We start from the raw sequence: 71,445 nt of genomic DNA on the forward strand, positions 1-71,445 counted from the left end.
TTTCTTTGCTGAGCATAAGATTTCTCTCACTAACTAGAGAGGTTAATTGGATAATCCTTAAATGATGAAATACATAACAGACAGAAAGGGCTCTATGAAGTCAAGTGTCATTATTTTATCATGTGATAAAATGGTGTGAGTATTGAAATTTCAGATTTTAGGGTGCAGGAAAAATTACAGGACTCTCCCAGGGAGCCTGTACTCCTTTATTTGCAGTATACGACTAATTTAATACAGCAGAACCAATCTATACCTTAACTTTTACCTATAGCCTAACTACTATGTCATATGATATCATAACTTCTATATAATACAATATAATGTCATGTCATATATCATATCATTATGATACCTACATCATAACTCCTATAATTACCATGTTCATGTTACTATTCTCCAGTCACTAAAAGTTAGTACATTACAGTTTAAGCTAGAAGTTGTTTTTCAGTTCCTTGCAGTGGAAAATTCTGAGACCTTTTTTCTACTTGACACACGTCTTATTTGCCTGTGCTATCTTCTTGCTTGGTAAAAACATCTTGTTTGAGATAGGTTTATCCTTTGCTCTAAGCCATAAAAACCCTTTCTAACTAACACACCCTTGCCTCCTTGGTTATCCAGTAAGACTGGCTAAGCAATTATTTTCTTCTGTATCAAAACTTGCTTCCATCTCTATTCCATTCTCAGGTTCTACATTCAGAGATCATTTTGCCAAGCACGCACGACTGTGAGACTTTCTTGTCAAACTTTCATCCTTCCCAACAGGGAGTCTGTGGTGTTGTGAGGTTCCCAGGACAAGGTGAGAGATGAGAATTTCACTCCCTGTTCTCAGAAGGCTGAATTATATTATATTATATTATATTATATTATATTATATTATATTACATTACATTACATTACATTACATTACATTACATTATATTATATCCCTTCCATGAGCTCCTCTGGCCTGCTGCTCATCACAGTCATCAGGAGACCCCAGCATGAGGCAGAGATTTTTTACAAAATATCTGGTGTGAGAGCGAGGAACAGGCTGCCCTGGGAGGTGTTGGGTGCCCATCCTTGGGAAGATCCAGAGCCACGTTGGAGGGGGCTTTGAGCAGCTCGCTCTGGTTGAGATGTCCCTGTCCATGAGATGCCTCAGATGATTTCTACCATCTCATGGGAAATGTTATTCTCCTGGATTCACCTGAGCTTCTCCCAGGATTCTCCTGGAGTCTTTTGATCTCTCATTTTGTGACCTGATTTGATAACCACAGGCCCACAGTCTTCCAGGAAAGGTTCTCAGTATGTTTGTTCTCCTTTGGAGTTTTCACTCCGAATCCCCTTGTGGCTGCTCCCAGGTATGTCCCAGCGTCTTCACACCTCCTCGAGGAAGCAGAGCTCCCAAGAGACAGCCCCAGGTTCCTCCAGCGAGGATTCCCAAGATGCTTTTGCTCATTTGGAAGCATTTCTCTATGCCAGGGTGCACTGGAGACTCCTCCTGGCATCTGCCAGAGTCTTCTCACTGGTTTAGGCACTTGATATCCCAGGCAGCAGCCCCAGACTGCTCCAAGGCAGGTACCTGAGGAGATTTTTGTCTTTTTGTGGTAGTTGTATCTTGTGTGATCTACCTGAGACTGTTCCAAGGAGTGTCCCACAGTCTTGACCTCCAGTTTCAGGATGGCAAAAATGTCTAGCAGCCCCAGATTGCTCTAGGGAAGCTGACCTTGATGAATTTTTACTTTTCCAGTGAACCTGCATCTTCCTGGATCTCCCAGCAGGCACCACCTGGAATCTTGGACACACAGAGATGGAGGGAGCTGAGATCCCGGGTGGCAGCCCCAGAGGGCTCCAGGGAAGCTGCCCGAGGGGATTTTGTGTCAGGGAAGAGGGAGCTGAGCAGGGCTGCAGGAGCACAGGGGCAGCCCAGGGTGGGGACACATGTCCGTGTGCCCTGCTGGGCACTGTGAGGAGCAGCTGGACGTGCCTGTGGCTGCAGGCTCTGGGTCTGGGCTGCTGCTGGCTGCCTTGGCCACATTGGCCTCCTGGTGTGGGGCGGGCAAAGGGCAGGGCAGGGCCCTGTTGGTGGCGAGTGCCGGGCAGGCCTGGCTGGGCAGTAGCAATGGATGGCAGGGCTGACTAGGGCTGTGGCGATGGCCAGGCTGTGGCAATGGCTGGGAATGTGGCACTGGCCGGGGCTGTGGCACTCTCTGGGGCTGTGGTAATGGCCGGGCTGTGGCTCTGTCCAGGGCTGTGGCACCGTCTGAGACTGTGGCAATGGCCAAGCTGTGGCACTGTCTGGGGCTGTGGTGCTGGCCAGGCTGTGGCGATGGCCAGGCAGGGCTGGCCGGGCTGTGGTAATGGCCGGGCTGTGGCACTGGCCGGGGCTATGACACTGGCCCAGGCTGTGGCAATGGCCGGGCTGTGGCGATGGCCAGGGCGTGGCACTGTCTGGGGCTGTGGCGCTGTCTGGGGCTGTGGCGATGGCCGGGCTGTGGCACGTCCAGGGCTGTGGTGCTGGCCGGCCTGTGGCACTCTCTGGGGCTGTGGTGCTGTCCGGGGCTGTGGTGCTGGCTGAGGCTGTGGTGCTGGCCGGCCTGTGGCACTCTCTGGGGCTGTGGGCAATGGCCGGGACTGTGGCGCTGGCAGGGCAGGGCTGCTGGGGCTGTGACACTGGTCGGGCTGTGACACTGTCCGGGGCTGTGGCGCTGTCCGGGGCTGTGGAGGTGGCCGAGGTTGGTTGTCGCACTGTCCGGGGCTGTGGAGGTGCCGGGCTGTGGCGATGGCCGGGCTGTTGCACTCTCTGGGGCTGTGGTAATGGCCGGGCTGTGGCGATGGCCGGGCTGTTGCACTCTCTGGGGCTGTGGTAATGGCCGGGCTGTGGCGATGGCCGGGCTGTTGCACTCTCTGGGGCTGTGGTAATGGCCGGGCTGTGGCGATGGCCGGCTGTTGCACTCTCTGGGGGCTGTGGTAATGGCCGGGCTGTGGCGATGTCTTGGCTGCCCTGAGGCTGCGAGCCCCAGCCAGCACAGCGGCTGCCCCACTGCGGCCATTGTGTTCCCGCCAGGGTCCCTGGGCCGGGCCGCGATGGCTCCGCTGCTGCTGCTGCTGCTGGAGCTCAGGGGCTGCGGGGCCAGGGCGGCCTGGCCCCGTCCCATGGAGGGACCAGGCCCGGCCTGGGCCTGCCCTGAGGGCGCCGCTGCTGCAGCTGAGGGCACGGGCAGGAGGACGAGGGGGAGGAGGAGGAGGAGAAGCAATCAGATAATTATTATTTACATTTTTCTCTGAGGCTTCTCAACTTCTTCCCAGGAGAAATCCTGACTAAAGGATTTTTCAGAAAATACCACAGTGACACTGTCCCAGCTGCAGGATCTGCTTCCCATCGGCCCTGAGCCCAGCTGGTGCTGAGCAAAGGGGCTGGGCTGGGGTCATCCCCTGATGGGGGCTGTGCCCCCTCCCCAAATTCCCTCTGGGGAGCAGGAGCTGGGGCAGGAGCCCTGTGGGGAGGGACAAGGGGGTGACACCGGCATGGGGGGGACACACACAGCCCCTGGGGGACCCCCCCTCACCTTCTGCTGCAGCACCAGGAGGATGAACCCCAACATGGAGCCACAGAGCCCTGGCAGCATCTTAGGGGTGGTGTGGTGGCTGCTTTGGGGGTCCCATCTGCCCTAAAACCCCTCCCAGACCCCTCCAACCACCCCACAGCTCCTGGCCAGGACTCCCCCAAAGCACTCCCTCTGTGGTGGTGTTTGAGGGTGCCCAGGACGAGGGAAGAGATGAGAATCTTGACTCCATGTTTCAAAAGGCTGATTTATTATTTTATGATATATATTATAAGAAAATGATAAATTAAAACTACACTAAAGAAAGAGAAATGAGACATCAGAAGGCTAGCAAAGAAAGGAATACAATCTTGTGCCTGCTCAGAGTCCTGACACAGCTGGACCTATGATTGGTCATTAATTAAAACAACCACATGAGAACAATCAAAGATGCACCTGTTGGTAAACCATCTCCAGACCACATTCCACAGCCATCACAGAGTTATTGTTTACATTTCTTTTCTGAGGCTTCTCAGCTCCTCAGGAGAAAAATCCTAGCAAAAGGATTTTTAGAAAATATGTGCATGACACTCCCTGCAATGTAAATGGCCCTAAGAGCCACCAAACCCCCTTCCATCTTCCCCAAAACCCACCCAAATTCTCTGCAAGCCACACAGCCCAGCCAGGACCCCAAACCCCCCTCACAGTCTGCCACAAAAGCCCCCCAAACCCCTCCCAGCACCACAAACACCCCAAGAGCCACACAAGCCTCTCTCCATTCCCCAGGACCCCCCAAACCCCCGCTCACCCCCTGGCACTGACCAGGAGAGGTTGGTGGGCAGGAACATCCCCAGCCAGGGGCAGCCCAGGCACTTCAGCAGCGATTTGGGCACTTTGGGGGGACACCCCAAATGGGGAGAGCCAGGCCAGGGACTGGGACAGAGCCAGAATTCCTGGAGAACAGACGGGCTCTGGGGGACAAACTCTGCCAGCACAGCTACGAGACTGTGGCCCCACAGCCCTACAACACCCACATCCTCCTGGATATTCCTCTGAACCCCAAGTTCACCTCCAAATCCCAGTGAAGTGGTGCAGCTTTAGATCTCTTTCTTTAATTTCTTTATTTTTACCTCAGTTCTGGATGTTTTGATGGGATAAAGATGGAAATTATTTAGGTTGGAAAAGACCTCCAAGGATCATCCAGCTATGTGGGATGCCACCTGAAGAAACGATTGGACAGAGCAGAATTTTTAGGGTGCAAAGGTATGTTGGGGAGTCCTTTTGTTCCTGTTAGAGAATTGCTAGGAAACACTAAGAACTGGATACTTAAGAAAACAAAAGATGTGACCAAAGCTCAGGGAGGAGGGCACCTGGCTGCACTTCTCTTATCTGGGAGTTTCTCCCCAGCCCAGCCCAGAGCTGCTTCTCCAGCTGTGGGTTAGAAATTTAACTCGGGGTAGAAACCAATTTTAGATTTAGCTGAAGTCTGCTGTTTAATCTCCTGTAGTCTGTTAACTTGTGTGCTCCCAAAAACGCCTGCAGAGAAAACAAAGGAGATACAAGGCTACCTAGAAAGGAATGCAAACATCCAAGCTGAAGAGAGATAAGGAGAGGGGGATCCCACCTACCCTGGGGCTGAAGCAGATGGAAAAACTGGATCTGGGTTACAACTATGTGACTAAACAACTGGCAGGCTCATAAAATTTATAAGACAGTTTAATAGATGTGTGCCAGGAAAATGAATCCACAAACATCAGAGGTTTGTGTCCAAAAAGGACACAGAGGAGGCCTTTGACTTTATTTGAATAAAGGGAGAGGCCATGGGGCATTCTCCTGGGGTCTCTCCAATTTTTGGAGGATGCAGCCTCCTTTTAATCCCAATTTCCCTTCTCTCTTTCCCCAGTGGCTGAGCTACTTGAGAGGTACAGACTTCCCAAAACCTCTGATATCAGAGATTCCCCTCTGATGTATAACCCTCCCTTTTAATTTTCAGTTCTTATGGAATTTAGGTTTTCCCCCATTGTTTCTTTCATCTTGCAACGTACAATTTCATTTATCAGCAATCCTAAAGTTTATTTGTAAAAACAAATATGTTTTTCCATTGATCAGTGGAATCCTTCCCATTGTTTCTTTTATCTCTCAGTGCTGGTTTTATCCAGCAGCAGACCCACAGCTGGTTTGTAAAGACAAATCCCACATTCCTCTCATATGCACATGTCTTTTATGCATATGCGACAGGTTAAGAGGTAAAATAGATTTGGGAATTTTCGGGGGTGCCCGTGTCCTTAGGGCAGCACTGAAATCAATCATACTGGCTTTACAGCTTCTACAAATTGCAGGGCTTTTTCTGCAAATCAGGGTGAGCCTCTGCTGTGAGACTGCACTGGGATCTTATTGCGAAAAATGCATGTATCTTATGATTGGCTTTTCACAAATATTAAAATGAATATTATATGTGTTGTGTTAGAAAGTAATGCTGTATTAATTCTCTTAAGTACTGTGTTAAATAGTTTTAGGTTATAAAAAATGTTTAAATACAAACGATGCTATGTAGGATACTCTTTTTAAAGAAAGGACTCACAGCGAGGTAGCAGCCACAGGACACCTGAATCTTTCAGAGAAAAAGAATTTATTGCCCTCTTATCAGAAGCAACTTCTTCCCACCTCCAAGGCGCCCTTAGGATTCAGGGAAAGAAGGCGACAATGACCAGACAGAATCCTGTGTTTGAATGGAATTTATGCATCATGTATGATGTGTATAAATATGCAACAGGCTATTCTTTTTAATGGTTAATCCTTTGTTAACGGGTGTCCTTTTTTGGGCTTGTGCTGCCCAGAAGAAGGTACCTGGACATCTGTAACTCTTTGTCTCTATTGTCTCATATTGTCCTAATTTAAATTGTCCAAATTGTTATTACTCTAATTATATTACTATTTTTATAACCATTTTATTACTATTAAACTTTTAAATTTTTAAAAACAAGTGATTGGTGTTTTTCAAACTTATTAACACCCACCTCACTGACAGAGGGACCATCCCCGTCTGCCTGGGACCCTGAGCTCGGCTCTCCCTGCCCTGCAGCCACTGTTATAGATACATATTATAATAGTGGCTTTTCACAAATGTAAAAATGGATTTTATATCTGTGGTGTTAAAATAACTTCGCTATATAGTTTCTATTTCTGTTGTTAATTAAGGTTAGACATAGTAGTGAAATAGCTGATATAATTATGCTTGTGCTAAAATGCCTGCTTTGGTTGGGATGACACCCAATTGAGAGGAACAGCAGATTTGTCTTTACAAACCAGCTGTGGGTCTGCTAGTAGATAAAACTAGCACTGGGAGATAAAAGAAACAATGGGAAAGATTCCACTAATTAATGGGAAAAGATATTTGCCTTTACATATAAACTTTAGGGTTGCTGATAAATGAAATTAGACATTGAAAGATGGAAGAAACAATGGGGGAAACCCCTAAATTCCATAACAATTAAAAATTAAAAGGGAGGGTTATACATTAGAGGGAAATCTTTGGTATCAGGTGTTTTGGGAAGTCTGTACCTCCCAAGTACCTCAGCCCATGGGGAAAGACAGAAGGAAAATACAGCTGGGAAACTGGAATAAAAAGGAGACTGTGTCCTCCAAAATTTTGAGAGACCCCAGGGGGATGCCCCATGGCCTCTCCCTTTATTTGAATAAGTAAAAGGACTCCTCTGTCTCCTTTCTGGACATAAATCTCTGATGTTTGTGGATTAATTTCCCTAACACAATGAACACAGGATGACGACACCTGTACAGATCTGCCAACCACTGTCTGAAGGCACTGTGGACTGGGGCCAAAATGAAGATGATGATAAAAAAAGGACTAAAACCACAAGCCAGGAATACTCATGCTCTGAAAAGGCAGATCCAAGGAGGAGATATGCTAAGGAGTTCTTAGAACATGTCAACTAGTTTGGGAAAATGTTTACTATGCATAAGGGTCTATGAATATTCAAAAGGTTGGTGTAAGGGAAACGGTATTTAAAGGGCATCCCCAGCTGAGTGCCAAGATGCACCTGGCTGTAATTGCCTTTGCTCCATGGTCCTTGTTTCCTATAGTCCTTTATGAAATTTTTAAATTTTTCACAGGAGACTGAAGGTGTTTTTCACACCCCACACCCCCTGCCTGCTGACACATCTTGCCAGCCCAGCCTGGTGCTCCCCAAGCTCTGCTGGGGCACCTGGATCATCCAACCCACCCCTGTGGGTTTGTGCAGCAGAGCTTCTGTCAATGCTGCAGTTGTTGTTCTTTGTTTGCTTTACTATACACACCACTAAAGAACTGTTATTCCTATTCCCATATCTTTGCCTGAGAGCCCTTAATTTCATGATTCTAATAATTCAGAGGGAGGGAGTTTACATTTTCCATTCCAAGGAGGGCTCCTGCCTTCCTTAGCAGACACCTGGCTTTCAAACCAAGACAAGGTGAAAAATCAGCTCTTCCCAAGGAGTTTCCAGTATGGAGCTGAGACCCAATGGATGTTCCTGCCCCAGCGTTGAGACAGGTGCCCACAGGGATCCAGGATGATGTGGAGATCACCAGCCAGGCGTCTTCCCAACTTGGATAATTGGGAATGTGGATCAGCAGGGCTTTTCCAACTTGGATTATTGGGAATGTGGGACACCAGGGCTCTCTGCAATGTGGGTTCTCTGATGGGGGATGGAGTTGGAGCAGTGCACGAAGCTCCTCCTGCAGCTGGGGCACTTGCAGGGCTTCCCTTAGCGGTGCCTCCACTGGTGTTGATTCAAGACTGAGCTGGTCCTGAACCTCTTCCCACACTCCGGGCACTCGTAGGGCCTCTCCCCGGTGTGGATGCGCCGGTGCCTGGTGAGGTGGGAGTTGTGCTTGAAGCCCTTCCTGCAGACGGGGCAGCGGAAGGGCCTCTCCTCGGTGTGAATCCGCTGGTGGGTGAGGAGAAGGGAGCTGGTCGGAAACGATTTCCCACACTCAGAACACTCGTAGGGCCTCTCCCCTGAGTGGATCTTCTGGTGGGAGGTCAGGTGGGAGCTCCGGAGGAAGTTCTGGCCACACTCCCAGCACTCGTAGGGCCGCTCCCCGGTGTGGATGCGATGGTGGATGGTGAGCTGGGGGCTGTCTCTGAAGCCCTTCCCACACTCAGGACACTCGTAGGGCTTCTCCCCAGTGTGGATCATCTGGTGGTGGAGCAGGCGGGACCTCCAGCTGAAGCTCTTCCCACACTCCAGGCACTTGTGGGGCTTCTCCCTATCATCGAGCTGCTCATGGAGCACCAGCTCTGAGCTCTGGCTGAAGCTCTGTCCACCTTCCTGGCACAGGCTGGCTCTTTCCTCCGCAGAGTACCCTGGGCTGGGTTTACAGCCCTCCCTCCTGGGGGATCTCTGGGGCTTTTCCTCCCCATCGGATTCCTGCACCGGGGAGTCACTCAAAACAGCCTCTTCCATGAGGTTCTGCTGCCCTAGAGATTTGTCCTCCCTGCTCTCCATGCTCAGCTCCTGCTCTGGGGGAGGAAGGACAAGGACAGGATGGGATTTGCCTCCATGCCACAGGCAAGGGCAAGGAGATCCCCCCAGGGCTGTGCTGCAGCCGGGGCTGTGCTGGGCTGGGAGATGGAGCAGCACAGAGGGGCAAAGGGGCACTGACTTCCTCCTCACCTGCCTCAGTGTCCCGGGGCATCTTCCTCTTTCTTGCAGCCTCCTCCTCCATCCAGCCAAGGGTTGGGAATGGGAAATCCTGGTTTGCAGGGAAAACAGGGGATGAGCACACAGAGTTTCAAGGTCCTTCTGCCCAAGTCCATCTCTAGAAGTCACCAGGCATAAAAACATCGCAAACACCAAGATTTAGCACTGAAATTGGCTCCCAGGTGTTCTGTCTCTGTGGTCTCTCCCCTTTGGCATTTGGGTGTTCCCCTTATTCCAGCTGCTTGGGGGCACAATTGCATTGGGGGGGTCTCCCATCTACTCAGTCCTGCCCTCCCCAATCTGCTGGGAGTCACAGGAATCCAAAAAACAACAATTCCTGCCTTTTCCATCTCTCCATCATCTGGGATGATTGGAGTTTTGGGCTCCTGGGGTCCCTACTCCCCTCATTCTCTGCTTTGGGCTGCAGGGGATCCAAGGAGTCCCCCCTGCCAGGGACTGGTTTTTACTGGGGGAACTGGGAACGACTGGGAATGCCTGTGAGCATGCTGAGGGACACTGGGATATACCAGGAGTGTCTGTTAACCATACTCAGGTGACTGGAACCCCACTGGGAACAGGTGGGACCATGCTGGTGAGAACTGGAACCTCATTCTGGGGGCAACTGGGAGCGAGTGGGAGTGACTGGGTGTACACTGGGGACAACTGGGCATGACTGGGACCATGCTGACAGGGACTGGGATCATCTACGGATTGGCTGGCACTATACTAGGGACAACTGGGATCACACTGAGAGGAACAGGGATTGACTGGAACCGTGCTGGGGGCTACTGGGATCCTATTGGGATCACAGGAGGAGAAGCTGGCCAATGCTGGGAGTCACTGGCATCATACTGGATCATACTCACAGCCACTGGGACTGCACTGAGGGTGACTGGGAGTGGCTGTGAGCAACTGGCATCAGGCTGCAAGCAACTCAGGGCAACTGGGAGGGACTGGGAACATGCTCAGAGTAACTGGGATACACTGGGAGAGACTGAAACCACCCTGGGGGTAAATGGGAGCAACTGGAACCACACTGCATGATCATGGGAGCAGCTGTGCCCATGCTGGGATCATACTGGGATCCTGTGGGAAATGGCTGAGATCATACTGGGAGTGACTGGGAAGGTGCTGGCTCCAACTGGAACCATACTGGAAGCGACTGGGAGCAACTGGGCCCCCACTGGGACTGCCAGGGAGTCACTCTGAGCATGACTGCATGTTATGGTTTAGGCCTGGCAAAGCCAGGGCCCCCATAAATATACCTTTTACCTGATATCTGCTGTGAGATGTGGCCAGGAAATAAGCAAAGCAGGCTCCAACTTAAACATAAAGAGAAGTTTATTAACTAAACTACACACACAATTACTAACCTACACACACACAGGGAAAAAAAAACAAGGAGAATGAAAACTACACAGAAACACTTCCTTATCCTCCTCCCACCAAATTCCCAAACACATTTACATTTCCCAAAAAATTATCCACACTCGGTCTGGCACCACCCTTTGGAAAAAAAAATCAAATCTTCAGCTCATAAGGGATAGACGGAGTCCTTCCTTGTGCCATGGACTTCTTGTCACAATCAGCAATCCGCCCGGTATCTTGCTATCTCGTGACATCTCCTTTCCATGCCGAGGTGCTCTCACCACCTGGCATGGGATGGGGCAGGGGCCTGCCTTCAGGGCCTTTTAAGAATGCCTCGTCTCGTTCCAAGTAGAGTACAGTCACATCCCTGGGACCTCTGTCCCCCCCCCATGTCTTCTATACCCCCTGGGGCCGAGGGGTCTCAAAACCAAACTCTCTTGACGCCGAGCCTCCGCTTCCCCCTGCAATACAGCCTCTGCCTCACCAGGAAACAGTCCATGGAAATACAACAAAAAAGAGTCCAGCAAAAACTGCCACTCCATCTTCCTCCATTCCTACATCATCTCTCTTCTCCCTTTGCCAGACCCTCCTTACTGGCCTGATTTTCTTCCTTCATCTTCCACTCCTGTCCCTTTCCCAGGAAAGGCAATGTTCTGCGAAGCCTTCATTCCCCGAAGGGTTAAAGCTCTGCCAGGCGGCCGGACTGCCCGCTGCCCCCCCCCCCTTTCTCCTCCCAGCCGTGCTGCCTGCCGGCACATGATATCAAGTTTCAAGATATAGAGTTCGAGCACGGGCTGCATTCTCTGGGGGGGGAATAAACAGGTCGCTCAAGGGTCTGCCACCCTTCCTCCGAACCCGGGCCTACCGTAAATGGGCCACGTGGCTTTCCCCTCCCCCAGCCCAGCCAGCAACTGGGCCGGGGGAGAGACTTCTTCACGCCGGAAGTCCCAAGAGGACTCCGAAGGCCAAGAGCCCTGCTTTTAACCCCTTGGGTTCGTAGTCTCAAGAGGCGGATCCAAATGTCCCACTGGTCAAACTAAGTGCCCATCTTAAATTCCAATTACCCATTGGTAATCACAGCAAAACAAAATATCCCAGATGTCCCATTTCCGGTCAAACCACGACACTGCAATAATACTGGGAGTATCTGGGACTGACTGGGGTCATACTGGGGGTGACTGGAACCATACTGGGAGTGACTACTGCTCCTGCTGGGGTCATCCTGGGAGCCACTGGGATCACACTTTGGGCAACTGCCAGAAGCTGGGATCATGCTGGAGGCAACTGGGAGGAACTGGGAAAGACTGGGATCATTCTGAGCTAACTAGAACTGTACTAGGCACACTGGGATATGCTGGGAGTGTCTGTGACCATACTGGGGGGGCTGGAAGCACACTGGGAACAGCTGGGACCATGCTGGGGGCAACTGGGAGTGAGTGGGACCATGCTGAGAGGGACTGGGACTATTCTAGGGAAAACTGGGATCATACTGGGAGGAACTGGGAACAATTTGAATTATGCTGGAGGCAACAGGGATCATACTGGGATGACAGTGGCAGTAGCTGGGTCCATGCTGGGTGAGACTGGGATCACACTGAGGGTGACTAGAATCATACTGGGATTGACTGGGAGTGGCTGTGAGCAACTGGAATCATGCTGAAAGCAAGTGGGGGGAACTGGGAGTGACTGGGATCATACTGGGTGTAACTGGGATCATATCAGGAGTGACTGGGATCATACTGGGATTGACTGGGATCATACTGGGACTGACTGGGATCATACTGGGAGTAGCTACAATCGGACTGGGATTGTAGGGGGTGTGACTGGTCCCTGTCTGGGGGGTGCTGGGAGCTGCCAGGCGCATGCTGGGAGCCGACTGCGCAGCCACTGGGAGGAACTGGGAGCAACTGGGAATGGCAGGATGCAGCTGCAGCAGCGGCAGCTCCCCGGTGGCCCCGTGCCGGTGCCGCTCGTGGTGCCGGCTCTGGCTGTGCCGAGATCCCGCTGGAAGGGAATCCCAGCCAGGGACCCCACGGACACCAAACGGGGGAACCCCGGGCCGGGCTCCAACAGCGCCACGGGCAGGGAACGCAGGGACAGGAGAACTGGGGGGACACCGAGATTTGGGGGCTGGTGGGCACAGGGGGAACCAAAGGGGGAACCAAAGGGCGAGCTGGGAGAGCAGGGAACGGGGTTTGGAGGTTCCAGGACTGAGAAAAGGGGAGGCTGCGGTGGGCAGAGGGGGGACGGGCTGGGCTAAGGGGGTTCCTGCAGGCAGGAAAGGGAGCTCCAAGGGTCCCCAGTGTTCCCATTCCCAGCAAAAGGTGGGAAAAGCCAGGATGGCTGGGAATAGGGGTCTCGGATGTCCTCGGTGTGAAGGAGATGAGGGGTTGGGGTCTGGGAAAGGCAGGAATTGGGGTCCAGGGGCTCTCTGAGTGAAGGAAAAGGGGGCTCTGGGGGCTGGGAGAGGCGGAATGGCCGGGAAGGGGGTGCGGGGGTCACTGGTGTCGGATAAGGGGGTGCAGGGTGGATCCCCTGCCCGGGAATGGGGTTTCAGGGCCCCCCGGTGCTCCGGGATGGGCGATCAGACAGTCCCGGTGCCGGGGGTGCCCCTCAGTTCTCGCCGCAACCCCGGAGCCCCAGGAGCGCCCCCAGCCCCAGCGCTGGAGCCATCGCGCTGCTCCTCCTCACTCCCAGTGTGATCCCAGTATGGTCCCAGTAGAACTCAGTCATCCGGGAGCTGCTCCCAGGATGATCCCAGTACAGCCCAGTCACTCCCACTGCTGCCATCCCTCCCACCCCTCGCTCCGTTCCGACCTGGCCCGGCTCCATCCCCGCTCCTCCCGCCGGCTGCGAGGGCTCCGGGACCGGGGCAGGAGGAGGAGGCAGGGAGGAAGAGGCGGAGCGGCAGCAGGAAGCGGCGGGAGCAGAGCGCGGCCGGAATCGGGCGGCTCCGGCGCTGCCTGAACTCCGGACCCCGGGAGCATCGCCCCCCATCCCGCAGGTGCCCGGGGAGGTTCCCCCCCGTCCCAGCTGCTGGGGTTATATTTGGATTGTGGGTCCCCCTTCTCCTCGGTCCCCGCCCTGCCCAGGCTGCTGGCAGTCCCAGCAATGCCAAAAGCTCCCCCTTCTACGCTCTCCCCATTTCGGGATGCCGGGGCTCTTTGGGCTCCCGGGCTCCCTTCTCCCCTCATTCTCTGCTCTGGGCTGCAGCGGCTCCATGGAGTCCCCCCTGCCCCTCTCCAGGCTCTTGAGGCTCCCGCCAATGGCGGCGCTCCCCCCTCTCTGGGCTCCCCACTTTGGGCTCCTGGGGGACACAGGGCTCTGCTCCTCCAGGCTGCCTCTGCCGGCAGCCGCCACCGGCACTCCCGATGTCCCCCCGAGGGGCCTTTTCCGCTCAGCCTTGGACTGCTTCATTCTCCAAATATCCCCTGAAAAACCCAACTGGGAGTGGCTGGGAACATGCTGGGGGGAACTGGGCTACACTGGGAGATACTGGGAGGGACTGGAACAAAAGTGAAGGTGAAAGAGAGCAACTGGAACCATGAGGAGCACAACTGGTTCATACTGGCAGGGACTGGGAGCACACTGGGCTCAGCTTTGGATCATACTGGGAGGGACTGGACTAATACTGGGAGGATCTGAGAGTGACTGGGAACACACCCTGCCCATCCTCCCCCATACTGGGCCTCACTGGGAGCAGCTGGGAGCAAATGGCATCATACTGGGACTGACTGGGTTGATCTAGAAAGCAACTGGAACCATGCTGGAGGCAGCTGCGACCATACTGGGAAAAATTGGAAGCAACTGGGACCGCAATGGAGGGCTGGCATGTGACTGGGATCAAACTGGAGCCTACTGGGATCATATTGAGGTTGAAAGGGAGTGACTGGGATCACAATTTAGGCTACTGGGAGCAGCTGGGAGTGTGCATGGGGCAAATGGCATCATACTAGGATTGACTGGGTTGATCTAGAACAGAACTGGAACCATGCTGGAGGCAGCTGGGACCTTACTGGGAGAGAGTGGAAGCAAGTGGGATTATTCTGGGATCACACTGGGAGGGCTGGCATGTGACTGGGATCAAACTGGAGTTTACTGGGATCATACTGGGGTCAAAGTGAGTGACTGAGATCACACTTTGGGCTACTGGGAGCAACTGAAAGAAACTGGGATGATGCTGCAAGCAAACTGGAGGAACTGGGAAGGACTGGATGCATGCTGGAAGTAACTGGGATATACTGGGCATGACTGGGGGATCATACTGGAAGAACTGACACCTTACTGGGGCCACTGGCAGTGTCTGGAAATGACTACAGACATGCTGGGGGCAACTGGGATATACTGGGATTGTCTGTAACCATACTGGGGGGACTGGAACCACACTGGGAACAGCTGGGACCAAGCTGGAGAGAATTGGGACCACATTGGGGGCGACTGGGAGTGAGTGGGACCATGCTGGGAGGGACTGGGACTACAGCAGAGGCAACTGGTTTCAATTGGGACCATACTGGGAGTGTCTGTAACCATAGGGGAGTGATGGAAACACACTGGGAACAGCTGGGCCCATGCCTGGGATCATTCTGGGGGCACTCCATCAGACTGGGAGTGACTGGGAGTAACTGGGATTAGACTGCAGATGACTGGAATCATATTGGAGTGGCTACACTCATACTGGGATTATACTGGGAGTGAATGGAACCTGACTGGGGGTTACTGGGAGCTACTGGGCCCATGTTGGGAGGAAAATGGGCATATATTGGGAGCCACTGTGATCGGCTGGAAGGTTCTGGAACCATGCTGAGAAGACTGAGACTATAACTGGAGCAACTGGGAGTTACTGGGAAAGACAGGGATCATTCTGAGGTAACTCGAACCATACTGGGGTAACTGGGATATACTGGGAATGCCTGTAACCATACTGGGGAGACTGGAACCACACTGGGAACAGCTGGGATCTTGCTGGGGGCAACTGGGACAATGCTTGGGGCAACTGGGCATGATTGGGACCCTGCTGGGAGGGACTGGGACTAATGTCAGGTTAACTGGCATCATAATGGGAGGAACTGGGAACAACTGGAACTCTGTTGGGGGCAAATGGGATCAAACTTGAATCACAGTGAGAGCAGCAGGGTCCATGCTGGGTTAGACTGGGATCACAGTGACAGAGACTGGAATCATGCTGGGATTGACTTGGAGTGGCTGTGAGCAACTGGAATTGTGCTGAAAGCAACTAGAAAGTGGGAGTGACTGGGAGCATGCGGGGAGTGACTGGGATATACTGGGAGAGACAGAGAGTCACTGGGATCACACTGGAGGCTCCTGGACTCATGCTGGCATTGACAGGGGGCAACTGGGATCACACTGGTATCAGACTGGCAGTGACTGGGATCATACTGGGAGTGGCTACAATCATACTGGGGTTAGAGTGGGTGTGATTGGACCCTGACTGGGGGTTACTGGGAGCTACCAGGCCCTGCTGGGAGCCAACTGGGTCTCCCAGCAGCCTGGGGAGGGCGGGCACCGAGTGGACAGGGCACCCCCAGTCCAAGCGTGACCCCCAGCAGCTGGGACAGGGGGGAACCTCCCCGGGCACCTGCGGGATGGGGGGCGATGCTCCCGGGGTCCGGAGTTCAGGCAGCGCCGGAGCCGCCCGATTCCGGCCGCGCTCTGCTCCCGCCGCTTCCTGCTGCCGCCCCGCCTCTTCCTCCCTGCCTCCTCCTCCTGCCCCGGTCCCGGAGCCCTCGCAGCCGGCGGGAGGAGCGGGGATGGAGCCGGGCCAGGTCGGAACGGAGCGAGGGGTGGGAGGGATGGCAGCAGTGGGAGTGACTGGGCTGTACTGGGATCATCCTGGGAACAGCTCCCGGGTGACTGAGTTCTACTGGGACCGTACTGGGATCACACTGGGAGTGAGGAGGAGCAGCGCGATGGCTCCAGCGCTGGGGCTGGGGGCGCTGCTGGGGCCCCGGGGTTGCGGCGAGAGCTGAGGGGGATCCCCGGCACCGGGACTGCCTGATCGCCCATCCCGGAGCACCGGGGGGGCCCTGAACCCCCATTCCTGGGCACCGGGATCCCCCCGCACTCCCATTCCCGGGCATGGGATCCACCCTGCACCCCCTTATCCGGCACCAACAACCCTCGAACCCCCATTCTCGTGCATGGGATCCACCCCGCACCCCCTTCCCGGCCATCTCGCCTCTCCCAGCCCCCAGAGGCCCCTTTTCCTTCCCCCAGAGACTCCCTTGACCCCAATTCCTGCCTTTCCCATTCCCCAGCCCCTCCTCCACACCGAGGACACCTGGGACACCTATTCCCAGCCATCCTGGCTTTTCCCACCTTTTGCTGGGAATGGGGAACACCGGGGACACCGTTGATGTCCGTGGCGTCCCTGGCTGGGATCCCCTTTCAACGGGATCTCGGCACAGCCAGAGCCGGCACCACGAGCGGCACCGGCACAGGGCCACCGGGGAGCTGCTGTTGCTGCAGCTGCATCCTGCCATTCCCAGGGTCTCCCAGTTGCTCCCAGTAGCTGCGCAGTCGGCTCCCAGCATGCGCCTGGCAGCTCCCAGCACCCCCAGACAGGGACCAATCACACCGCCTACAATCCCAGTCCGATTGTAGCTACTCCCACTATGATCCCAGTCAGTCCCAGTATGATCCCCGTCAGTCCCAGTATGATCCCAGTCACTTGCGGTGTAACTCCAGTCACTCCCAGTATGGTCCTGGTCACTTGCAGTGTAACTCAAATCACTCGCAGTCACTCCCACTCTGATGCCAGTGGCCCCCAGTGTGATCCGAGTTGCTCCCTGTCAATGCTAGCATGACCCCAGGAGCCTCCAATATAATCCCAGTGATTCCCAGTCTCTCCCACTCTATCCCAGCCACCCCCAGGTTGCTCCCAGTCACTCCCACTTCTTTCGAGTTGCTCACAGCCACTCCCAGTCAATCCCAGTATGATTCCAAGAATCCTCAGTGTGATCTCAGTCTCACCCAGTATGGATCCAGCTGCTGTCAGTGTCATCCCAGTATGGTCCCAGTTTTCCCTAGATTAGTCCCAGTCCCTCTCAGCATGGTCCCAATCCGTTCCAGTTGCCCCCAGCATGGTCCAACTCGCTCCCAGTTGCCCCCAGCATGGTCCCAGCTTTTCCCAGTGTGCTTCCAGCCCCCCCAGTGTGGTCACAGACACTCCCAGCATATTCCAGTGTGCCTAGTACAGTTCTAGTTAGCTCAGAATGATCCCAGTCTTTCCCAGTTCCTCCCAGTGGCCACCAGCATGATCCCAGCTTCTGGCAGTTGCCCAAAGTGTGATCCTAGTGGCTCCCAGGATGACCCCCGCAGGATCAGTAGTCACTCCCAGTATGGTTCCAGTCACCCCCAGTATGACCCCAGTCAGTCCCAGATACTCCCAGTGTTATTGCAGTCATGCTCAGAGTGACTCCCTGGCACTCCCAGTGGGGGCCCAGTTGCTCCCAGTCGCTTCCAGTATGGTTCCAGTTGGAGCCAGCACCTTCCCAGTCACTGCCAGTACGATCCCAGCCATTTCCCATAGGATCCCAGTATGATCCCAGCATGGGCACAGCTTCTCCCCTGATCATCCAGTAGTGTTCCAGTTGCTCCCATTTACCCCCAGGGTGGTTTCAGTCTCTCCCAGTGTATCCCAGTTACTCTGAGCATGTTCCCAGTCACTCCCAGTTGCCCTGAGTTTCTTCCAACCTGATGCCAGTTGCTCACAGCCACTCCCAGTCACCCTCAGTGCAGTCCCAGTGGCTGCCAGTGGGATCCAGTATGATGCCAGTGACTCCCAGCATTGGCCAGCTTCTCCTCCTGTGATCCCAATAGGATCCCAGTAGCCCCCAGCACGGTTCCAGTCAATCCCTGTTCCTCTCAGTGTGATCCCAGTTGTCCCTAGTATAGTGCCAACCAATCTATAGATGATCCCAGTCCCTGTCAGCGTGGTCCCAGTCATGCCCAGTTACTCCCAGTAGAAACCAGTCCCAGTGCTGTCACTGCTGGGATCCCCCTGCCCTGTGTGTGTTCCCCCTGGCGGATGCGCCGAGAGGAGCCCCAAGGGCTGGCAGTGGCCAGGCAGGGTCCCCAGCAAGGCCCAGTTTGGATGTGCAGCCCCCAGTTTGCCCAGTTTGCCTCTCCTTTGGCCCGGGCAGGGTTCCCCCCGCCTGCAGCGGCTGGGAGCAGCCGAGAGCCCCGCGCTGCCCATCCCAACCTGTCCCGGCTCCATCCCCGCTCCTGCCATGGGCTGCGAGGGCTGCGGGAACGGGGCACCGAGGGCGTGGCTGCTGCTGGGGGAGGAGGAGGAGGGAGGGAAGGGCAGGGATGAAGGGGGAGAAGGAGCAGGGGTTAGGGGGGAGGAGGAGGGAGGGAAGGGGAAGTTTGAAGGAGGAGAGCCAGCAGGGATAGAAGAGGAGAAGGAGGTGGGCTGAGGGAGGAGGAGAAGGAGGGATGGAAGAGGAGGAGTGGGAGGAAAACAAAGAGGAGGGACAAAGGCAGATCGAGGAAAGTAGACGGAAGTCGCAGCCCTGAAGCCCCCCCTCAGCCTGGACTGAGTTCCAGTGTGGGCAGCAGAGAAGGGGGGGGTTCTGCTCTTGTGCCCCACTCAGGTGAGTCCCCACCTGCAGAGCTACCCCAGCCCTTGGGCCCAGCACAGAAAGGATCTGGAGCTGCTGGATCTAGTCCAGATGAGGCACCGGAGATGCTCCAAGAGCTGGAGACCCTCTGATCTGGAGCTAGGCTGGGAGAGCTGGGGGTGCTCACCTGGAGAAGAGAAGGATCCAGGGAGAGCTGAGATGTCCTGCAGCTCCCTCTGTGCTCTCAGGCAGGCAGAAGCAGGCTCTGGATTCAGCCCTGGAGCAGGGCAGGTGTTGGGGGTGTGACATGGAGCTGCTCTCCTTTGGGATATACCCTCCAGGTTGCAAGCTCCTTGGTGGAGGAGTGAATCCAGGAATGTGGCTGTGGTAGTCCTTCCTTGTGGCTTGCCCCCAGCCCTGCTGTTCCCTTGGCCGCTCCTGTGGGAGACAGTGCAGGTTTAGGTGCCTCAGCACCACCAAACCCTCCCTGAATTCGCAGCCCCCACCCATGAGATGGTGACTGGGGATGGGGAGCTCGGCCCAGATATCCTGGGGTGGGGGTCCCTGCATTTTTATTTTTTGGGGGGATGTTTGGAGAATGAAGCAGTCCAAGGCTGAGCGGAAAAGGGCCCTCGGGGGGACATTGGGAGTGCCGGTGGCGGCTGCCGGCAGAGGCAGCCTGGAGGAGCAGAGCCCTGTGTCCTCCAGGAGCCCAAAGTGGGGAGCCCAGAGAGGGCCGAGCGCCGCCATTGGCGGGAGCCTCAAGAGCCTGGAGAGGGGCAGGGGGGACTCCTTGGAGCCGCTGCAGCTCAGAGCAGAGAATGAGGGGAGAAGGGAGCCCGGGAGCCCAAAGAGCCCCGGCATCCCGAAATGGGGAGAGCGAAGAGCGGGGAGCTTTTGGCATTGCTGGGACTGCCAGCAGCCTGGGCAGGGTGGGCACCGAGGAGAAGGGGGACCCCCAATCCAAGCGTGACCCCAAGCAGCTGGGACGGGGGGGAACCCCCGAACAGCAGAGGGGAGGCACCAGGGACGAGGACCTCCTGGGAAGCTTTTTCAGGGCTAAATCTTGGTGTTCGGGAGGTTTTTCTGAAGCCCAGGTGTCCAGTGACTTGTAGAGATGGACTTGGGCAGAGGGATCTTCAAACTCAACATGCTCATCCCTTGTTTTCCCCAAACCAGGATTTCCCATTCCCGACCTCTGGCAGGCTGTCAGGAAGAGGAAGATGCCCCGGGACACTGAGGGAGGTGAGGAGGAAGTCAGTGCCCCTTTCCCCTCTGTGCTGCTCCATCTCCCAGCCCAGCACGGGCCCGGCTGCAGCACAGCCCTGGGGGGATCTCCTCCCTGGGGGGATCTCTCCTTGCCTGTGGCACGGAGGCAAATCCCATCCTGCCCTTGTCCTTCCTCCCCCAGAGCAGGAGCTGAGCATGGAGAGCAGGGAGGACAAATGCCCGCGGCAGAACCTGGTGGCAGAGGCCGTTTTGAGCAGCTCCACGGCGCAGGAAGCCAACGGGGAGGAAAAGCCCCGGAGATGCCGCACAAGGAGGGGCTGCAAACGCAGCTGGCAGGGATCTGAGGGGGAAAGAGCCAGCCTGGGCCGGGAAGGCAGGCGGAAATCGAGCCAGAGCTCGGAGCTGTTGCTGCATGAGCAGCTCCATGATGGGGAGAAGCCCCACACGTGCGTGGAATGTGGGATGAGCTTCAGGTAGCGGTCCAGCCTGAATCGCCACAGGAGGACCCACAGTGGAGAGAGGCCCCACGTGTGTGGGGAATGTGGAAAGAGCTTTAAACTCAGGTCCTACCTGAGCAGCCACCAGATGATCCACACTGGGGAACAGCCCTACGAGTGTGGGGAGTGTGGAAAGAGGTTCAGATCCAGCTCTGACCAGATCCGCCACCAAATGATTCACACTGAGGAACGGCCCTACAAGTGTGGGCAATGTGGGAAGAGCTTCACGACGAGCTTCAGTCTGATCCAGCACCAGGCGATCCACACTGGGGAACAAGCCTATGTATGTGGGGAATGTGGGAAGAGATTCAGTTGGAGCTCTGGCCTGATCAGGCACCAGAGGACCCACACTGGGGAACGGCCTACGAGTGTGATCAATGCAGGAAGAGGTTTCCGACCAGCTCCAATCTCCTCCAGCACCAGCGCACGCACACAGAGGAGAGGCCCTTCCGCTGCCCCGACTGCGGGCAGGGCTTCAGGCAGAATATCAGTCTTGTCAGGCACCGACGCATCCACACTGGGGAGAGACCACACGTGTGTGAGGGTTGTGGGAAGAGCTTCAGCCGGAGCTCCCACCTGATCAGGCACCAGAGGACCCACACTGGGGAACGGCCCCACGAGTGTGGGGAGTGTGGGAAGAGCTTCACCTTGCGCTCTAGCCTGATCTGTCACCAGCGCATACACACTGGGGAGCGGCCCTACAAGTGTGAGGAATGTGGGAAGGGCTTCACCCAGCACTCTAACCTGATCTACCATCAGCGCAGCCACACTGGTGAGAGGCCCTACGAGTGTCCCAAATGTGGGAAGAGCTTCTCACAGCGCTCTAACTTGACCCAACACCAATGGAGGCACTGGTAGGGGAAGTCCTGTGAGTGCCCCGAGTGTGGAAAGAGCTTTGTGTGCTGCTCCAGCTCCATCCCCCACTGGAGGAGGCACTTTGGGCATAGCCCTGGTCACTCACATTCCCTGTGATCCATGTTGGGAACTGTGGTAGATAGGGACAGGCAATCGGAACATCACGCGATGTGACGGAGAGCAGCAGGACTCCTTTTCCCCTAATCCCCTATCATAAGAGATCACTCCAGGAATGTAACTAGGAATGTAGCCCCCCTAAAGATAGTAGTGCTAGTAACTTTCCACTCCTTACTAACCATAGATGGTACTGCAGACCCCTCTGATATAGAGAGACCCCTTAGACTATAAAACCCCATGAGATGAGACATTAAAGGCCTTTGACCGTCTCCCACATTGGCGTCTGCGTGCTTCTCTGGCCCGAGCGACCCTGGAGAGTTTTGGGTCGCCGTGCTGCTCCTCGAAACCAGGTCGCCTTGCCTTATATCAGAAGGCAACAACTGGTGCCGAAACCCCCCGGGAGGGAGCTCGGGGAACGGGATTCACCTGGACAGAGGGCAGCAGCTGCAGCAGTGGGACCGACTGTAGCGGGCGGGACACCCCCAGGTCCGCGTGGACCATGGAAGCCACAGCGAAGGTCGTAAGTCAGGCTTATGAGCAATGGGGAATTAAATGTGAGCTCAGGAATTTTAATCTTGCTATTGCAAGGCTCCTAGAGCTGGGGACGATCGAACGTCCAGTAGCTACATTCGGAAGTGTGGGAGAAATGCACTGCCGCCTTAGCAGAGGACACTAAGTCCTCAGGCAGTGGTAAAAGCCTCAAAGCGTGGGGGAAAGTAGAAGAGGCCCTACGCAAGGCGTTAGAAGAACAGGAGACGTGGAAAGCTGCGCGTACATGTTTATTAGCTACACCAAAACTGGGGGTGGGGGCTGCGATGCAAACCGCCTCTGAGAGCGATCTGATTAAAGGTGGGAATACGCGTGGGCCGGGCGCGTTCCACCTCTCCCCGAGCCTGAGCCCAGACCCCCCGGAGCCCCCAGGGGACCCCCCGACCCTCCTGCGGAGCCCGCTGGGTCCCAGCCCCCCTGTGGAACCTCCCGAAAAATCCGCGGTTTCTTTATCCGTCCCTCCCCTGCCGATCGCCGATCCAGTGCAGGAGGCAAAGCAGCGTGTGCGGTCCTTTTGGGGGGAACTCACAAAAGAAGCCCGAGATGCCGAGAAAACGGCTAGCACAGACACGCGGGCGGCTGCGCCGCCACCACCCTATACGGCAAAACATGGTGCCAGCGACCCAGGGGATGGGCGGAACGTGCGAGTCCGCGGCGGGGAAACCCCAGAGGCGCGAGTAGTCACAGATGCGCATGCGCGGGAGACCAGCACAGAGCGCCTGCTCGGTCTAGAGCCACGGGTCCCCGCAAGTGCGCATGCGCGGGCGAGCGACAAAGAGCGCATATTCGCTCAAGAGCCGCGCCCAACGCTACTACCATATAAGGGATAGATCCCTCCCTCCGGGAGGCAGGGCAAGCCCAGGGGGCGGGAGCGGCACCACCCCCGAAGGGAGGAGCGAGGTCGAAGCCGCACAAAATGGCACGGAGCACCGGAAATGTACCGGCAGTCAACTTCTGGCTCAGAGTTAAGTAACAGCTGCTCAGACAGCTCAGAAGAGCCGAGTGAGCCCAGCTGGGACTCGAAAGCCGAGAGAGCAGAGTTAATGCGGATTCAAGCGAAACCGAATAAAGCTTTAAGCAATATCGGGAAACAATTGCAACACAAACTCACCAATTGGGGAAAAATAAAAATAACTTGTGCGGACTGGGCACCGGCAGCCACGATACACGCTTTCCCGGTGAGGGTCACCGGAGCACAGGGAAACCAACAAAGGACATATACCCCAGTAAACCCCAAAGATGTACAAGCGATTGTCAAAGCGATTTCAGAAAAAGGGATCAGCTCAGCTGTAGTATCCACTCTTGTGGATGGCCTTTTTAGCAATGACGATCTGCTCACTTTTGATATTACGCAAATAAGCCGCATGCTTTTTGATGGGTCGGGGCTGATTGTATTTAAGCAGTGTGGCAGAACGACCGCGTTAGCCCAGGCTTCTGGGGAAGGGCAACAACTCAGCGAGCTGTCCCCAGCCGGCACAGCTTTCCCTGGCAGCACCCCCACTCCAAGCACACCTGAGAGGGATGTGTTGGAGCTGCGGGAAGACACCTCGCTAGGGACTGTAGATCCCGGCCCCGGGGAAACGGGAGAGGGAGGGGGCGCGCGGGCCATACTCAGCCTCCTCCCACTGCGAATGCGAGACAGCCCATCTATGCCAACCCCCAGTGGGGCAGGGGACCCCTGTACCCCATACCCCCACAGGTAGCAGTCAGTTTCGCACCCCCGCCAGCAGTACTTACACACCCCCTACCGCCACAAGCCGCGCCGGTGCCACAGGACCAGCAGTGGGCCCCGCAAAACGGGACCCCTGGGTGGCCCTGGCCATTAAAATAGGGAAGGAGCCCCTGATGGTGTGGGGGACATGCCGGCTTTATGGCAGTCAGGATCCCCACGTCATAGGGCTTCAGTTTTGGGCGGACACGGGATCAGACTGCACGATTTTTCTCCAAGCACATTGGCCCGGACATCGGCAATTCAAAGAAGTCCCTCCAGTGAACGGAGTGGGAGGGCAGTCCCGGGAGCTGACACCGCAAGCAACGAGTTCCCTCGACTTCATTGAAAGCCCGATGTCCACTGGCATACTTGCCAGGTGGAACCCAGCCATGCCGCTGGACCTATACGTCCACTTTACACCAAAGGGGGGAGTGGGAGCACTCGCCCAAGGACCTCCCGAAAAGTCCCGACCAATCCAACGGGTGGTCCTCGGAAGACCTGCTCGTGCTTTTTCCCCGGGAATCGAATGCATTACTAACCTCATCGTGAAAGGCAGGAAACTCGCCTTGAAACACCTGGGAACCGAGCCGACAAGCATCCACCTTCCTTTCCGCAAGCAACCGACAACGGAGTCAGCCACAATATCGGAGCACCTAGCCCTTGCTCTCACCGGCTTCGGAGGAGAAATCTCCTACTCCTCCAGACCACCCTGGACTCAGCTGCTGACCATTGTCGACATGGACATACCGCCAAAAGTCATGGACCGACCGCAGCCGGGACCAACGGTCTTCACAGACGCTTCCTCCGTGACTTCAACCGCAACAGCAGTGTGGCAGGCAGGAGAACAATGGCATTGCGTCAAAGCGTGTGACCCCACACTCTCAGTGCAACAACTGGAGGCAGCAGCAGTCGTCTTAGCGTGTGGACTCTTCCAAGAAGAACACCTCAGCATTGTAACGGACTCTATATTCGTGGCAAGGCTTTGCCTAGCCATGGCAGGACCAGGAGTGTCAACATCTGCAGCAGCCCTAATGCTGGAAGAAGCACTCTCCTCGCGACAGGGCACTGTGTCAGTCATTCACATCAACAGCCATGACCCAGTCAAAGGTTACTTCCAGACTGGCAACGACAAAGCAGACGCCGCAGCAAAAGGCGTATGGACGTTGCAGGAAGCTCGTCAACTGCACGAGTTGCTCCACATCGGAGCCAAAGCACTGGCGAAGAGATGCGGAATCCCGACAGCGGACGCGAAACATGTGGTAGCCACTTGCCCTCATTGCCAAAAGTCACCCCTATGGACCTGCGGGGTCAACCTGAGAGGTCTCAAGCCTTCAGAGATCTGGCAGTCAGACTTCACTTTGTGTCAACTGCTGAAGCCCCGAGCATGGCTTGCAGTGACAGTGGACACTTATAGCGGAACGATCATAGCCACACAGCACCCCAAAACTAACTCCAAGGCCACAATTCAGCACTGGCTGACAGCCATGGCTTGGCTTGGTATCCCCAAGCAGATAAAAACTGACAATGGTTCCAATTTTGCCTCCAAACCAGTGCAAGAATTTGCCTCATAATGGGCACATTAGTGCAAGGTATCCTGTATAACAGTACCGGGCAGGCCATAGTTGAGCGAGCAAATCAGACCCTGAAAAGCAGGCTAGAAGTGTTGGTGAAAGCAGAGGGCTTTGCCAATTCCATTCCCCCAGGAGATCAGGCGTGTATGTTGGTAACCGCTTTGCTAGCACTGAATCAATTCCCTAGGGGGGATGAAACAAACAGTCCTGTTCAAAAACACTGGGCCACCCGAGCGCTAGAGGAGGGCCCGCGGGTTGTAATTAGAAATGAGCTAGGCGAATGGGAACGGGGCTGGAGGCTGATGCTCACGGGGAGGGGCTACGCAGCTGTCAAAAAGGACGGCAAAATCAGGTGGTGTCCACTTAAGTCAATCAAGCCCGACCTTCACAACGAGCAGAATGAGGCTGACGAGAGTTGCGAGTTTCTGTTTACAGGACATGCTCGTGGGACGTCCTCGTGATGCGTACATCCCCATTCCAGAGGAAAGCGACAGAGCACCAAGCCGCCAGGCAGCGCCCGGGAGACCCGCACGGGTGGGACCCAAATATCAACGGTGTTTCTGTGTGATTTTGCTGTTAGGGCTTGTCGCCAGAGGGCAAGCCAGCCCAGACCACTACCCCCATCGGCCATTCAGGTGGGTCATGCGACACCTTAGTAGCGACAAGGTGCTCAAAGAAATCACCACACCGAACGCCCCATCCTTCGTGCTCCGCATCACCAACCTGTTTCCAGGACAACCAAAGGTAGACCCCCATTCCCCACACGCCACACACACATACCTATCCTATTGGGGCCCAGCTTCAAACAAAGGAAAAAGCTACTGCAATCACCCAGGGTGGGGATATTGTGGGCACTGGGGCTGCGAAACCATAGTTACAGATGCCAGACCGTCGGGGCCTGGGTGGGATCCACAAGAGCCCGACAAATTCTTACAGTTCACCTGGGCACCCATCGGCTGCAAAACACCCGTCTTCCTCCAGGGAAGTTTCTATCGAAACTGCCATAAAATCCCTAAAATTTGGAAATGCACTGGCCGTAACATGACGGCTTTGCAGCCAGATCACCCTAGTTGGGCCATAGGCAGAATGTGGACAGTAGTCCTTCAAGGGTCGAAAGAGAGGGTGAATGTGCAAATTATCAGGCTCCAACCGTCGGCACCCCGAGCGGTTGGACCCAACAGAGTGATTAAAAGCACGCAGAAAGGGAGAAACACGACCTACCCCAAAGCCTTGCCCACAAAGGTCACCAATATCCCAACTAGCCATGCAGAAGCCTTTCAGATAGGCCGCTCAGCCCCGTCGGACTCAGACCCAATCCTTTGTATGTTAGAAGCTACCTTTCTATCCCTGAACGAATCCAACCCTAACCTAACCGAATCCTGCTGGCTTTGTTACAATGTCAAACCCCCCTTTTAAGAGGGAGTCGCTTTAAACACTCCCATCAGTTACTCCACAGCCGATGCCCCTCACCAGTGCAGATGGGATAACCCTCGCAAAGGAATCACCCTGAGTCAAGTCACAGGCCAGGGCAGATGCTTTGGCAATGCAACCCTAGCTAGGCGGAAAGGCAACGTCTGCACCAAAGCTGTCAAGCCCAACAGGAAAAACAATAAGTGGGTAGTCCCATCCACATCTGGGATGTGGGTTTGCCAGCGATCTGGAGTGCGTCCCTGTGTGTTCCTCGCCAAATTCAATGACTCTAACGACTTTTGTGTTCAAGTTCTGATTGTTCCTAGGGTCCTGGACCACTCAGACGCAGACCTCCTGTTCATGCGGCAAGGAGGCCTGTGTGCTGCCTTGAAAGAGGAGTGCTGCTTCTACGCAGACCACACGGGAGTCGTAAGAGACTCCATGGCAGAACTCCGAAACAGACTGGCTCAGAGACAGAAAGACAGGGAAGCCCAACAGGGTTGGTTTGAGTCCTGGTTCAATCAATCACCATGGCTAACCACCCCAATTTCTGCCCTAATAGGTCCATTGGCAATGCTACTTTTAGCTGTTACCTTCGGACCATGCCTGCTGAACAAGCTAGTCTCATTCGTTCAGACCCGTCTAGAACGGGCCAACATCCTGTTCATAGGCCGGCGACAAATGCTGTGAATTCAACCAGGGAACACTGCCAGTCACAAGATTTTCTGAACTTGCCTGGCAAAAACTCACTCAGATTTACCAAACCAATTTCCCTTGTCAAACTACAACCTTATACCTCACTTCAGTGCCTATATATATGACTACCTCATTCATTTGTGAGAAAGGGGGGGGCAGATGTGGTAGATAGGGACAGGTGGTCGGAAGATCTCGCGATGTAACGGGAAGGCAGGACCCCTGTTCCCCTTAGATAAGAAATTAACATAGGTATGTAGCCTCTCTAAACCGAATACCAGTAACTTTCCATTCCCTACTCAGTAACTTTCCACTCCTTACTAACCATAGATGGTAAAGACAGACCCCCCCTCTGACGTAGAAGACCCCCTAGATTATAAAACCCTGTGAGATGAGATAATAAAGGCCTTTGGACCGTCCACCACATTGGTGTTTGTTTGCTCCTTGGCCCGAGCGACTCTGGAGAGTGGGTCGCCATGCCGTTTCCTCAGAACCAGGTCGCCTTGCCTTATACCAGAAGGCAAAAGGTCCTCTGGTGCAGGATCAGGCTAGAGCTCCACCTGAAGCTCTTCCCACACTCCCCGCACTCATAGGGCCTCTCCCCATTGTGGGTTCTCTGGTGCCTGATCAGGTTGGAGTTCCACCTGAAGCTCTTCCCACATTTCCCACATGTGTGGGGCTTCTTCCCATCATGGAGCTGCTCATGGAGCACCAGCTCTGAGCTCTGGCTCCATCTCCCGCCGCCTTCCTGGCCCAGCCTGGCTCTTTCCCCCTCAGATCCCCGTCAGCTGCGTTTGCAGCCCCTCCTCGTGCGGCATCTCCGGGCTTTTTCTCCCCGTTGGCTTCCTGTGCCGTGGAGCCGCTCAAAACAGCCTCTGCCACCAGGTTCTGCCATGGGCATTTGTCCTCCCTTCTCTCCATGCTCAGCTCCTGCTCTGGGGGAGGAAGGACAAGGACAGGATGGGATTTGCCTCCGTGCCACAGGCAAGGGCAAGGAGATCCCCCCAGGGTGTCCCCGCCAGGAGGGTACCGGCAGCCCCCAATGTCCCCCTGTGGGGCCTTTTCCGCTCAGCCTTGGACTTGTTCATTCTCCAGTCGTCCCCCCAAAAACCCAACCCAGGGACCCCCAGGGATATCTGGGCCGGCCTCCCTCTCCCTGCTCACCTGCACGATGGGGGGCGGGCGATGATCCCGCAGGTGGGGGCTGCAAATTCAGGCCGGGCTTAAAACCGCTCTGCGCCTTCAGCTCAGCCTTGATCCGCCTTTGTCCCTCCTCTTCCTCCCGCTCCTCCTCTTCCATCCCCCCTCCTGCTCCTCTGTGTTATCCCCACCTCCTTCTCCTCTTCCATCCCGCCCCTTCCATCCCTTTTCCTCCTCCTCCTCCCTAACCACACCTCCTTCTCCTCCTTCCATCGCTGCTCTCTCTCCGCCTTCATCCCTCCTCTTCCATCCCTCTTGTCCCTCCTCCTCCCCCATAACCCACTGGAACCCTGAGGGGAAAGGGGGCAGAGAAAGGGCGGGAACCGTGAGGGGAAAGGGGCGGGCTCAGGCCAAGGGCGGCAACTGTGAGGGGACACTCTGGGAGCGGCACGCTGCAAACAGAACTGCAACAGACTGAACATGAACGGGAGAGAACGCAGAGAGAAAGCAGTAAGTCTGGGAGTTTTATTTGCTATAAATACATCTGTTGCCTTCTGATATAAGGCAAGGCGACCCGGTTCTGAGGAACAGCACAGCGACCCACTCTCCCTGGTCACTTGGGCCAAGGAGCACGCAAACACCAATGTGGTGGACGGTCCAAAGGCGTTTATTAACTCTTCTCGTGGGGTTTTATAGTCTAAGGGGTTCTCTATGTCACAGGGGGGTCTGCCTCTACTATCTATGGTTAGTAAGGAGTGGAAAGTTACCAGGGGTGGAATAGACAGTTACTACCCTTAGGGGGGTTACATTCCTCCTAGGGTGGTTTCTTATCTTAGGGGAACAGGGGGTCCTGCCTTTCTGTTACATTGCGTAATCTTCCGAACGCCTGTCCCTATCTACCACATACATCCCACACACCCAGTCCCTAGCACTTGAAATTGAGATCCCAGCACTCGAAATTGAGATCCCACATCTCCCAGTCTCTTCCCAACCCCATCTAAGCCATGTCAGTGGCTGTGCAATCAAGTGAATTTGTAAAGAGGTAGAGTTTGTTTGAGGTGGGAAAAAACCGCTTTGATGTGGGTCTGAATCCTTTCCGGGTAAGATCAAGCACTTTTCAGTGGGATTTGAGTTGTTTTGAAGTTACAGATACATCCCTCTTGGCTGTAAGACTGCAGAGAGGGAGAAGAGAAAAAAATTAAGGCCAAACAAAAAGGAGAAGCAGCCAAGTGTGTTGCCAACATGGATCACAGGGAATGTGAGTGACCACGGATGTGCCCAAAGTGGCTCCTCCAGTGGGGGATGGAGCTGGAGCAGCGCACGAAGCTCTTCCCACACTCGGGGCACTCTCAGGGCTTCCCTTACCAGTGCCTCCGTTGGTGTTGGGTCAAGTTAGAGCTGCAGGAGAAGCTCTTCCCACACTGAGGACACTCATAGGGCCTCTCCCCAGTGTGGATGCGCTGATGGATGATGAGGTGGGAGTTCTGCATGAATCCCTTTCCACAGTCAGGGCAGTGGAAGGGCCTCTCCTCTGTGTGAATCCGATAGTGCAGGAATAGATGGGAGCTGCTCGTAAAGCCCTTCCCACACTCGGAGCACTCGTAAGGCCTCTCCCCAGTGTGAATCATGTGGTGCCTGACCAGGGTGGAATGGTGGCTGAAGCTCTTCCCACACTGACCACACTCATAGGGTCTCTCCCCAGTGTGGATGTTCCGATGCTGGATCAGGCTGGAGCTGCGGCTGAAGCTCTTCCCACACTCGGAACACTCATAGGGCCTCTCCCCATTGTGGATCATCTGGTGGCTGATCAGGTGGGAGCTCCTTCTGAAGCTCTTCCCACACTAGGAACACTCATGGGGTCTCTCCGTTGTGTGGATGCGTTGATGCTGCATCAGGGTGGAGTTCTCCCTGAATCCCTTCCTGCACTCAGGGCATTGGAAGGGCCTCTCGTCCGTGTGAATCTGATAGTGCAGGAGGAGATAGGAGCTGGTCTTAAACCTCTTCCCGCACTTGGAACCCTCGTAGGGCCTCTCCCCAGTGTGGATCTTTAGGTGCACGATCAGGGCAGAATAGTGGCTGAACCTCCTTCCACAGTCCGCACACTTGTACGGCCTCTCTCCAGTGTGGGTCCTTGATGAGGCCGGAGCTCCTGCTGAAGCTCTTCCCACATTGCCCACACTGGTAGGGCTTCTTCCCGGTGTGGATCACCTGGTGCCTGATCAGGTGAGAGCGCCGTCTGAAGCTCATCCCACACTCTCCACACTCATAGGGCCGTTCACCAGTGTGGGTCTTCGGGTGCAGGATCAGGCTGGAGGTCCAGCTGAAGCTCTTCCCACACTTCAAGCATGTGTGGGGCTTCTCCCCATCATGGAGCTGCTCGTGGAGTACCACCTCTGAGCTCTGGCTCCATCTCTGGCCGCCTTCCTGGCCCAGGCTGGCTCTTTCCCCCTCAGATCCCTGCCAGCTGCGTTTGCAGCCCCTCCTCGTGTGGCATCTCCGGGGCTTTTCCTCCCCGTTGCCTTCCTGCCCCGTGGAGGTGCTCAAAACGGCCTCTGCCACCAGGTTCTGCCATGAGCATTTGTCCTCCCTGCTCTCCATGCTCAGCTCCTGCTCTGGGGGAGGAAGGACAAGGACAGGATGGGATTTGCCTCCGTGCCACAGGCAAGGGCAAGGAGATCCCCCCAGGGCTGTGCTGCAGCCGGGGCCGTGCTGGGCTGGGAGATGGAGCAGCATAGAGGGGAAAGGGGAACTGACTTCCTCTGCACCTGCCTCAGTGTCCCAGGGCGTCTTCCTCTTCCTTGCAGCCTCCCTGGTGTTGGCAATGGGAAATTATGGAGTAAGAGGGTAGGAGTGTAAGAGAGTAAGGTTGCCATAACAATACAATAAATATTCTTCTCTGTTGAATATTCTATTACTCACTAACCAATCTAGGGCAAGATATAAATCCTATAGCATTTACATACAGCCTATAAAAGTCATTACATCACCATACTGTGTTACATTTCAAACCATAAATACTTCTCTTTGGACTCCTCCTTCTGAGCTAGTAGGGTCTGCTCTGACCCCTGGGTCTGTCTGCAAGCAGAGGGAATTGTTTCATCAAAAGGAGATTACCTTCAGTTGGACCACACCATTGTTTTCCAATTGTTCACTAAGGTATCTAAAAGCTTGCTTTCATCTCAGTCTTGCTTAGACTTTCCATATTATCAAAATCTTTTGCCAGACAATCATATTTATAAGGCTTCCCTGTTTCATCTTCCCCAACACACATGGAGTTTGAAGGTCCCTCTGCCCATGTCCATCTCTACAAATCACAGGACACCTGGGCTTCAGAAAAACCTCCCAAACACCAAGATTCAGCCCTGAAAAAGCCTCCCAGGACTTCCCTGTCCCTGGTCCCTCCCCTCTGGTGTTCGGGGGTTCCCCCCTGTCCCATTTGCTGGGGTCACATTTGGATTGGGGGTCCCCTTTCTCCTTGGTGCCCACCCTGCCCAGGCTGCTGGCAGTCCCAGCAATGCCAAAAGCTCCCCCCTCTTCGCTCTCCCCATTTCGGGATGCCGGGGCTCTTTGGGCTCCCGGGCTCCCTTCTCCCCTCATTCTCTGCTCTGAGCTGCAGCGGCTCCAAGGAGTCCCCCCTGCCCCTCTCCAGGCTCTTGAGGCTCCCGCCAATGGCGGCGCTCACCCCTCTCTGGGCTCCCCACTTTGGGCTCCTGGGAGACACAGGGCTCTGCTCCTCCAGGCTGCCTCTGCCGGCAGCCGCCACCGGCACCCCCCGATGTCCCCCCGAGGGGCCTTTTCCACTCAGCCTTGGACTGCTTCATTCTCCAAATATCCCCTGAAAAACCCAACTGGGAGTGGCTGGGAACATGCTGGGGGGAACTGGGCTACACTGGGAGATACTGGGAGGGACTGGAACAAAAGTGAGGGTGAAAGAGAGCAACTGGAACCATGAGGAGCACAACTGGTTCATACTGGCAGGGACTGGGAGCACACTGGGCTCATCTTTTGATCATACTGGGAGGGACTGGACTAATACTGGGAGTATCTGAGAGCAACTGGGAAAACATCCTGCACATCATCCCCTATACTGGGCCTGACTGGGAGCAACTGGGAACCTGCTGGGAGTAAAAGGCATCATACTGGGACTGACTGGGTTGATCTAGGAAGCAACTGGAACCATGCTGGAAGCAGCTGGGACCATACTGGGAGAAATTGGAAGCAACTGGAACCACACTAGGAGGGCTGGCATGTGACTGGGATCAAACTGGAGTTTACTGGGATCATACTGGTGTCAAAGTAAGTGACTGAGATCACACTTTGGGCTACTGGGAGCAACTGAGAGAAACTGGGATGACGCTGCAAGCAAACTGGAGGAACTGGGAAGGACTGGATGCATGCTGGAAGCAACTGGGATATACTGGGCATGAATGGGGGATCATACTGGGAGAACTGACACCTTACTGGGGCCACTGGCAGTGTCTGGAAATGACCACAGACATGCTGGGGACAACTGGGATATACTGGGATTGTCTGTAACCATACTGGTGTGACTGGAATTACACTGGGAACAGCTGGGACCATGCTGGGGGGAGCTGGGACAACATTGGGGGCGACTGGGAGTGAGTGGGACCATGCTGGAAGGGACTGGGATCATATGGGAAGTGACTGGGATTTAAGCAGAGGCAACTGGTTTCAACTGGGACCATACTGGGAGTGTTTGTAACCATAGGGGAGTGATGGAAGCACACTGGGAACAGCTGTGCCCATGCTGGGAGCAACTGAGATCACACTGGGTGCACTGGCATCAGACTGGGAGTGACTGGGAGTAACTGGGATTAGACTGCAGGTGACTGGAATCATACTGGAGTGGCTACACTCATACTGGGATTATACTGGGAGTGAATGGAACCTGACTGGGGGTTACTTGGAGCTACTGGGCCCATGTTGGGAGGAAAATGGGCATATATTGGGAGCCACTGTGATCGGCTGGAAGGTTCTGGAACCATGCTGAGAAGACTGAGACTATAACGGGGGCAACTGGGAGTTACTGGGAAAGACAGGGATCATTCTGAGGTAACTAGAACCATACTGGGGCAACTGGGATGTACTCGGAATGCCTGTAACCATACTGGGGGGGCCTGGAACCACACTGGGAACAGCTGGGATCTTGCTGGGGACAACTTGGGCCACGCTTGGGGCAACTGGGCATGATTGGGACCCTGCTGGGAGGGACTGGGACTAATCTCAGGTTAACTGGGATCATAATGGGAGGAACTGGGCACAACTGGAACTCTGTTGGGGGCAAATGGGATCAAACTTGAATCACAGTGAGAGCAGCAGGGTCCATGCTGGGTTAGACTGGGATCACACTGGCAGAGACTGGAATCATGCTGGGATTGACTTGGAGTGGCTGTGAGCAACTGGAATTGTGCTGAAAGCAACTGGTAGAAAGTGGGAGTGACTGGGAGCATGCGGGGGGTGACTGGGATATACTGGGAGAGACAGAGAGTCACTGGGATCACACTGGAGGCTCCTGGGCTCATGCTGGCATTGACAGGGGGCAACTGGGATCACACTGGGGGCACTGGTATCAGACTGGCAGTGACTGGGATCATACTGGGAGTGGCTACAATCATACTGGGATTAGAGTGGGTGTGATTGGACCCTGACTGGGGGTTACTGGGAGCTACCAGGCCCTGCTGGGAGCCAACTGGGTCTCCCAGCAGCCTGGGGAGGGCGGGCAACGAGTGGACAGGGCACCCCCAGTCCAAGGGTGACCCCAGCAGCTGGGACAGGGGGGAACCTCCCGGGGCACCTGCGGGATGGGGGGCGATGTTCCCGGGGTCCGGAGTTCAGGCAGCGCCGGAGCCGCCCGATTCCGGCCGCGCTCTGCTCCCGCCGCTTCCTGCTGCCGCCCCGCCTCTTCCTCCCTGCCTCCTCCTCCTGCCCTGGTCCCGGAGGCCTCGCAGCCGGCGGGAGGAGCGGGGATGGAGCCGGGCCAGGTCGGAACGGAGCGAGGGGTGGGAGGGATGGCAGCAGTGGGAGTGACTGGGCTGTACTGGGATCATCCTGGGAGCAGCTCCCGGGTGACTGAGTTCTACTGGGACCGTACTGGGATCACACTGGGAGTGAGGAGGAGCAGCGCGATGGCTCCAGCGCTGGGGCTGGGGGCGCTCCTGGGGCCCCGGGGTTGCGGCGAGAGCTGAGGGGGACCCCCGGCACCGGGACTGTCTGATCGCCCATCCCGGATCACCGGGGGGGCCCTGAACCCCCATTCCTGGGCACCGGGATCCCCGCGCACTCCCATTCCCGGGCAGGGGATCTACCCTGCACCCCCTTATCCGGCACCAACAACCCTCGAACCCCCATTCCCGTGCATGGGATCCACCCCGCACCCCTTTCCCGGCCATCTCGCCTCTCCCAGCCCCCAGAGCCCCCTTTTCCTTCCCCCAGAGACCCCCTTGACCCCAATTCCTGCCTTTCCCATTCCCCAGCCCCTCCTCCACACCGAGGACACCTGGAACCCCTATTCCCAGCCATCCTGGCTTTTCCCACCTTTTGCTGGGAATGGGGAACACCGGGGACACCGTTGATGTCCGTGTGGTCCCTGGCTGGGATCCTCTTCCAGCGGGATCTCAGCACAGCCAGAGCCGGCACCACGAGCGGCACCGGCACAGGGCCACCGGGGAGCTGCCGCTGCTGCAGCTGCATCCTGCCATTCCCAGTTGCTCCCAGTTGCTCCCAGTAGCTGCGCAGTCGGCTCCCAGCATGCGCCTGGCAGCTCCCAGCACCCCCCAGACAGGGACCAATCACACCCCCTACAATCCCAGTCCGATTGTAGCTACTCCCAGTATGATCCCAGTCAGTCCCAGTATGATCCCCGTCAGTCCCAGTATGATCCCAGTCACTCCTGATATGATCCCAGTTACACCCAGTATGATCCCAGTCACTCCCAGTTCCCCCCACTTGCTTTCAGCATGATTCCAGTTGCTCACAGCCACTCCCAGTCAATCCCAGTATGATTCCAATCACCCTCAGTGTGATCTCAGTCTCACCCAGTATGGATCCAGCTGCTGTCAGTGTCATCCCAGTATGGTCCCAGTTTTCCCTAGATTAGTCCCAGTCCCTCTCAGCATGGTCCCAATCCGTTCCAGTTGCCCCCAGCATGGTCCAACTCGCTCCCAGTTGCCCCCAGCATGGTCCCAGCTTTTCCCAGTGTGCTTCCAGCCCCCCCAGTGTGGTCACAGACACTCCCAGCATATTCCAGTGTGCCTAGTACAGTTCTAGTTAGCTCAGAATGATCCCAGTCTTTCCCAGTTCCTCCCAGTGGCCACCAGCATGATCCCAGCTTCTGGCAGTTGCCCAAAGTGTGATCCCAGTGGCTCCCAGGATGACCCCCGCAGGATCAGTAGTCACTCCCAGTATGGTTCCAGTCACCCCCAGTATGACCCCAGTCAGTCCCAGACACTCCCAGTGTTATTGCAGTCATGCTCAGAGTGACTCCCTGGCACTCCCAGTGGGGGCCCAGTTGCTCCCAGTCGCTTCCAGTATGGTTCCAGTTGGAGCCAGCACCTTCCCAGTCACTGCCAGTACGATCCCAGCCATTTCCCATAGGATCCCAGTATGATCCCAGCATGGGCACAGCTTCTCCCCTGATCATCCAGTAGTGTTCCAGTTGCTCCCATTTACCCCCAGGGTGGTTTCAGTCTCTCCCAGTGTATCCCAGTTACTCTGAGCATGTTCCCAGTCCCTCCCAGTTGCCCTGAGTTTCTTCCAACCTAATGCCAGTTGCTCACAGCCACTCCCAGTCACCCTCAGTGCAGTCCTAGTGGCTGCCAGTGGGATCCAGTATGATGCCAGTGACTCCCAGCATTGGCCAGCTTCTCCAACTGAGGTCCCAGTAGGATCCCAGTAGCCCCCAGCACGGTTCCAGTCAATCCCTGTTCCTCTCAGTGTGATCCCAGTTGTCCCTAGTATAGTGCCAACCAATCCATAGATGATCCCAGTCCCTGTCAGCGTGGTCCCAGTCATGCCCAGTTACTCCCAGTAGAAACCAGTCCCAGTGCTGTCACTGCTGGGATCCCCCTGCCCTGTGTGTGTTCCCCCTGGCGGATGCGCCGAGAGGAGCCCCAAGGGCTGGCAGTGGCCAGGCAGGGTCCCCAGCAAGGCCCAGTTTGGATGTGCAGCCCCCAGTTTGCCCAGTTTGCCTCTCCTTTGGCCCGGGCAGGGTTCCCCCCGCCTGCAGCGGCTGGGAGCAGCCGAGAGCCCCGCGCTGCCCATCCCAACCTGTCCCGGCTCCATCCCCGCTCCTGCCACGGGCTGCGAGGGCTGCGGGAACGGGGCACCGAGGGCGTGGCTGCTGCTGGGGGAGGAGGAGGAGGGAGGGAAGGGCAGGGATGAAGGGGGAGAAGGAGCAGGGGTTAGGGGGGAGGAGGAGGGAGGGAAGGGGAAGTTTGAAGGAGGAGAGCCAGCAGGGATAGAAGAGGAGAAGGAGGTGGGCTGAGGGAGGAGGAGAAGGAGGGATGGAAGAGGAGGAGTGGGAGGAAAACAAAGAGGAGGGACAAAGGCAGATCGAGGAAAGTAGACGGAAGTCGCAGCCCTGAAGCCCCCCCTCAGCCTGGACTGAGTTCCAGTGTGGGCAGCAGAGAAGGGGGGGGTTCTGCTCTTGTGCCCCACTCAGGTGAGTCCCCACCTGCAGAGCTACCCCAGCCCTTGGGCCCAGCACAGAAAGGATCTGGAGCTGCTGGATCTAGTCCAGATGAGGCACCGGAGATGCTCCAAGAGCTGGAGACCCTCTGATCTGGAGCTAGGCTGGGAGAGCTGGGGGTGCTCACCTGGAGAAGAGAAGGATCCAGGGAGAGCTGAGATGTCCTGCAGCTCCCTCTGTGCTCTCAGGCAGGCAGAAGCAGGCTCTGGATTCAGCCCTGGAGCAGGGCAGGTGTTGGGGGTGTGACATGGAGCTGCTCTCCTTTGGGATATACCCTCCAGGTTGCAAGCTCCTTGGTGGAGGAGTGAATCCAGGAATGTGGCTGTGGTAGTCCTTCCTTGTGGCTTGCCCCCAGCCCTGCTGTTCCCTTGGCCGCTCCTGTGGGAGACAGTGCAGGTTTAGGTGCCTCAGCACCACCAAACCCTCCCTGAATTCGCAGCCCCCACCCATGAGATGGTGACTGGGGATGGGGAGCTCGGCCCAGATATCCTGGGGTGGGGGTCCCTGCATTTTTATTTTTTGGGGGGATGTTTGGAGAATGAAGCAGTCCAAGGCTGAGCGGAAAAGGGCCCTCGGGGGGACATTGGGAGTGCCGGTGGCGGCTGCCGGCAGAGGCAGCCTGGAGGAGCAGAGCCCTGTGTCTCCCAGGAGCCCAAAGTGGGGAGCCCAGAGAGGGGTGAGCGCCGCCATTGGCGGGAGCCTCAAGAGCCTGGAGAGGGGCAGGGGGGACTCCTTGGAGCCGCTGCAGCCCAGAGCAGAGAATGAGGGGAGAAGGGTGCCTGGGAGCCCAAAGAGCCCCGGCATCCCAAAATGGGGAGAGCGAAGAGGGGGGAGCTTTTGGCATTGCTGGGATTGCAAGCAGCCTGGACAGGGCGGGCACCGAGGAGAAGGGGACCCCAATACAAGCGTGACCCCAAGCAGCTGGGACAGGGGGGAACCTCCGAACAGCAGAGGGGAGGCACCAGGGACGGGGACCTCCTGGGAGGCTTTTTCAGGGCTAAATCTTGGTGTTTGGGAGGTTTTTCTGAAGCCCAGGTGTCCAGTGACTTGTAGAGATGGACTTGGGCAGAGGGATCTTCAAACTCAACGTGCTCATCCCTTGTTTTCCCCAAACCAGAATTTCCCATTCCTGACCTCTGGCAGGCTGTCAGGAAGAGGAAGATGCCCCGAGACACTGAGGGAGGTGAGGAGGAAGTCAGTGCCCCTTTCCCCTCTCTGCTGCTCCATCTCCCAGCCCAGCACAACACTGGGGGGGTCTCCCTGCCCTTGCCTGTGGCACGGAGGCAAATCCCATCCTGTCCTTGTCCTTCCTCCCCCAGAGCAGGAGCTGAGCATGGAGAGCAGGATGGCAGAACCTGGTGGCAGAGGCCGTTTTGAGCAGCTCCACGGCGCAGGAAGCCAACGGGGAGGAAAAGCCCCGGAGATGCCGCACGAGGAGGGGCTGCAAACGCAGCTGCTGGGGATCTGAGGGGGAAAGAGCCAGGCTGGGCCAGGAAGGCGGCGGGAGATGGAGCCAGAGCTCGGAGCTGGTGCTCCATGTGCAGCTCCATGATGGGGAGAAGCCCCACACGTGCGTGGAATGTGGGATGAGCTTCAGGTGGCGGTCCAGCCTGAATCGCCACAAGAGGACCCACAGTGGAGAGAGGCCCCACGTGTGTGGGGAATGTGGAAAGAGCTTTAAACTCAGGTCCTACCTGAGCAGCCACCAGATGATCCACACTGGGGAACAGCCCTACGAGTGTGGGGAGTGTGGAAAGAGGTTCAGATCCAGCTCTGACCAGATCCGCCACCAAATGATTCACACTGAGGAACGGCCCTACAAGTGTGGGCAATGTGGGAAGAGCTTCATGACGAGCTTCAGTCTGATCCAGCACCAGGTGATCCACACTGGGGAACAAGCCTATGTATGTGGGGAATGTGGGAAGAGATTCAGTTGGAGCTCTGGCCTGATCAGGCACCAGAGGACCCACACTGGGGAACGGCCCTACGAGTGTGATCAATGCAGGAAGAGGTTTCCGACCAGCTCCAATCTCCTCCAGCACCAGCGCACGCACACAGAGGAGAGGCCCTTCCGCTGCCCCGACTGCGGGCAGGGCTTCAGGCAGAATATCAGTCTTGTCAGGCACCGACGCATCCACACTGGGGAGAGACCACACGAGTGTGAGAAATGTGGGAACAGCTTCAGCCGGAGCTCCCACCTGATCAGGCACCAGAGGACCCACACTGGGGAACGGCCCCACGAGTGTGGGGAGTGTGGGAAGAGCTTCACCTTGCGCTCTAGCCTGATCTGTCACCAGCGCATACACACTGGGGAGCGGCCCTACAAGTGTGAGGAATGTGGGAAGGGCTTCACCCAGCACTCTAACCTGATCTACCATCAGCGCAGCCACACTGGGGAGAGTCCCTATGAGTGTCCCCAGTGTGGGAAGATCTTCTCCAGCAGCTCTCACTTGACCCAACACCAACGGAGGCACCACTAAGGGAAGCCCTGTGAGTGCCTCGAGTGCGGGAAGAGCATCGTGCGCTGCTCCATCTCCATCCCCCACTGGAGGAGGCACTTTGGGCACAGCCCTGGTCACTCACATTCTCTGTGATCCATGTTGGCAACACACCTGGCTGCTTCTCCTTTTGGTTTGGCTTAAATTTTTTTCTCTTCTCCATGTCTTTGCTCTCCAAAAGTCAAGAGGGATCAATCTGTCACCTCAAAACCACTCAAATCCCACTGAAAACAACTGAATTTTAACCCAACAGGGCTCAATCCCACCTCAAATTGCTTATTCCTGTCTCACAAAAACTCATTTCCATGCCTGAGTCACTTGATTCCACCACCACCAGGGTGAGTTGGGGTTGGGAGGTGATTGGTAGAAGTGGGATCCCAATTTAGAGCAGTGGGATGGGGATTGTGTGTGGTGGCTGGGTGGGATGTATTTGATAGCAAAGAAAACTTTGAGAGTTACTTATTTCCATCCCATTCAGTTTCAGTCAGTTCTGTTTGCAGAGTGCTGCCTTCTCAGCTGATTAAATTCCTCTAAAAATCTCATTTTTTAAATCATCTAACCCAAACAATCCAAAAACCAAGATCCAAATAAAACCACGCACCCGAAATTAGAAGTTTGAAAAAAAAATTAATTTTTCAAGAGTACTTAAGGATGTTATTAAAGTTTAATTGTTTGCTTAAAATGTATGAAAAATTATAGTGGTGTGTTTTGTGTTTAGTGTATTTGTAATATGAATTGTTTTCCTAAGGTGTGTTAGATTGTAGTTTAGTTTTTTTAGATATTTTTTATCTAAAGTATATTAGTTATTGAGTTAAAACTTTCAAATGTATTTCTTGGTATATAATTTGTTTATTTATATGCATTGGTAATATTATAGTAATAGTTGTTGGTTTGGGTTGAATCATTGTTGGAGTATTGTAAAGAAGACTTGAGATTTTTATATTGTATTTTTATAATAATGTATTTAATTTCAGTTTTAATTTTTTTTTTGTTTATAATTTTATTGCATTTTTCTGAGAGGATAGGAAGGAAGTTCAAGGGCACGAACAGTTTTTCCTGGCTGGGAACTGGAATTCCAGACCCTGGGCGTGTGTGCAGGACCACGCAGTCTGGGATCAAGTATGGACTGGGATCAAATATGGGCTGGGACCATATGGAATGGGACCATACAGATCAGGACGATACAGACTGGGATAAACTGGGTTGAGATTATATGGACTGGGATTGCGCAGGCTGGGATCACACGGACTGGGAAAAAGCTCTGGCTACCATTGGCTACCTTTGGCTGCCATCCCCCTCTGAAGACAGCCACATCAAGTTGACTTGATCCTGTTTGGGACCCCCTCCCCCTCCTTCCCCCTGCTCTCCCGCCCCTTTCCCATCGTTCCCCCAGTCCCAAGTGCCCTCTCCCGTGCTTGGTTTTGGGGGTTCCAGGCGCCTCCTGCTCCCTTTGGGAGTCCCGACCCCCCTTTGGGTTAATTTGGGGCCCCCCTTCTCCCCCAGCCCCCCGCTCCCCCCGCGGCCGGGGGGGCTCCCAGCACCCCCAGTGCCACCAGTGCGGCCCCGGCTGCCCCCGCACGTCCCATCCCCATCCCCGGGGTCACCTCCCCCCGCCCCAAATTCCGCTCCTGCAACTGATGAGTCATCAGCGACAAACGCTCTGATTGGCTGGAAATGGCCCCGGGAGCAGCGGGACAGGGACCTCTGCAGCCTGAGCTGCCCTTGTTCCTATCTGTCCGTGCACGGAACACAGCGCGGAGGAGAAGGGCAGCAGGGCCCTGCGTGTCCCCGGGCTCAGGTTTTGTGCCGCTTCAGCTCCACGGAGACGCAGGTCAAGTGAAAAACACAAACCGTTTATTAAGGGAAAGCGAAGGTAAGGGGTGAGCTGGGAGGCAGAAAAGGGGATGGGCAGGGCCTGAGGGCTGCAGGGAAGGGAAGGAGCTGTCAACAGGGAGAGAGATGGCAGGAGCTCCTGGAGCTTCGCACAGGCTCATCTCTGAGCAGCCAGAGCTGTGCCTGGAGCTCCAGCGGGTCCATCCTGCTCTGCAGGTGCTCCCATCTTCAATGGGCACTGGAAATCGCTAATGGACGCTGGTACATCTGATCCATCAGACAAACAAAGTCCTGAAGATCTTCTATCAAAGGTCATCTGAAGCAGTTTGCTCATGCACGATGGACTCTCATCTTCCTTCAGGGCTTGAAGAGCTAGAAGAGAGAGGAACAGAGCCAAGGTCAGAGGCCAGATTGAGGGAATCCAAGGAAAGCCTCCTGCCAGGGCCATCCCAGCCGGCTCTTGCCATGGCTTCGGCCGGAAGGTGCTGGCCACGGATCCCCCACGTGTCCCGGGCTGCTATCCGGGCTCTGTCCCCACCGCCCCTCGTCCATACAGGGAGCAGAGCCCTCGGCAGCCCGGGCAGAGATTGCAGCTGCGGGGCCGGCGTCTGGAGCTGCCCCCGCCCGGCAGTGCTCGCTGCCACGCGGCTGCCCTGACTCACCCTCAGTGAGGACCTGGAGCTCCTCCTGCTGCCCCATCACAAGCACTCCGGCCACCCCTGGCAAGCCAGAGCATGTGGCGGCCCCAGGCAGCACAGCTGCCCGACACGGGCTCTGCCAGCCCTGCGGCCGCACGCCCTCCTCCCGGGCAGGGCTCCTGCCGGGCCCGGCCGCCCGCTGCCACCCCAGGGCACGGCTGCGGGAGGGCGGTGGCAGCGCCCAGGGCGGGCGGGGCTGGAGTGGCCGGGGCGCGGCTCCCGCTGTAGCCGGGGCAGCAGCCGGGCCGGGGGCAGCAACCGGGCCGGGGGCAGGGAGGGGCACCGGGCTCGGGGCTCAGCAATGAACCTGACGGCCGCTTCTCGCAGGGGCGTCTATGGGCTCTGCAGGCGCGGCAGGGCCCAGTGCAGGTGCTCGGCCGCTCGGCTCTTGTCCTGCAGCAGCTGCGGGGAGCACCGACAGGGGAGGCTCGGCGCGGGCTCTGCCCCTCGGCCGGGTGCTCCCTGTGCCCAGCACCGGCCGAGCCGGCCCGCACGGCCCAGGGCAGGGAGCAGCTGGGGGTGTGAAATACAAAGCTGTGTTTCGTGTCAGGTACATACAGGCAATGCGGGTATTTGTGATTGCAATATGTGTGGAGACCGACAATGGGACAGTTGCAAATTCTAATAATAACTGAGGAAAGCAAAGCGTGGAAGAAGGCCTTTGAACCAATCCTTTGTTTGCAATTATCTTTAGTTGATTTAGGAGCACTGGAATTAAAGCGTTAAGGATGTTGCTTTTTGCTTGTAGTTAATTCTTAAATAGTTCTGCAATAATAACTTTTTGAAGTTTAATTTTAGAATATTGCTGGTGTCCTTGAAACTATAGCTTTAGGATACACATAAAGGAAACATGCTTATCTCACGCCTTATTGAAGCAGAGAAAAACAGCTTGAGAAAGGAAGATGAACATCACCTCAAGGATTTATGGTTTCAACCAAGGCAAGCTGGACATCACTGTTATTAGATTTATAGTCTCTGCAATTAAAAGGTGGACACACATCTGGGGAGCTGGACTCCACCAGATGGGATTCGTCTTTCTTCTTTCAGAAACCAGACCCCTACCATCTGGGGATAGTCCTTTGAGATACATCTTGAGAAAAACTAAATCACAATCATGCATAGAATTGTGACGTAAAAATTTGGAATAGAAACTCCTGATGAGTAAAAATTGAAAATAGAAACTGCTGAAAAAGCTGATGAGTACCCCTATAAATACCTGTAAGCCTCAATTATTGGTGTGCAGTTGGAGGGAAAACTTCCCCCACCATACCCTGCACTGTATTGCTCATATTTTACCATATTACATAATAAATTGATTGCTGCTTGAATATTGGCCTAGTCAAGCTTCTTATTCGCAAGAGCCGTGACAGGCTCTGTGTTCACAGGCATGGCCGTGACAGGCTCTGTGTTCACAGGCATGGCCGGGCAGCACCTGAGGGGGCAGCAGCAAGAGCTGCCGCGGATCTGCACTGGTGAGTGAGTGAGGGCAGCGGGCTGACAGCAGGGACTGCCAGGAGGAGCTGCAAGCCCTGCCCCGACTGCGGAGGGCTCTGCTCCCGTGGGCAGAGCACACTGAGATTTCAGGGCCACGTGGGCCATTGGTGGCCAGCAGCTTCGGGCTGATCCCCTTGCTCCCTGCTCCCTCCTGGCCATGGCAAGAGCCGGCGGGGATGGCCCTGGCAGGGGGCTCTCCTCGGCTCCCCGCCGATCCGGCGTCTGACCGTGATTCTGTTCCTCTCTCTTGCAGCCCTTGAGGACAAACCAAATGACATCAGCCTCACTGTGGGGAGCCTGGCAATTCAAACACTGTCCATCCCTAAGTCAGGAGAGCGGGCTCTGATCTCCAGCATCCATGGCTCCGAAATCACCGGTGCAGGGCATGGAAGACATGGCCTCGTCTGTCCAGCTCGTCTCCCTGCCCTGCCAGAGCTCTGTGGAGAGCTGATCCCAGAAGATCTTTTTGCTGGGGCCACTTGAGTCAGGAGGAATTCTCTTTTACTTCAAGAATGTTCTTTTCAGTTTTTTGTTTTCTTTACGATGGAAATATAGACTGTGTTATATACACAAATTCCCAGGATCTTTCTTTTGCTTCCCAGGGTCCAGTGGGCATAGGGGAGGAGCGGGAAAAGGGTGCTTGTGCTCAGCCAGCTGCCCAGGCGTGAAGTGGGCAAGGGAAAATGGCCAGAAGCCCCTTGGCCTGTGGTGGTTCTGCTGAAGCCTTTGTGCTGCCCACAGAGCAGCTGGGCAGGGGCCGGGGCTGCGGGGATCCCTGCCAGAGCGGTGCCTGGAGATGGCCACAAGCCCTGTGCCAGGCAGGAAGCGCCAGCCATGTGCTCCTGCCCGTGTGCTGCTGGCTGCCTTGCTGAGGGCTCCCAGGTGCCACTGGATGGGGCTGCTCTGGAGCTGCGGTGGGGCTGCGGCGCTGCTGCCGGGCAGCTTGGCCGGGCTGGGGCAGCCCCTGAGGAGCTGGGGCGCTGGCAAGCCCTGAGCAATGGGCTGTCAGAGGCCACAAGCAGCCCCCCGGCAGCCGCCTTGTTCCTGCCAGAGTTGACTTGCAAGACGCATCCCGGGCACTCTGGAATTTACAGCATCAGTGTTGTTGGAAACCCAAATGCAGGGAAATCTCAGACCTTTGGTCTTGTCTGCAAAGCTTAGAATTAAACACAGGATTTGATCGGAGACCTTGGAAAGGGCTCCCAAACTTAGGTGCTAGAAGCAAGAATGCAGATTTCTAGTTTATAGCAGAGACACAGGAAGGAAGGTTGAAGTGGAGGAAAGGTAGGAGATTTAGAGTTCAAGATCTAGAAAAAATCAAAGTAGTTACAATGGTAAACATGAAGTTTAGGATGCAGTGCTGTAGGTTTGTGTGTCATAGCATGATTGGCCAAGGAAGCTTACACTGTAGCATGATGTGGGAACCCAGGAAGTTCCTCTGGCTGCCTTGCAAGACTCGAGACCCTGTCAGAGGGCTCAGAGACTTTGACACGGAGCCCAAGACCCTTGTGCCTTTGATTTAGCCCTTGAGGAAAACAATTACCAACCTTGTAGGAAGAATGACAAGCCACAAAAGTTGAAGTAGAATGATAGTGAATTTATCACAGAGTGGAAAAATTGATTTTGGGGGTTTTTAGAATGGGGCTTCAGGGGGCAAGATGGAGGACTCTGGGCATGTCCAGCCTTTCTCCTTCTTCTTCTTGGTCTCCATCTTCTGCTGTGATGTTGGCACATTTAGATTGGATTAGAGTAGAAGCTCGCTGTCTAACGTAGATGATAGGTATTGGAAAGTAACTGCAAATATTGTACACGTAGTTGTTTTTAATATAGAAAGATAACACCGCCGCGGGGGAGGCAGAGTGCCTTAGACTGTCTTGCTGAGCGGACCTCGGCAGGACAGGAGCAAGAATTGCATAGATAAGATACAATAAACAACCTTGAGACCGAGAAATGAAGAGCTCTGACTCCTTCTTGTACCGCCGGGCTGGGAAAAGAGACTTTCTAACTTCTCTGGGCTCACTCTGACCAGCTAGAGACTCCGAGAGCATGAGTCCGTAAGACGAAATATTGAAGGATTGGGTGCAAAACAGAAATATCCTTGTTGGCCGTGTCTTCTTGGCCAAGAAATCCTTCAAAGCTCTTGTAACTACAAGTCTTGCGGCCCTGTGAGCCATGTGGTGGAGATGTGAGCCAAACTCACCCTTCCTGTCTATGTAGAAGAGAAGAAAAAGCAACGGCATCATCCAAAACACTCAGAGGTCCGCTCTCTAGCTCGTTCCAAACTCCTTCAACTCCCCCAAAGTGTGATTTAGCTACAAATAGATGACAGGGACACTTAGTGCTGACTCTTGGACTCCAGAGCAGCTGCTTTAGAATCTTTCACATAACCCTGTGTAGTTCTATGCCAGAAATGGATCATTTGAAGAAACTTTCCCAACTGACTTGCATGGAGGCTTGTTTGAAGGGTGTTTGAGGAGAAAGCCTGCCAGCAGAGGTCTGGGCTTTTGCCTAGCTGTGTCCCCTGCTGATTGTGAAGTGTGCCATCAGCAGCAGGGCTTTCTGGGCTGAAAATATCATCAGGACACTTGGACTTGCTCTTTTTGGCCTATAAAAGCTGGACCCACTTTTGGGGCAAATTTGGAGACCTCACCTATGGGTGGATGGAGCACCTAGGATTTTCCCAGTTGCTGGGAATGGTTCTCCAGGTCCCTGGTGTAAAACGGGGCTGCCCAGCAACTGCACATCTGCAAAATGATAAGCAATTGTCTTGGTTGGAAGAGAGACGTGTCTGCTAAGGAAGGCAGAAGCCTTCTTTGAAATGGAAAATATAAATCCCCTCCCGTCAAATGATTCTCATTTAGAAATTCAAATGCTCTCAGGGAAAGATATGGGGAAAGGACTGAGCCGGCAGAGCCAGGCTGCGTTTGCTGATGCTCTGAGCCCTTCCTAAAGATCCTGTTGGGCTGCCTTAGACACCTGGGGCCAGGCATTCCCTCTAGCCTGGGCCACTTTGGCTGGGCTGGCGGCGGCCCCAGGGCAGGCGGCAGGGTGTGCAAGGGCCCTTGGTGACACGGTGCAGCACAGTCACTGTGACATGGAACCGGGTGTCCAAGGCCCTTTGTGACACGTGGTGACATAGGAGCTGCCGGTGAGAAGAGCAGGCCACAGTGCTCGGAGCACGCGACGGCACAGGACGGGACAGAGTGGTGCCGTGAGGAGCCCCCGCACAGCGCGCTCGTTCGCGTCCCACCCGGAGCTTTTCCGAGGCCTTGTTCCTGCAGCTGAGCTCGAGGCCAGACCACAGGACTTGCTGAGCCGTGGTCTCCCTGAGGCTTCTTTTCTGCAGGTGCCCTCGAGGCCAGACCACAATCCTTGACAGGAGTCTCCTGTCCTTGTGGCAGGAGCCCTTGAGAGCGAGTGCAGGACTTGCTGTCCTGCAGCCTTCCTGAGGCTTCTCTCTTGAAGGTGCCTTCCAGGCACAACTGCAGGACTTGGTGACTTGGAGCTTTTGCAAGGCATCTCTCCTGCAAGTTGCCCCAAACCCAGTCAAAGGTACGGAGCAGAGACCCCCGGTAGTGCCCAAGATGGCCTGGGTGGAGGAGGAGGAAGAAGGCCCACGAGCTGCCCCATCACAGGAGACCGAGGTGGTGGTGCCGTTCAATCCACCGCAGGAGGGTGAGTGGCAGAGCCTGACTGTGGGACTGGTGTGTGGAGGATTTTATTAAGAGTTGGTTTGCTGAGAAAGGCCATGCTGACATATGCCGCTGGTTAAGCTTGAAAGGGAGGTCAGCAGTCTCTGATTCAGTGACTGCTGACAGGCAAGAATGCCGGATGGCCTTGCTGCAACATGAGGAAAGGGAGGTGAGATTAGTCCTGAATATCTGCAGAATGTAACAGAAGAATAAGCACAAGAATGTAGAAGTAGGTGTAGTTGCTGATATGTAACTAACCAATCCTGAGCTCAACTTTTGCAATATGTATGAAGCTTATTAAGAACTATATTTAACCCACCATATTCGATCAATAAATCGGACTTGGATGAACCAATTGGTGTCGGGGTCTCCTTCTTCCGACAAATGGTGGAGAATGCGGGCAAAGGCACTCTGAACGTTCGCTCTCTTGGATTATAAATTCGCCACGGTCGGGGAAGTTGGGTGAGAGTCCTTGCAGCTGGGACGGTGCTGGATTTTAAAAGCACCCTTGAGGATTACAAAAGGTATCTGAAGTCTCTACGTGTCGCAGGAGCCTGGAAGGGCTGCAACAGCGCGCGCTGATATATAGGTATGGATAGGCAAGCGACATACGACCTCTTCTCCTCATATTTAGAAAGGCGAGGAGTAAAAGGGGTAGATTTAAAAAAGGAGTTACCAGGGTTATTAGCTTATGGTCATTCTAAAGGGATTTTTGCTAACCCACATACAGTTCATGAGATAGCAGAGTGGAAAAAGTTTGGGGATATCCTGTGGGATGCCATGTTAGATGATGATAAGTCAGCAAAGAAATTTGGCAAGTTATGGCGGGTGGTGTATAATACGTTGCTTCAGCAGGTTTCTGAGAGAAAGGCAGCAGAAAGGGCAACAGAAGCTTATAAGAAGAATATAGGGTATGGTCGTGAGGATGATCCCCTGGCACCTTCTGTAACTCAGATACTTATGCCTAAGAGTCCCTAGCAGAGTGGTGTGCAGGATTTCCCTATAAATAGTGTGGAACCGTCTGCACCTTTACTGTTGGGGGAGGAGGGCAGGTTGGATTGTGGAGGTAAGAGCTCGCCTCCGCCGCCAGCTTCAGGCAGGTTGGATGGTGGGGGTGGGAGCAAGCCAGCTTCACCTCCGTCTCCAGCTTTGCCTCCGCCGCTTCCCCCGCAAGAGTCGGCTTCGGTGGGCGGGTCGCTTCCCCCGCGCGAGCCGTCTCCGGTTTCACCCTCGGCTTTGGTGGGGGGGGGGCCGCTTCCCCTGCGCTAGCCAGCTCCGGTTTCACCCTCAGCTTCGGTGGGGGGGGGCCGCTTCCCCCGCGCGATCCAGCTCCGGTTTCACCGGCTTTGCCTCCGCCGCTTCCCCAGAATGAGTCAGCTCCGGCGGGGGAGGGGCCGATTCCCCCGCCGGAAACCTCGGTCTCGGTACCGAACTGCTAGCAGCATAGCACCCTTAAAAAGTCAGATCCTATCTCGGGGGCACGCAGTGACCTATGGGGGGAGATGGCTAAGCAGAGAAGGGAAGCTTGGGCTGCTGTGGCTAAAGAAGTAATGCAAATGGGGGATGGCGAGGCGGTGGAAGTAGCCTCTAGTCTTGCATGTCCGGTTACATATGCACCACAATATGATGCACAGGGGAACCTTACGCATAATATAGCAGCCTATGAGCCCTTAGACTGGAAGTTGCTAGCTCAGTTACGTTCTACAGTTAGTCAGTTTGGGGTAAAAAGTGAACCTGTTAGACAAATGTTAGATTACCTTTTTAATACTCAGATTTTATGTCCAAATGATTTAAGAGGAATAGTTCGGTTGATATTTACTCAGCATCAACAGTTATTGTTTAATGCCCACTGGCAAGCTATGGTTAATGAGTCGGTTGCTGTGCAGTGAGCTCAAGGAGATCCATTACATGGAGTGACAGTAGATGAGCTTATGGGCTTAGGGGCATTTTTGCGTACAGAGGCACAGATGATATCGGGAGCAGATAAGCTTAGAGAGTCTATGCAGTTAGTGCGTGCTGCAATAGATATGGTTAAAGAACCAGGAGGGTTACTGGCTTATATGGGCATTAAACAAGGTAGAGAAGAATCATTTGGGAATTTTATATACAGGGCAGCTACTGCCATAGATCGGGCTGGTGTTGCAGACTACATGAAGGGGGCGCTATTGAAGCAGTGTGCTCTTCAAAATAGCAATCCAGCAACACAAAGAGTGTTAGCTACTTTAGGGGCAAATTGGACCATTGAGGAAGCATTAGAGCGAATGGCATTAATGCCAACAGCTTCACAGGCATTTATAGTAGATGCACTAAAGGAGCTAGGGTTAGGATTACAAAAGCAAGCAGAGTCTACTCAAAGTCAGGTGTTAGCTGCTCTTGCTCCTCTCCGAAGTGGCTCACTGGCGGTCACGCAGAGCTCGAGACCATTCCTCAAGTGCTACAGATGCGGCAGTGAGGGACATACGCGACGAACATGTCGAGCAACCGGGATATGGTGTCACAACTGCCGATCCAGTTCCCACAACTCTACAGCTTGTAGGTGCCGGTCGGGAAACTATCCCAGGAGCGCGCAGCAGGCGAGCCGCGCCCAGACACAAGTAGCCGCCATGACATCGGAGACACCAGCTGCCGACGTAACATCGCTGCCACCCCCTGTCTGCAACCAGCCACAGCAGGGAGCCTCGGCTTGGACTTATCAGCAGCAGTAGACGTCACATTAATGACGAATCGGCCGGAGAGGATACCAACTGGAGTAAAGGGTCCTCTCATTTTGAATGAACAAAAATGTGGAGCATTGTTATTGGGACGTTCTTCAATAACTATGCTGGGATTATTTGTATTGCCTGGTGTTATCGATGCGGATTATACAGGGAAAATACAAATTATGGTTTACACCCTTTGTCCTCCTATTAAAATAACAAAAGGACAACGCATCACACAATTAATATCACTATCACAAATGACATCCGGTATACCATCATTTACTGGACAAACGCGGGATGAAAAGGGTTTTGGCTCTACTGGTGTTACACTTTTAACTGTGGATTTACAAAATAGACCAAAACAAAAGGTGGAAATTACCCATGGACATCAAAGCATAACCCTTTATGGATTATTTGATACAGGAGCAGACACCAGCATTATTTCTCCAGAAGCATGGCCACAACATTGGCCTCTATTCCCATCATCAAATATGCTCACCGGAGTAGGAGGATTTACATTAGCAAGTAGATCACCACTTTTGTTAGTGTGTATTGATGATCAACAAATATCTGCTGTGTTTTCAGTTGTTCAATTACCTCCTACAGTTTCTTGTTTAATTGGAAGGGACATTTTAACACAATTGGGAGTGGTGTTAACTAATCATCACCCTTTGGGGTAATTGCCATTGCTTGGACTTTCCCCATTCCACTCACCTGGAAAACGGACACACCGGTGATGGTTAAGCAATGGCCATTAAAAGGGGAGAGTCTTATGCATGCCCATGAATTGGTAAAGGAACAATATTCACAGGGACATTTACGACTTTCTACGAGCCCTTGGAATACACCTATTTTTGTTATCAAGAAGAAATCAGGGAAATATCGTTTGATACATGATTTACGGGCTGTAAATGAACAGATGGAACCAATGGGGGCCTTACAGCCTGGTCTTCCAAATCCAGCTATGATCCCAGAACACTGGCCACTTTTAATTATTGATCTAAAGGATTGTTTTTTCACTATTGGGCTGCATCCTGATGATATGAAGAGATTTGCTTTTACTTTACCGGCAATAAATCGTGGAGAGCCAGATAAAAGATTTGAATGGACGACTCTTCCGCAAGGCATGCGGAATTCCCCGATGTTGTGTCAGCTTTATGTTGATGCTGCATTACAGCCACTACGTCGTAAGTGGCCAGCAACTATAATATATCATTACATGGACGATATTTTGTTTGCCCAGCAACAACCATTCTCCTCTCTGCAGATTGACAGTATTAGAGATACTCTTTCAGCATATTCGCTTGTTATTGCTGCTGAGAAAATTCAGACCACCACACCATGGAAATATCTGGGATGGACTTTAACAGATCAAAAAGTAATACCTCAAAAGTTGGAATTACAATTGGACATTAAAACTTTGCATGATGCACAGAAGTTGCTGGGAGATTTACAGTGGTTAAAACCTATTGTGGGAATACCAAATCATTTGTTAGAAACCCTACGGCCTTTGTTAAAGGGTATTGATCCTACTACTCCTGTACACCTGACAAAGGAGCACCATCTTGCCTTGCAACAAATTAGTAATTGTGTATAACAGGGATATGTGTCTCGTCGACAACTCGACTGCCCTATTGACCTTACTATTTGGAATAGTCCTTGCCATTTGCTTGGTGCTCTCTCTCAACAACAGGAGAAAACGGGGGAGATACGAGTTCTGGAATGGTTGTCACCATCACTACAACATAAGAGAACAATATTCTCAAAAATTGAACAATTGGCTGTGTTAGTCAAAAAAGGGCATCTCAGAATTATTGAAGTGGATGGTTGAGAACCTGCTACCATTAGATTGCCTATGGAGAAAGAGACTTTGGACTGGTACTTGATTAATTCAAAGAACTTGCAGGAAGCATTATTAGCATCATCTGCTAAAGTAGAAACCAGCAAATTAGTGCCTAAAGTTTTGCAATGGATGACAGAATGGAACTGGATTACTCGACCATTGAGAGAAGAACGCCCTATAGAAGGAGCTATTACAGATTTTACAGATGCGGGAAAGAAATCAAAGCGTGCTGCTTTCACCTGGCAAGAAAAAGGACAATGGAAGCATCAACTTCTTACAGCAGATCCTGCAGATAGTTTACAAACTTTGGAATTGTTGGCAGTAGTATGGGCAGTGTCTAATTTACAGGAGCCTTTAAATGTGGTCACAGACTCTATGTATGTTGCCGGAGTAGCCAGACGAATAGAGGAAGCAGCAATTAAGGAAGTGAATAATAAACGATTGTATGAGTTATTGATACAATTAAGGAAAGCTTTACGAGAAAGAAGTGCAGCGTATTCTGTGATTCATATTAGGAGCCATAAATGGTCTGAAGGTTTAGGAGAAGGGAATGAACGTGCAGACAAATTGGTTACTTTCCCCATTGATAACTCTTGTCCTATTGACAAGCATACATTGGCCAGAGAAGCACATAGCAGATATCATCAAAATGCAAGAGGGCTTGCAAAACATTTTGAGCTGAGTTTATCAGAAGCTAAAGCCATTGTTAGAGCATGTCCAATATGTAGTTATCATAAGGGTGGAATAGGTTTAGGCATGGGAGTTAATCCTCGAGGTTTGGGAATAAATGAAAAATGGCAAATGGATGTTACACAGGTACCTAGATTTGGTAAAGTTAAGTACGTGCATGTCACTGTAGATACATATAGTCACTACATATGGGCTACGGCTCAGGCAGGACAAAAAGCTACACATGTTATCAGGCACCTGTTAAGTTGCTTTGCTGTTATGGGAGTTCCAAGAAGTATCAAAACGGATAATGGTCGAGCTTATGTGTGTGCTAGGGTCCAGAAATTCTTAAATCGGTGGTCCATTAAGCATGTGACAGGTATTCCACACTCTTCTACTGGATAGGCAATAGTGGAAAGAGCAAACGGTACCCTTAAACGGTATATTGAGAAGCATCAAGACTTAACAGACCCACAATCATGTTTGGCTAAGGTTCTGTATGTGATCAATCATTTATGTATTTTTGGAGAAGATGATACCCCTCCTGCGATTAAACATCATCCAAGGTCAGGTCAGAAAAATACTGAGGAGACAGAGGTCTGGGTTAGGTATAAGAACCCGAGTACAGGATTATGGGAAAAACCTGCAGAAGTATTATATTGGGGTCGGGGGTATCTTTGTGTTTCTTCACCTACAGGATCTTTGTGGGTGCCTGCTAAGTGGACTAAACCTGTTTTTGATGCAGCCTCTAGTGGATCGCCTCACAGAGGAGGACAGGGAGCGACTGAGGGAGAAACTGCCTCTAGTCCTACAACCGCTGCTGCTACAGCTGAAGGGACACTCAAAAGTGTTGGACAGAGCACTGACACGTCACTATCGGACGGCCCAGGAGTTGATTGGTTTTATTGACTCATTATCAACTTTTTGTTTAACAAATCCAGCAAAGGAACATTGCCTCGACTGTTATGATCCACATTGTGCTGCCTGGATAGCTCTACGTTGTGGGGGCTGTGATAATACTTTTTGGATAGAACAATCATTATTATGGGATTTATGGTGTCATACTTGTGAGCACGAGCACACGTGGAGTAAAAACTGGCAAGATGAATTAAGGAGACAAACGGGGCTAAATGCATATGTAGCTTTAAATCTTTATGAGTCTCCTGAACAAAAAATTCTTGCCTATTATCGTTGGGAAGTACAATGTGTTGTAAGTAGAATTAAGGTTCAAAGTAAATCACGTATAATTTCTGTAAGGTGTAGAAAATTAGTACCTTTAACACAACATTCTATTGTAGGGCCCTTCAGGGGGAATCCTGAAAGAGCATTGGATCATTGCATTGAAAAATTACAAAAATTAAGTTTGAAAGTGACGGGACCAGTGAAATTAGGAGCAGCAAAACTAAAAACTGATAAGAAAAAGAAGGCTAGAAAGGGAACAACCTCTTCTAAATAAGGCTAATTAGTTTTCTATGATTAGGACAATTTTACAGTTGTGGGACCCTCGAGAGGATATAGTTATTGAAGAAGATAACGAGCAGGAACAACGATTACGAAATAAAATAGGCCTTGCGCTAAAGAAAGAGCTTGAACTATTAGCCTTATATAGTAAGAAAGGTGAAGAGGCTTTGCAATCACCACCATTAAATTGGTTGCATTGGGTCGAAGAGACAGATTTTTATACTGGTCCTTACTTACATTCACTTCCTTGTTATGTTTGCAAAAGGGATGCTGATAAGTGCTATGCATGGATAGCTTTGCTTTGTGCAGGTTGTAATAAGATTTATTGGTACTCACAAAAGACAATAGCAAATTTATGCTGTGGACCTTCTTTCGGGAAGTGGATTCAAGATTTTGTCTGGGTTAGAGCTCTTGAACAAAGCACTGGCCTGCCAGGAAGGGCAGGATTGGAGCTTTTTGAGAGTGCAGAACAAGTGGTTATAGCATATATTAGATGGAAGTTGCAGCAAGCACTTAGAGAGCTTGAAGTTACTAGTGCCTCAAGCATTATAGCAGCTCGCTGTAAAGCTGATTTGCCTTTAAACTTGCCATATGCTATACCTGTGAGCAAGGATGCTGATTTGGAGTTAGATCAGTGTATTCAAAGACTGACTCAGGTCCATTTTAATCAGCCTAACAAATCAGGTAAAAGACAGCGGAGGAAGAAAAAACAGGCAAAAAGGAAAGAAAAATGAAGTTTGTTTTTATTATACTGCTTAACGCTGTAGCGATTAAAGCAGTAGGAATAACACATTTCAGTCAGCCAAGAGAAAATCTATGGGTAACACTTGCTAATCAAATTAACCAATCATCACTTTGTCTTAGTCTTGGAGGGGTTACTAATCCATTTCGAACATGCTTGGTAGGACTTCCAGTGTGGTCTCCTGGAGAATTTTGCAGTTTAATAAGTAATCGAACCTTATGCATGCGTAACATGTCTAACATCACATTGCCAGCACAGCAAGGGTATACTGCAGGTCAGAGTGATGGCTATCGCCAATGTTTACTAATCCAATCACTTAACACTTCCTTGCATTCTCCTCCTGAAGAATTAGATCTTTTTGGAAGTGCAAATGCCAGTATGCCTAACACCACAGCTGGCGGATGGTTTAGTTTCAAACCCTTAGATGCCCAGAATTTAAATCAACCTAAAGACACATGGGCCACCTTAGATTCATCCCTGAATTTGAGTGAATTTTCTCCACAGCATTACAGTCAATGTAACGGCACAAACATCACGGCACCAATGAAGTTACCTACAGGAATATTTTTAATTTGTGGAGACAGGGCGTGGAATGGTGCACCAGCTAAGCCACAGGGTGGACCCTGTTATTTGGGAAAATTGTCCTTCTTTCATCCTAATGTAGCCTTGCTAATGCAGCTCAGTCAAACATCAAACAGGAAAAAGCGTAGTATACATGACTTGGTCTGCAGCCAGATTGGAGATCCAAAGTTTTGGGGTACATTCAGACAAGTAGTAGTTTCAACTATATTACCAGGAGGATCTGCCAATAAGGCTATGAATTTAGCAAAGCAATTAGGGTGCTGGACAAGAAATGAGCTGAACCAGACATCCCAAATTCTGGACATGATGACTGCAGATGTGCAAAGTGTTAACCATGCTGTTTTACAAAATAGAGCTGCGGTAGACTGTTTGCTCTTAGCACAAGGGCATGGATGTGAAGACTTTGAGGGAATGTGTTGTAGGAATTTGTCTGATCATTCGGTGTCCATTCATACTAAGATAAAAGAACTACAACAGGGACTTCACAATCTCAAAGAAGAAGAAGGTTTAGGAATTGACGAATGGCTTAAAGGCTTAGGGCTTGGACCATGGCTAAGGAACATTGTAACATATGCTATCGGCTTACTGGGTGTGATCTTAATGTTTTTGCTTATTTTGCCTTGTATTTTTACTTGTATTCAAAACATGGTTAGCCGTATGATAGCAAAAACCTGGCAAACTAATCTCCTTGCTCAAGAAGAAAACGGGGGAAATGTGGAGGACTTTATTAAGAGTTGGTTAGCTGAGAAAGGCCATACTGACATAATGCCGCTGGTTAAGCTTGAAAGGGAGGTCAGCCGTCTCTGATTCAGTGACTGCTGACAGGCAAGAATGCCGGATGGCCTTGCTGCAACATGAGGAAAGGGAGGTGAGATTAGTCCTGAATATCTGCAGAATGTAACAGAAGAATAAGCACAAGAATGTAGAAGTAGGTGTAGTTGCTGATATGTAACTAACCAATCCTGAGCTCAACTTTTGCAATATGTATGAAGCTTATTAAGAACTATATTTAAGCCGCCATATTCGATCAATAAATCGGAATTGGATGAACCAACTGGTGTCGGGGTCTCCTTCCTCCGACACTGGTGCCTGCAGCCAGCTTGGCCCCATTCCATGCCATGCCATGCCATGCCATGCCATGCCATGCCATGCCATGCAAACCCCTGAGGAAATGCCCATGGATAGGACGGAAGAAGGGCCAGGCAGACACGCCACTAGTGGCCCTGCTCCATCCCCTGGGGCATGCCGGGGCTCTCCCTGCCTGGGGAGCTCAGGGCTGGGCTGTGTTCCCCGGCCTCTCCGGCAGCCCCTCAGCTCTGGCTGCATTCGCTCTTTGCCAGATGCAGCCCTGGAGCGCACACAAGAGCAGGAATCCAGCCGTGGCCGCTTCCGCAGCACAGCCCAGGTACCTGCAGCCACCCTGACCTGGGCTGGGCCTGCTGTCCCTGCTCAGCCCAGCACTGTGTGTGCAGCGCTCCATGCAACATCCCCGGCTTCCTGCCCTTCTCCTACAGCTTGTCTGGAAATTCATCAAGAGAATGCAGGAGGAAGAGACCATCACCATGGGCACTGGGCTCAGACCCTACTCTCCCAGCTTCCAAACCATGCCCAGTGCTGCCCTCCTGTGTATGCTTGTAGAGGAAAAGTTTTACTATCCAAACCAAGTAAGCAGCCTGTGGGCAGGGTTTGATCCTCCCAGGAATTGCTTGGCCTCCCAAGCCAAGCAATGCTGGTTGCTGTGAGCCTTTGGGGCCACATGGCAGTGGGCTGGGAAGGGAAGCACTTCTCTGGGGAAGCTGGGAACATTGCTCCCTCTGGCAGCTTTCCAAGTCTCCTGGTGCTTGTTATCCAATTATCCAGGTGCCCGCCATGGTGAGGTTCATCCACCAGTGGCTCCTGGCCAATGATTGTGCTGAGCACAGGCTGGACCAGGCCCTGCTGGCTCTCACGGAAGCACAGCCAGATGACGCAGTGATGACGCTCCTGCGTGTGGCCCCGTCCTGTGACAGGTATATGGCCCACCTGCCCACAGGCGTCAGGCCTCCCCAGCGCAACACCCTGTACAGCCTGTCCACGGTCTCTGTCTGACCAACAGAGACTTCCCAGGCCCTCTGGCTGCTGCCTTTCCCAGCCCTGGCACGTCAGCCCCCAAGCCTGCTGCCATGCTCCCTCCCTGCCCCTCAGGGCTCTGTGCCCACAGGGCTGGGCTGCCTGGCTGCTGCTGGCCAGGGCCAGTGGGCAGAGGCAGAACTGGCGGCCAGCTCAGCTCCCCCCGGTGCTGTGTCTGAGACACCCCTGAGACAGAGCTCTGACCCTGCAGAGCTGCCATGGCCACGTGGAAGACCATCATGGGCTCAGCCAGGACTGTGGAGCTGGCGCAGCTGATGCTCCTGAATGTGCTGGGGAGCTGGCCAGAGCACAGCACGTGCACCTCCGATGGGGACGAAACGGGTGTCTTTGCCCTGGCTGTGAGTTTCTGACACTGGCCTTTGCTGGCCCCGAGGCCGCCTCTCCAGCAGCTCTCCATCCTCCTTCCCCCACTGCATCTGCCTGCCTCAGGCCTCTGGGCCTGAAACCTGGCCCAGGGGCAGCTTCAGGCCCACCAGGCCCCGTGCTCTCCCTGCCAAGGTCTCTCCTGGCCTCTCCCTGCCACGCTCGGGCCCTGACACACGCACACCTCGGCACTGAGCGCTGTCTCGGGGGGCTTTGTCCTTTGCAGGCAACCGTGGTGATGTGGAAGATCCTCCAGGTGCCCTGTCTGCCACGGATATTAAAGGTGTATTTCCCCCGCCTATTTGTGCATCTTCTCTTCCAAGTGTTCTTCAGCACTCTGGATATGCCACAGGAGGTCGATACATTCTGGAAGGCATGCCAGGAAGAGCACGGCCTTGCCACCAGCCCCAACAGGTGCTCCATCCCACTCCTCCTGTCTCGGCCACGTGGCCTGCCAAGGAGCCAGTGCTGCCAGTGTGACCTGGGCTTTGCTGTGCACACAGGTTTGCAGTGCGCACCCTGAAGTCCCTGTTCTGCCTTCTCCGCTGTGAGGATGTGGTGGTGGCAATGGAACGCAGGTGTGGCTGGGACACGCTGCTCTCTCTTGACACCCACCACTTTGCCGTGGCTCTGCTGGCCAGGTGAGAGCCCCTTCTCCCCACTGCCTCTGACATTTGTGCTCTCTGCCCAGGGTGTCCCACAAAGACACCGTGGTCATGGGCCAGAGGGTCTTGTCACTGAGGGACGGCCAAGCACACTGCAAAAGGCTGGCAGAGGAGGGTGCCCATGAGCAACCAACTCCCAAGTGGCCCAGCTCCCCTTGCTGGAGAGGTGGTGGGGAAAGATGAGGACTCTGTGAGTCTCTCCTGGGAGAGGTTTGCCCCACGTGCTCAGGGTCTTGTTTCCTTTTCCTCTCGTCAGGATACTTTGCCATTCAGCCATACACTTTTGTTCCAGGGTTGCATTCTACCTGCTTGCCATGCTGGGTGAAGAGATGCCGTACTGGGATTTCCCTGCCCTGGCGTTCCTTGTGGAGGTGAGCCTCAAGGCCAGTGCTGCCTGGCTGAGCTGCCTCCCAGCTCTCTGGCCTCTCGTAGGCACAGCTGCCAGGACGGTGCCTGTGCCCTGTGCTGCTGCCTGGGCCCGGCCCTGTGCGGCTCCGGGCTCCTGCCAGCCGGCTCCCTGTCACTGCCCTGTGCCTTTCAGGTCCTCGAGCGCCTGGACGTGAGGGAATGCAGTGACAGTGTTCTGTAGATCATGACACAGAACCTGCAGAGCGAGCACAGGGCCAGGCCGTACTTGGCACTGTGAGACCTCATAGTGCTGGGCAAGAATCCCTTGATGGTGAGAAGGGGGCAGTGGCTGAAGCCGTGCAGGCAGCGTGGGGCTGGGCAAGTGTTATGGTTTAGGCCCGGCAAAGCCAGGGCCCCCATAAATATACCTTTTACCTGATATCTGCTGTGAGATGTGGCCAGGAAATAAGCAAAGCAGGCTCCAACTTAAACATAAAGAGAAGTTTATTAACTAAACTACACACACAATTACTAACCTACACACACACAGGGGAAAAAAACAAGGAGAATGAGAACTACACAGAAACACTTCCTTATCCTCCTCCCACCAAATTCCCAAACACATTTACATTTCCCAAAAATTATCCACACTCGGTCTGGCACCACCCTTTGGAAAAAAATCAAATCTTCAGCTCATAAGGGATAGACGGAGTCCTTCCTTGTGCCACGGACTTCTTGTCACAATCAGCAATCCGCCCGGTATCTTGCTATCTCGTGACATCTCCTTTCCATGCCGAGGTGCTCTCACCACCTGGCATGGGATGGGGCAGGGGCCTGCCTTCAGGGCCTTTTAAGAATGCCTCGTCTCGTTCCAAGCAGAGTACAGTCACAATCCTGGGACCTCTGTCCCCCCCCCCCATGTCTTCTATACCCCCTGGGGCCGAGGGGTCTCAAAACCAAACTCTCTTGACGCCGAGCCTCCGCTTCCCCCTGCAATACAGCCTCTGCCTCACCAGGAAACAGTCCATGGAAATACAACAAAAAAGAGTCCAGCAAAAACTGCCACTCCATCTTCCTCCATTCCGTCAACATCTCTCTTCTCCCTTTGCCAGACCCTCCTTACTGGCCTGATTTTCTTCCTTCATCTTCCACTCCTGTCCCTTTCCCAGGAAAGGCAATGTTCTGCGAAGCCTTCATTCCCCAAAGGGTTAAAAGTTCTCCCAGGCGGCCGGACTGCCCGCTGCCCCCCCCCCCCCCCCCTTTCTCCTCCCAGCCGTGCTGCCTGCCGGCACATGATATCAAGTTTCAAGATATACAGTTCGAGCACGGGCTGCATTCTCTGGGGGGGGAAATAAACTGGTTGCTCAAGGGTCTGCCACCCTTCCTCCGAACCCGGGCCTACCGTAGATGGGCCACGTGGCTTTCCCCTCCCCCAGCCCAGCCAGCAACTGGGCCGGGGGAGAGACTTCTTCACGCCGGAAATCCCAAGAGGACTCCGAAGGCCAAGAGCCCTGCTTTTAACCCCTTGGGTTCGTAGTCTCAAGAGGCGGATCCAAATGTCCCACTGGTCAAACTAAGTGCCCATCTTAAATTCCAATTACCTATTGGTAACCACAGCAAAACAACATATCCCAGATGTCCCATTTCCGGTCAAACCACGACATTCCACCCTTCGCCTCTTGAGACTACAAACACTAAAACTATTACATAAATTACAAAACATTTCTACACAAAAAACCCACTTAATACATGCTTTGTTCTTATTCCTCTTTGGTCCCATCTCACAGCTTCATCCCATCACTCTCTTAAAACTCGATTCCCGGTCAGGGAACCAAATAAATGTTATGGTTTAGGCCCGGCAAAGCCAGGGCCCCCATAAATATACCTTTTACCTGATATCTGCTGTGAGATGTGGCCAGGAAATAAGCAAAGCAGGCTCCAACTTAAACATAAAGAGAAGTTTATTAACTAAACTACACACACAATTACTAAACTACACACACACAGGGGAAAAAAACAAGGAGAATGAGAACTACACAGAAACACTTCCTTATCCTCCTCCCACCAAATTCCCAAACACATTTACATTTCCCAAAAATTATCCACACTCGGTCTGGCACCACCCTTTGGAAAAAAATCAAATCTTCAGCTCATAAGGGATAGACGGAGTCCTTCCTTGTGCCACGGACTTCTTGTCACAATCAGCAATCCGCCCGGTATCTTGCTATCTCGTGACATCTCCTTTCCATGCCGAGGTGCTCTCACCACCTGGCATGGGATGGGGCAGGGGCCTGCCTTCAGGGCCTTTTAAGAATGCCTCGTCTCGTTCCAAGCAGAGTACAGTCACAATCCTGGGACCTCTGTCCCCCCCCCCCATGTCTTCTATACCCCCTGGGGCCGAGGGGTCTCAAAACCAAACTCTCTTGACGCCGAGCCTCCGCTTCCCCCTGCAATACAGCCTCTGCCTCACCAGGAAACAGTCCATGGAAATACAACAAAAAAGAGTCCAGCAAAAACTGCCACTCCATCTTCCTCCATTCCGTCAACATCTCTCTTCTCCCTTTGCCAGACCCTCCTTACTGGCCTGATTTTCTTCCTTCATCTTCCACTCCTGTCCCTTTCCCAGGAAAGGCAATGTTCTGCGAAGCCTTCATTCCCCAAAGGGTTAAAAGTTCTCCCAGGCGGCCGGACTGCCCGCTGCCCCCCCCCCCCCCCTTTCTCCTCCCAGCCGTGCTGCCTGCCGGCACATGATATCAAGTTTCAAGATATACAGTTCGAGCACGGGCTGCATTCTCTGGGGGGGGAAATAAACTGGTTGCTCAAGGGTCTGCCACCCTTCCTCCGAACCCGGGCCTACCGTAGATGGGCCACGTGGCTTTCCCCTCCCCCAGCCCAGCCAGCAACTGGGCCGGGGGAGAGACTTCTTCACACCGGAAATCCCAAGAGGACTCCGAAGGCCAAGAGCCCTGCTTTTAACCCCTTGGGTTCGTAGTCTCAAGAGGCGGATCCAAATGTCCCACTGGTCAAACTAAGTGCCCATCTTAAATTCCAATTACCCATTGGTAACCACAGCAAAACAACATATCCCAGATGTCCCATTTCCGGTCAAACCACGAAATTAAGGCAGTCGCTTGGCCTTGCCTGGGCTTCGAGCACTGGGGCAGCTGCTCCCAGCTCTCCTGCCTCCTGCTTCAGCTGTCCCAGTGCTTCGGGACGGGCCTTTGACTTCTGGGCCCTGCGGCAGCAGGGTGGCCTCTCACAAACTTGTGTTCCACACAGGCTGAAAAAATGTGGAGCCTGACTGAAAGCCTTGTGGAGCTCCTGCAGGAAAATGATAGCGACATGATTGGGATGACCATTCTTCTTTTAAGATATTTGCTCCTGGATGATGGTGCCCTAATACCCACCCCCATCGCCCTGCAGCTGGCTGAGGCACTCCTGCCACTCTTTGACCATGTAAGGCTCTGTGTCCACAGCCATGGCCACTGGCTGCTGCCCAGACACTTGGTGCCCTGTGGAGATGCAGGCCTGTGCCCTGGGGGGCCTGAAGCAGCTGATGCTGAGGTCTTTTGCCCTTCCTCTCATACAGGATGATAGCCAGGTGCAGCTGAGCTCCATGTGTGTCTTTCAAGAGATTCTGGACTCATTAAGCAAAGATGGAAGAAAGGCCCTGAAGTCCCACGTGCGCCAGAGCCTGGTCTCACTCTACCTCCACTGCCATGATGAAAATCAGATTGTTGCTGAGGTGAGGACTTGTGGCCGGCTGCTGTCCCCATGGGAAGGGGCTGGGCTGCCTCCTGCCCCGGCACCTTGCGGGCTGCAGCCTCCTCCAGGCTGTGGCACTGGGATGCTCCTGTGCCCTGGCCTGTGGGGCCATCTGTGTGTCTCTGCTGCTCTCCAGGCCTCCTGTGTAGTACTGCATTCTGCAGCCAGATTCCTGAAGAGAAGGAATCTCGAACAATAGCCAGAGGTGGATGAGACATGGAGGTTCGGCGAGAGCCTGGTAAGAGCTGCCAAGAATTGTCAGCCTGGAGAAGGGCCCTGAGGGCAGTGCTCAGTGTGCAGGCCGGGTAGCTGTGCCCCTGCCCGCTGCTGCAGCCAGAGGCCTGCGCAGCTTCTTCTCCAGGCTGCCGTGGGTCCGAGCCAGGTGCCCATGGAGCCACGGCCCGGCGGGCTGCGTGGCGGCACCGCGGCTCCCCGGGCAGCAGCCTGCCCTCTGTCCCGTGCCCTCGGAAGCCCTTGGCCAGCAGCTGCTGGCCGCGGCTCAGGGCTGTGCGGGCAGGGGAGGCCGGGGCTGGGTGCAGGCAGCGCCCGGCCCAGGGGCTGAGCCCGTGCCAACCCTTCCCTCCTGCCGCTCTCTGCAGCTGGCAGAGGACAGGAGCAGAGCGGCCGAGCACCTGTGCCAGACCCTGCGCTACCTGCGGAGCCCACAGGAGCCCCTGCGAGAGGCGGCCATCAGGTTCATGGGTGAGTCCCGAGCCCGGGCTCCCTCCCTGGCCCGGCCCGGCCCGCCGCAGCTCGGCCCCGGCCCCGCCTGCTGTCCCAGCAGCGCCAGCCGGGCCCGGCACCCTGGAGCCCCGCCTGGCCTGGGCGTTGCTGCTGCCGCCCTCTGGCAGCCGTGCCCTGGGGCGGCAGCATGTGGCAAGGGCCGGGCTGAGCCCTGCCGGGCCAGCAGTCCGTGTGGCCACAGCGCCGGCAGCGCCGCTGGCAGGGAGCTGTGCCGCAGGGGACGTGACAGGCTCTGTGTTCACAGGCATGGCCGGGCGGCACCTGAGGGGGAAGCAGCAAGAGCTGCAGCGGATCTGCACTGGTGAGTGAGTGAGGGCAGCGGGCTGACAGCAGGGACTGCCAGGAGGAGCTGCAAGCCCTGCCCGGCTGTGGAGGGCTCTGCTCCCGTGGGCAGAGCACACTGAGATTTCAGGGCCACGTGGGCCATTGGTGGCCAGCAGCTTCGGGCTGATCCCCTTGCTCCCTGCTCCCTCCTGGCCATGGCAAGAGCCGGCTGGGATGGCCCTGGCAGGGGGCTCTCTTTGGGTCCCCGCCGATCCGGCGTTTGACCGTGATTCTGTTCTCTCTCTTGCAGCCCTTGAAGAAATGGCAGATGACATCAGCCTTTCTGTCAGAAGCCTCGCTCTTCAAACTTTACACATTCTCAGGGCAGAAGCTACAATTTGATATTCCATCTTGGAGGACCTGGAAGATCAGCTCCGCAGGGCGTGGAAATAAAGGCTTCGTCTCTCAGGCCTTGGCCGCCTCTGCTGCTGGAGCTCTGTGGAGAGATGATCCCAGAGGCTCTGTCTGCTGGGCCCTGAGCCAGCGGGGATTTTCCTTGTTTTCAAGACTGTTATTTTCTTCTTTTGTTTTCCTTTACGATGTAAATATAGAATGTGTTCCAATAAACAGACTCCCAGGATCTTTCTTTTCCTGCCCAGGGTCCGTAGGGCATAGGGGAGGAGGGGGAAAAGGGTGCTTGTGCTCAGCCAGCTGCCCAGGCATGCAGTGCTGCAGGGAAAATGGCCAGAAGCCCCTTGGCCTGTGGTGGTTCTGCTGAAGCCCTTGTGCTGCCCACAGAGCAGCTGGGCAGGCACCGGAGCTGCGGGGATCCCTGCCAGAGCGGTGCCTGGAGATGGCCACAAGCCCTGTGCCAGGCAGGAAGCGCCAGCCATGTGCTCCTGCCCGTGTGCTGCTGGCTGCCTTGCTGAGGGCTCCCAGGTGCCTCTGGATGGGGCTGCTCTGGAGCTGCGGTGGGGCTGCGGCGCTGCTGCCGGACAGCTTGGCCTGGCTGGGGCAGCCCCTGAGGGGCTGGGGCACTGGCAAGCCCTGAACAATGGGCTGTCAGAGGCCACAAGCAGCCCCCCGGCAGCCGCCTTGTTCCTGCCAGAGTTGACTTGCAAGACGCATCCCGGGCACTCTGGAATGAACAGCATCAGTGTTGTTGGAAACCCAAATGCAGGGAAATCTCAGATCTTTGGTCTTTTCAGCAAAGCTTAGAATTAAACACAGAATTTGATCGGAGACCTTAGAAAGGGCTCCCAAACTTAGGTGCTAGAAGCAAGAATGCGGATTTCTAGTTTATAGCAGAGACACAGGGAGGAAAGTTGAAGTGGAGGAAAGGTAGGAGATTTAGAGTTCAAGATCTAGAAAAAATCAAAGTAGTTACAATGGTAAACAAGAAGTTTAGGATGCAGTGCTGTAGGTTTGTGTGTCATAGCATGATTGGCCAAGGAAGCTTACACTGTAGCATGATGTGGGAACCCAGGAAGTTCCTCTGGCTGCCTTGCAGAACTCGAGACCGTGTCAGAGGGCTCAGAGACTTTGACACAGAGCCCAAGACCCTTGTGCCTTTGATTTAGCCCTTGGAGAAAACAATTACCAACCTTGTAGGAAGAATGACAAGCCACAAAAGTTGAAGTAGAATGATAGTGAATTTATCACAGAGTGGAAAAATTGATTTTGGGAGTTTTTAGAATGGGGCTTCAGGGGGCAAGATGGAGGACTCTGGGCATGTCCAGCCTTTCTCCTTCTTCTTCTTGGTCTCCATCTTCTGCTGTGATGTTGGCACATTTAGATTGGTTTACAGTAGTAGCTCACTGTGTGGTAGATAGGGAAAGGTGCTGCGGAAGATCTCGTGATGTCACGGAAAGGCAGGACCCTCTGTTCCCCTTAGATAAGACCATCTGCTTCCCGTAGATAAGAAACTAACATAGGAATGTCGCCCCCCTCGACCAAATACCAGTAACTTTCCATCCCCTACCCAGTAACAGTCCACCCCTTACTAACCATAGATGGTAAAGACAGACCAGCATTGACGTAGAGACCCCTTAGACTATAAAAACCCAAGAGACGAGATAATAAAGGCCTTTTGACCGTCCATCATATTGATGCCTGTGTGTGTCATTGGCCCGAGCGGCCCTGGAGAGTTTGGGCCGCCGTGCTGTTCCTCTGAACCAGGTGGCCTGCCTTGCTCCAGAAGGCCACATACTGGTGCCGATACCCGGGAAAGTTGCAGCGCCCGGGGAACGGGAATTCTCCTGGACAGAGGGCGGTGGCTGTAGCGGCGGGTCCGATTACAGCGGGAGGGACGCCTCCGGACGAGCGTGGACCATGGAATCCACAGCAAAGGTCGTAAGTCAGGCTCATGAGCAATGGGGAATTAAAGGTGAGCTCAGGAACTCTAATCTTGCTATTGCAAGGCTCCTAGAGCTGGGGACGATCGGACGTCCGGTAAATATATTTTATTCGGAAGCGCGGGAGAAGTGCACTGGTGCCTCAGCAGAGGACTCTAAGTCCGCAGGCAGTGGTAAAAACCTCAGAGCGTGGGGGAAAGTAGAAGAGGCCCTACGCGAGACGTTAGAAGAACAGGAGACGCGGAAAGCCGCGTGTACAGGTTTATTAGCTACACCAAAGCTAGGGGTGGGGGCCGCGACACAAACCACCTCTGAGAGCGATCGGATTGACGGCGGGAACATGCGGGGGCCGGGCGCGTTCCACCCCTTCCCGAGCCCGAGCCCAGACCCCCCAGAGCCCCCAGGAGACTCCCCGGAACCCCAGGGGACCCCCCGACCTTCCCACAGAGCTCGCCGGGTCCTAGCCCCGCCGCGGAACCATCCGAAAAAAACGCGGTTTCTCTATCCGTCCCTTCCCCGCCGGTCGCTGATCCGGCACAAGAGGCAGAGCAGCGCGCGCGATGGTTCTGGCAGAGACCCGCGGAGAAGGCGCGGAACGCGGCCGGATGGTTGGACCCCATAGGGATCGGTAAAAACTTGCCCCCGCCATGTGCGTTTAAAAATGGCGCCGAACCACATGGCGAGGGCGGAAGGGAGGAGGAGAAGGGCTGAAATGCGGTCAGCCTGCTTAACAACGCATGCGCGGGCGAGTGGGGACGGGGGGCGGTCCCCGCGGTAGAGTGCAAGACCAACCAGAGTGCTCTATTCAAATTAGGTCCTTATAGGGCATGGACCTCCCCCGGCAGGAGGCGGGGGGACCCCAGGGGGAGGGAGCAGCACCACCTCCAAAGGGAGGAGCGGGGTCGGAGCCGCACAAAACGGCACGGAGCGCCGGAAGTGTACCCGCAGTCAGCTTCCGCCTCAGAGTCAAGTAACAGCTGTTCAGACAGCCCGGAAGAGCTGACCGAGCCCGGCTGGGACTCGGAAACCGAGAGAGCAGAATTAATGCGGTTTCGAGCGAAACCGAATAAAGCTTTAAACAATATCGGGAAACAATTGCAACACAAACTCACCGATAAGGGAAAAATAAAAGCAGCCTGTGGGGACCGGGCACCGGCAGCCTCCATGCACGCTTTCCCGGGGGGGGTTGCCGGAGCGCGGGGGAACCAACAAAGGGCATATACCCCAGTTAACCCAAAAGAAGCCAAAGGGGTTTCAGAAATAGGGATCAACTCAGCTGTAGTACCCACTCCTGAGGATGACCTTTCTAGCAATAACGATCTGCTCACTTTTGATATTACGCAAATAAGCCGCATGCTTTTTGATGGGGCGGGGCGGATTGTATTTAAGCAGGAATGGCAGGATGACCGCGTTAGCCCAGGCTTCCAGGGAAGGGCAGCGACTCAGGGAGCTGTCCCCAGCCGGCACAGCTTTCCCTGGCAGCACCCTCACTCCAAGCACGCCCGAGAGGGACCTGTCGGAGCTGCGGGAAGACGCCTCGCTAGGGACTGTAGATCCTGGCCCCGGGGAAACGGGAGAGGGAGGGGGCGTGCGGGCCACACTCAGCCTCCTCCCGCTGCAAATGCGAGACGGCCCAGCTACAGCAACCCCCAGTGGGGCAGGGGATCCTCATACCCCATGTCCCCACAGGGAGCAGTCAACTTTGCAAAATTCTCCACCCCTGTTAGGAAGGGACGTCCTTTCCGTGCTCGGATTTCGGATCACAAATTTATCATGAGGGCCACTGCCGTACACCCCCTGCTGCCAATCAAATTGACTTGGAAATCATCAGACCCTTTATGGGTTGAGCAGAGGCCCCTGACAGAGCCTCGAATGGCAGCCTTGCTGGAACTGGTTGATAGAGAACTGCAAAAGGGTCACATAGAACCCTCCACCAGCCTATGGAACACCCTTGTATTTGTGATCCCCAAAAGGTTCGGACAAGGCTATCGTCTCGTCCACGACCTGAGAGAAGTGAACAAGACTATCAGACCCATGGGTCCAGTCCAGACACTGCTACCCACGAACTCAGCCATCCCCGCAGGGCAGCCATGAGCAGTACTAGATATCAAGGACTGCTTCTTTTCACTACCCCTGCACCCTGAGGACAGAGAGCGATTCGCCTTTTCCGTGGCATTTCAGAATGGCGAGCGGCCCAACCTTCGCTTCCAATGGAGAGTACTTCCGCAAGGCCTGGTCGACAGCCTGACCATATGCCAAATCACCGTGGACAAAGCACTGACGCCAGTCCGACACTCCTACCCCACCGCAACCATCATCCAGTATATGGACGACATCCTGGTCGCAGCACCATCGACAAGCCAAGTAGATCACCTGGTGACCACGGTCACGGAAACCCTTCAAGCCAACGGCTTTGAGATCGCGAGCGCAAAGATCAAGAGAGGACCCTGCGTGACCTTCCTGGGAGTAGGCATCACAAGCTCCTACGTGACACCCCCCGAGATGAAGGTCCGTCGAGACATCGAGATGCTCCGTGACGTGCAACGCCTGGTGGGATCACTGCAGTGGCTTCGCAACATTGTCCAGATTCCTCTCGAGGTCATAGACCCTCTGTACGACCTCCTGAAAGGAAAGCACCCCTGGGATTCCAAGGAACTGACACCTCAAGCAACGAGCTCCCTCGACTTCATCGAAAGCCAGATGGCCACTGGCACGCTTGCCAGGTGGAACCCAGCCATGCCACTGGACCTGTACGTCCACTTTACACCGAAGGGGGGAGTGGGAGCACTGGCCCAAGGACTTGCAGAAAAGGCCCGACCGATCCAATGGGTGGTCCTTGGAAGACCCGCTCGTGCATTTTCCCCAGGAATCGAATGCATCGCCAGCCTCATCATGAAAGGCAGGAGACTCGCCTTGAAACACCTAGGGACGGAGCCGACAAGCATCCACCTTCCGTTTCGCAAGCAGCTGACCACGGGGTCAGCCACAATATCGGAGTACCTGGCCCTTGCTCTCTCCGGCTTCGGAGGAGAAATCGCCTACTCCTCCAGACCACCCTGGACTCAGCTGCTGACCGTAGTCGACATGGACATGCCACCGAAGGTCAAGGACAGACCGCAGCCGGGACCAACGGTCTTCACAGATGCTTCCTCCACGACTTCAAACGCAGCAGCAGTGTGGCAGGCAGGAGAGCAATGGCATTGCGTCAAAGCGTGTGACCCCACACTGTCAGTGCAACAACTGGAGGCAACAGCAGTGGTTTTGGCGTGCGGACTCTTCCAAGACGAACACCTCAACATCGTAACGGACTCTATATTCGTGGCGAGGCTCTGCCTAGCCATGGCAGGACCAGGAGTGTCAACATCTGCAGCAGCCCTAATGCTGGAAGAAGCACTCTCCTCGCGACAGGGCACCGTGTCAATCATCCACATCAACAGCCATGACCCAGTCAAAGGTTACTTCCAGATCGGCAACGACAAAGCGGACACCGCAGCAAAAGGCGTTGGGACCTTGCAAAGAGCTCGTCAACTGCACGAGTCGCTCCACATCGGAGTCAAAGCACTGGCGAAGAGATGCGAAATCTCAACAGTGGACGCAAAACAGGTGGTAGCCACCTGCCCTCATTGCCAGAAGTCACCCCTTTGGACCTACAGAGTGAACCCGAGAGGTCTCAAGCCCTCAGAGATCTGGCAGTCAGATTTCACCTGGAGTCAGCTGCTGAAGCCCCGAGCATGGCTTGCAGTGACAGTGGACACTTATAGCGGAACGATCATAGCTACACAGCACCCCAAAACTAACTCCAAAGCCACAATTCAGCACTGGCTGAGAGCCATGGCTTGGCTTGGTATCCCCAAGCAGATCAAAACGGACAACGGCTCCAATTTCACCTCCAAACAAGTACAGGAATTCGCCTCGAAATGGGGCATCACGTTAGTGCAAGGCATCCAATATAACAGTACCGGGCAGGCCATAGTCGAGAGAGCAAATCAGACCCTGAAAACCAAGCTAGAAGTGTTGGTGAAAGCAGAGGGCTTTGCCAATGCCATTCCCCCAGGAGATCAGGCACGTATGCTGGCAACCGCTTTGCTGGCACTGAATCAATTCCCTAGGGGAGATGAAACAAACAGTCCCGTTCAAAAACACTGGGCCATTCGAACGCTAGAAGAGGTCCCGCAGGTGGTAATCAGAAACGAGCTAGGCGAGTGGGAATGGGGTTGGAGGCTGATGCTCACGGGGCGAGGGTACGCAGTGGTCAAAAAGGACGGCAAAATCAGGTGGTGTCCACTTAAGTCAATTAAACCGGACCTTCATAGCGAGCAGAATGAGACTGACGAGAATTGTGAGTATTTGTTTACAGGACCTGCTCGTGAGACGTCCTCGTAACGCGCACGTCCCGGTTCCAGATGAAAGTGACAGAACACCAAGCCACCAGGCAGCACCCGAGAGACCCGCACGGGTGAGACCCAAGCACCAAGGGTGTTTTTGTGTGATTTTGCTGCTGGGGCTTGTTGCCAGGGGGCAAGCCAGCCCAGACCACTACCCCCATCGGCCATTCAGGTGGGTCATGCGACACCCTAGTAGTGGCAAAGTGCTCAAAGAAATCACCGCACCAATCACCCCATCCTTCGTGCTCCGCATCACCAACCTGTTTCCAGGACAACCAAAGGTAGACCCCTATTCCCCACACGCCACACACACATACCTATCCTACTGGTGCCCAGCTTCAAACCCTGGGAAAAGCTACTGCAATCACCCAGGGTGGGGATATTGTGGGCACTGGGGCTGCGAAACCATAGTTACAGATGCCAGACCATCGCGGCCTGGGTGGGATCCACAAGAGCCAGACAAATTCTTACAATTCACCTGGGCACCCATCGGATGCAGAATACCCTTCTTCTTTCACGGAAACTTCCATCGAAACCGACATAAAATCCCTAGATTTCGGGC

The 71,445-nt window shown here is 54.3% G+C and overlaps 1 pseudogene; it reads right to left on the reverse strand.

Annotated features, from left to right (window-relative positions):
• Nucleotides 1–8,141: 8,141 nt before the first annotated feature.
• Nucleotides 8,142–35,658, reverse strand: LOC128946673 (zinc finger protein 883-like; annotated as a pseudogene).
• Between the last annotated feature and the right edge of the window lie 35,787 nt (nucleotides 35,659–71,445).

The sequence above is a fragment of the Melozone crissalis genome, unplaced genomic scaffold (assembly GCF_028551555.1).
Source record: "Melozone crissalis strain CALT ecotype California unplaced genomic scaffold, PUWL_Pcris_2 ptg000082l_1, whole genome shotgun sequence".
Classification (NCBI taxonomy): domain Eukaryota; kingdom Metazoa; phylum Chordata; class Aves; order Passeriformes; family Passerellidae; genus Melozone; species Melozone crissalis.